Source organism: Megascapheus bottae, chromosome 5, assembly GCF_031878675.1.
Source record: "Megascapheus bottae isolate mThoBot1 chromosome 5, mThoBot2.hap1, whole genome shotgun sequence".
NCBI classification, from domain to species: Eukaryota; Metazoa; Chordata; class Mammalia; order Rodentia; family Geomyidae; genus Megascapheus; species Megascapheus bottae.
The window spans coordinates 17,491,470-17,563,558 of NC_143513.1; the positions used below are offsets into that span (position 1 = coordinate 17,491,470).

Consider the following 72,089-nt stretch of genomic DNA (forward strand, 5'->3'; position numbering starts at 1 on the left):
TTTGAGCTGAAGAACTTGGGGACAGTGCCCGGGGCCCAGAGTTCAAGCCCCATGACCCACAAAAAATGAGAATAAATCAATAACAGAATGTTTAGACACAGTTTAAAATTCCCCTGGACTTGTTTTATGATCATAAGATAACTTTGTGTATATTAATATTTAAATCATTGTTCCATCTTTTCAGCTTTTAAAAAAACTCTTCTTAAAATCCCCAACCACAATCTACAAACATGATGAGGTATAACCTAGAATTATTTATCTAATCTTACTACACTAATTAGATAACACATCTTTTTTGTCTTCTCACAGTTTGCAGTATGGAAAAACCCACTTATTAATTCCTACTATCCTTTCCTGAAATCCTCTGTTTGCTGATGTGCTAATAAGACTCCAAGAATGTCCAAAAGAAAGCAAAATCATCATTTAAATGAACTAATTAGATCTTTTTCTTTCCTTCCTTCTACATTTATTTTCAATTAAAATAAATTCTGTCCCTGAATAACTCCTTGGTGAGGCTGTGGTGGTTTTTTTCTTCCCCAATCATCAAATATAAATATTGAAAGCCTTAGGATTGTTCTAAAACTCTCCAATTCAAGTTATCTTTGCTAGCATACCAATTGCCCCGGGGTGGGTGTATTAAAAGCTTTAAAAAAGATTCTGCTTTTACTTTTTTAGCCAAATGGATATGTTTTATTCAGGATCCCCAAACAAAATCCTTATTCAGCTCACTCACATTGTCTTTGAGGATGTGTCATTCCTTCCTAAATCTTTGTGGTTTTTATGGCCTTGGTGTGGCCTCTTTCCTGTCCACTCTGACCTCATCATTCCTTGTACTCCTTCCCCCAATCTGATCCCTGCCTGGAAAGCTGAACCACATCTAGCATTGTTTCTTGTATCAGGGCAAAATGTGGTCTTTTTTCATGCTCATTGTTTCTTCACCTGGGAAAACTTACCATATACCCACATACACACTCAAAGGATGGATCTTCTATCTCTGCATCTCTGAGCATCACAGTGATCTCTCCATCACAGTTATTCTAGATGTCATTTTTATGCTTAATGGTTTATGGTGTGTGTCTCTAACACTGGGGGATCATGATTCCCCACACTCCCATTTTATAACTTCAAACACCTATGCACGTGCACAGGATTAAATGCATAAGCATTGCCAGGCTTCAACGGATTGGACATATGGGAAAGCACAGAACATCTCTGTGAATTCTGCCAGGTATCAGCATTTATACTAAGTAACCATCTTCTTATATTAGCTTTGATTCCGATAAGCTTTGTAAAACACACACACACACACACACACACTATGTGTTTTTTATGGGAGAATGTACAAAAATACTTGATATTTGTGGCAGAAAAACTGTTATATTCAACAATGATAAATCAGGTGTTGGGGATGCTTGTTGTTTTAATAACCCTTGCTATTAAAAAAAACATTCCTGGGAGTCAAAAACTACTTTGCATTTGGATCCTGCAGGTGAAGTCCAAGTTAGGCATGACTGGATAGCTCACAAGATGCTGAAGGAAGTAGATGAGAGCGCTAAGCCCATGTGTGCAGACAACAAAGTTTTGATAAGTCATGTTTACCTTGAGGCAATCTTTCCAGACCTGCTAAAAGAGAGGAACAAGCTTCATTTGAAATGGAATGACTATAATTCCTCTGAAAGTTTCAGTGTTATTTCTTATTTATTATTCTTTTTGCTATCCAGCTACATGGTATGAATTTTGCAAATGTTTTATTTTCTATTAGCCTTGGATGTCTTCTTCAGTCCTTCACTTCTCCACATAAAGAATGTGAGTGATTTTGACCAGCAACACCAAGCAGCCAAAGAAACCATGTCCAGAAAGCTTGCAAAACTGTCATGGGTTCTTCCTCTTTTCTAGTGTGCAGGTCCTTCTGTTAACTCTTAGTTCACATACATCTGTGAGATATTCTCCTAGTAGTAATATGTTTTGACTAAAGAAAATTGAAAGGAACTTTAGAAGAGGCTAGTCTTTGCTTTCTCAGCAATGAACCAGCTAATGTTTGCCTTTGAATCATGCACCAAGGAGGTATTTGTTTATAAAATCCAGCTTTGGATACCATGCAAGGTTGTGCTTTCATCATATAAAAATAATAGATTTTTTCAAACATAAAGTAAATAAGTATGATAAATTTTTAAAGAGTTATATCTTTTAAACATATATACTTATAACATTTGTCCCTCACTATGCCATTCTCGCTGCCTCTGTAAACATGGTGCTCATTGCTGTACTTCGTCAGAAGCAGAGAATGCAGTTACCCTCAAAACCTCTAAGGAATTCACTAATATTAAAGTTCCAGTTAGGTCTCTCCATTGTTTGGTCACAGGGTTTTTCATTCTGTCTAAAGCTGATTGAAGATCTTGCAACACATCTCGGTAGCTGTTTCCATAGTGCGAACTCCAATTATACAGAAAATCATAAGCAGGTTTCCACATCATCTAAAAAGAAGACAGATTAGGCTGGATGAGTGTGCAGGTAGTGCAGGTAGAACACACACACACACACACACATACACACACACACAGAACGAACATCTATGTTTCAAAAAAAAATACTGACAGCTCTTAAGACCAAAAAACACGTGGAATACCATTCTATATGGGCTTATTTGAGACACATTTTAATAAGCATCATTACTTTGCTATAGTCCTATTTGTATAAGATGAGAGATAATTTAAAATAATAACTATACATACAATCTTTATAGTTCTTAACCTATTGCTCATTGCTTCCATGTGAATATAAAATTACTTAATCTTTTGATAATAACGAATGTTGTTCCTATAAACTTTTCACTGTCTGAAAGACACTTAACTTTACAGTAATAACTTCTAGCTGGATGTGGTGGCACAGGCTGGTAATTCCAACTGCAAGGGAATCATAGGTAGGGCAATGGAAGTCAGAGGCTTCCACAGGTGAAACTCAGAACCCTACATAAAGAAACTCACTGAGAATTACTAAACAATGGGGGGAGGAAATGAGAGCGAAAGAGTAGGGGAAGGGGTTGGCCAGACTGACATAAATAGATAGATAGGTAGATAGATAGATAGATAGATAGATAGATACATGCATGCATACATATATACATACATACATGCATGCATGCATACATGCATACATAGACACACACACACACATGAAATGCCACTGTAGAACTCTATTGTACAATTAATAGATTCAATAATGACAGGAAAGTGAACCAGGCTGTGTTGGTGGGTGCCATTACTAGCAGTAGGGAGAGAGCTAACGGAGTGGATGAAGAAGGTACAAAGCAAGTACTTTATATCATGTATGAAAAGAGAACTGTGAAACCTGTCAAAATTATTTTTAAATGGATAGGTGAGGGGAAGAGATGGGAAGGGTGGCTTGATTGACATACACTGTAGGCAACTATAAATGTCACAATGAAACCTCCTTGTTCAATAAATGTACACCAATAAAATTTTAAAAAAAAGGAAACCCTATCAGAAAAATAACAAAAGAAAAAAGGGGTAGGGGCTTAACTCATGTGGTAGAATACTGACCTAACAAACACAAGGCCCTGGCTCTACCTCAGTATTACATTAAAAAAGCAGCAGTTCTCATTGTCACACATGTCTATTCATGTGTTGTGTGGCACTGCATATCATAACAAGGAGTTCTAAAACTTATTTTTTTTTAGCTACATGTCATGTTAGTCGAGCAAGTCTATAAACAAAACAAACAGAGCTTGATGATACATCAGAATACAAACAAAAATATAGTTCCTTCATTCTAACATGGCTTTAATGCTCTAATTTGTTTGGTCAGGAAAATGAATTGTTATGAGCAAAAGGAAGATCCATATTCAGTAGTTTGCCACTTAGCTCTTCCTTCACACCCACCCATACCAGTGACATCACCGTTTCCATAGAAATAAATGTACGTCAAAGGAGAATTTCACATGCAAGCACGTATGTAATGGTAACCAAGGCAACCATGCTCAGGGAGAAGGGCGACAAAAGCAGGCCAAATAAGACAAGTGAATGAACACACACACACACACACACACACAGATTTAAATCATCTTTCCTAGAAAAACAACGAAATGAGCATGCACTTGTAATTGGAATATTTGAAACAAATTTTATTACTACTTATTAGAAACTAATTCAGTTATTTTGTCATCTACAAAATGGAGGAGCACAGACCCTGAGTTTAATATTATGCAGAACTGATCTCTTCCATTAACAGTAATATCACGTGAAGTGAGGCCTTGAGTTAGAATTTGCTTTTTTTTCCCCTCTAATATCACTGCCTATTTAACCATTAAAGAGAGAAAAATTAAAGACTCAACTAAGCAAGAGGGTTTTTTTTTATTATACTTTGATTCAATCCATGTAAAAGGTTCACAGAGAAATTATCTGAATTGGTATTTCTGGGAAGGCAAGAATATCCCTACTCTCAATTCTGACAAGCTTAGTTCTGCAAAGTACAGACCTAAAAGGCAATTATCAAAATTATGTAATGTTATGGTAGATACTACAGCAACAGAAATCATCTCAGTAGTTTGTATCTGAGCTTTACCCTCCAAGCCCTATTTATAGAGAATTATATCCTCTGCTCCTGAGACATGTGGCAAGTGTGTGTTCCCACATATCCTTATAGATTCATATTGAAAGCAAACTTCCCAAAGCATAGATTGGCACTAGTAATTCAGAAATGGAAAGTAGAGACATTTATTAGAAGCTTTTTTGCTAGACTCAATCTTGGCTCTCATTGCCTAGATGAGATACAAAGCACTAAATGAACAAATGCATTTGTAGTAGGCTGTTACTGGCTGTTAAAAGCACTCGGATTTATGTTCTATACTGTATTCACTAAACAGTCTTAGATGCTCAACCAACTGGTACACTATTTCTTTTTAACTTTCTCATACACTATTTTTAATAAGAAAATAGTGTCTTCTAAGACTGCTCTAAATCTCTTTGTGATCAAATCTGATAAGAAACTTGACATGTATTCGGCAATACTAATGATAAACAAGAACTGACAGGATTTCAATAACGAGATAATGGCATCATAGATTAGCATAAAATATATCTGAAAACAGTTATCTTTTAAGAATTTGAAATGGGTAATGTGAAGGCATTCAGCTATTATACTCAAAAGTAGTCAAAATGGTCTCATTAACTTTCCTTAGTACAAACTCTGAGTCATAGATCCTGTCACTGATCTGTGGATTACTATCTATAGAAGAACCCTGAGTCACACTGAAAATGAAATAAATACAAGTGATACATAACTAGAGACTATAGACTTGGGAAAGATACAGGGATACATCTATTCAGGAACAGCATTAGAGTGCCCACAACCCCCTCATGTTTGCCATTTACTGACTATGTAACAGTGAAGCTAGTGCTTCTAATACATAGATATTTGGATTTAGTGTGCTGAGTCTTGTTTCCTAAGGAAGACACTTGAATGTGTAAGGAGTCACCTGTAATAATCAGACATGAAAGGAAGGATGTTTTCCTGAAGTCATTTCATTTCCCCAAAAGTCTAAATCACAACCCACACAGAAGTGAGTACAATAGTTTTCACTAAAATCATGGCATATTTGGAATGTTTTTTCTTGTTCATCTTGCATCAAACTATACTTACCAATTACTTGTATAAAATTTGATCTCCTGGGGCCAGCAGTTTGGCCTAGTGATAGAGTGCTTGCTTAGCATGCACGAAGAACCAGGTTTGATTCCTCAGTACCACATACATAGAAAAGCTGGAAGTGCTGTGGTTAAAGTGTCAGAGCACTAGCCTTGAGGAAAAAGTCCAAGGACACTAATCAGGCACTGAGTTTAAGCCCTAGGACTGGCAAAAAAAAATGATCTCCTGTTACATAAACTTATCTATGGCTCTCCAGTGATAATTACTATTAAAGAGGAAATCAAGTAAATCTGATCAAAATACATCATATTCCTTAACTATTTTTTTTATTAAATAAAGGTGTACTTATTGCATACCACTACTAGAAATTTTGTTATATTAGGGAATAAAATTAAGACTCTTGCTCTGTGTGTGTGTGTGTGTGTGTGTGTGTGTGTGTGTGTGTGTGTGTGTGTGGTGTGTGTATACAGGAGTTTGAACTTGGGTTGAGCTTGGGAGCCTGAACAATTGCTTGGCTTTTTTTTCCCCCCTTCATGCTCAACAGTGATGTGATACAAATTTGAGGCATACCTTACTTCTAAAGTTTTGCTGGTTAATTGGAGATAAGCATCTCAAGAACATTTCTCCCCTGCTGATTTTGGACTACCATCCTCAAATCTCAGCCTCCTTAACAGCTAGAATTACAGTCATCAGCCACCAGCACTATTTTTTTCCTTTTAATAACTTATAGCCTAGAAAGAAAATATTTACATAAATATTGGCACAGTGTGTGAGGAGAAAGGATTTGATAATTAACAACAGATTAAAAAAGAATGCCAAAATTACTATCTTGGTTTAAATAGTGTGAGGAGAAAATGACCTTTCCATTGACCAAGAGCCACAATACTGTAATGTAAAGAACATGGGATTTGGTGATATATTCTTATGTTCACATCCAGGTTCCATTATCTATTGGATAGGTCATATTAAAAAACTGTGTTAACTGAGCTTTGAATTTTTTATAAATTCAAGATATGGATAATATTTCCTAAGTCATAAGTAAGTCTCATACAATGTTTAATATGTAGTTTTCATGTCATATTTTTAAAAAATATTTGGAGGGGGGCAGGAGTGGGGGAGGGAAATGGAGACCAAGACACGAGAAAGGGTATCAATGTATATGAAGTAATGCACCTTCTATCTGGCGAATGTAATGTAACCCTTCTATTAATTACAATGAAAATATAAAAACATTTTTATCAAAGCTTAAAAAATATTTAGAGGAAAGTTAGTATTTTAGAGGGACAAGAGAGCTACTACTGAGTTTGGAGCTCACTTAGTTTAACTCTAGTGAGTAGAGTTATAACTAGAGAAAAAATGGGGCTTATCTAATGTAACTTCAATGAAGAGATGACCTTCAGAGAGTCAAAAGTCCAGTTACAGTAATGGAGAAAACTGTATGAGTTAAAGAAACTGAAAAGGAAAAGAATAAAGAGATGAAAATATACAACTAAATCTGGAATTATTGGATACAGTAAGATACGAAAGCATTGAAAGAATGTAAAAAAGTTAGTCAGTGATAGAAAATAGAAGAAATACCAGAGACTCATAGCTTCTCCAGAGGACATCAGTGACTTGCTCAAGCTGGTTCCAGAGCCCTGCATAGCTGGTGGTATTCAGTGACGTATTAGACTCTAAAAACCATCGAGGATTAGAGTATGTGTACCATGAAAGTCAACAAGTGCTACAAATTAGGGGTTTTCCAGTGTTGGACACATAACCACCATGCTGCACACAAAGGACCCCCCTCAATCTACAACTCATGATATCTGGGAGTCTAGTTTGCAGGCTGTTGGTAACTTCAGAGAAGGCAGTCTGGAAATTCTAATAAATGGTTGACTACAGGCATGAAGAAGTGCCACTGAAATGAGAACCCCAGAACACCTGAGTCACAAGGAATCTGAGTGTTTATAGAAAAAGAGAGTGAATTAGAAGAATAGGCAGTGGAAAACAAAGGTGTTTTTTAAAAGAAAAAATGTGTAAAATTAATATTCTACAATGGAGAAGTAGTTTATGTTTGTAAATCCTAACCTTGACACATAAAAGTTTAGTATTGTTGAAGCAGTAAATCTAAAGCCTCCAAGAAGAAAAAGTTACTTTCCTTTAGACAAGTATCTAAACAGAGGGCAAGTATGGAGAGAAATTGGGAAGGAGCAAGGAATAACATAATTCAGTACATATGTACTAGATACAATAATAAAAATACTCAGTTTCAGAAACTGGTTTTCCCTTAATAAGCAAATATCACCCAGGTTAAGCAACATAGAACATTTTCTATGTTCAGATTTGTCTTAACAAAGCTTAATGAAAGTGGAGCTTTCATCAACATAATGAACAAACCAACAGTGATTTTTTTTGTCTTTAATTGAATATATATGGATATATATATATGATATATAGAACCAAGTCTTCAAATACCTACAGTTCTACTTCTTCAGCATTTCCTATTTTAATTTATTCTTGGTTTTCTTATGAAAATAAATATATGCTATCAAAGGCAAAAGTACAAGAGGTAAGCTGTGTATATTTATTTACAGTGAAATTGTGTACAGAAAAAATATGACCAGTAATATGATCATATGGTCAATATGCGATTTATTTTGTAATAAATTTCAGGGAATATAATCATTTCTGGAAAGGTTTAAACAGATGAAATAAGTAGAATAATTATCTTTCTGGATGGATTTATGTATGTATCATCTTACAAAGGCTGGAATCATATTGCAGTCTACCAGAATCTCTTTGAAGTTTATATTATCTTCTTTTCTATTTGGTGCTTTAAAAATAGTTTTTACACCCTTATCTAATGTTATGATTAAGGTAAGTTGTGAGCTTAGGCTTTAGCAAATCAAAAGGAAAGCATGGCCTTCAAGAATTTGTGCTGGCATGCAGAAAACTAAAGTTGGATCCTTCTTTGTCACCCTGTACTAGAATTAACTCCAAATGGATCAAAGACCTGGAGGTAAAAGCCAACACTCTGAAAACGTTACAAGAAGGAATAGGAGATACACTAGGCCTCCTTGGCACAGGTCGAAACTTTCTTAATAAGGACCAAGAATCACAACGAATCAGAGAAAGGCTGGATAAGTGGGACTGCATTAAACTGTAGAGCTTCCGTATGGCAAAGGACATTGCTAGTAAAGTAATTAGGAAGCCTACAGAGTGGGAGAAGATCTTCACCAACCAAACAACGGACAAAGGCCTCATATCTAAAATATATCAACAGCTCAAAAAATTGAATCACTTCAAAACTAATCTCCAAAGTAACACCCATCCCATTAAAAGATGAGCCAAAGACTTAAACAGAGTCTTCTCTGAAGAAGAAACAAAAATGGCCTATAGACACATGAAGAAATGCTCAACATCTCTGGTCATAAAAGAAATGCAAATCAAAACAACTCTAAGATTCCACCTCACTCCAGTTAGAATGGCCAGGATCAAGAAAATTAATAACAACAGATGCTGGAGGGGATGTGGCCAGGAGGGATCACTACTACACTGTTGGTGGGAGTGCAAACTCATTCAACCTCTATGGAAAGCAGTATGGCAGTTCCTCAAAAGACTAAACATAGAGCTCCCCTATGACCCAGCAATTCCACTGCTTGGCATTTACCCAATCATCCAGAAACAAAGACATACTAAATCCACCAGCACAACAATGTTCATTCCAGCACTAATTACCCTAGCAAAGATATGGAACCAACCTAGATGTCCCTCAGTTGATGAGTGGATCAACAATGTGGTATTTGTACACAATGGAATTCTATGCTGCTGTCAGAAAGAATGACATCGCCCCATGTGTTAGGAAATGGAAAGACTTAGAAAAGATCATATTAAGTGAAGTATACCAGACTCAAAGGAACTTAGGCTCAATGGTTTCCCTCACTTGTCATAATCAGTAGAAACTTTGGGCTCTCCTAGCAGAGATTTGCAATAGAACAAAACCTTGATACAAAAGGCCATATAGTAGGACGCTGAATGAAAGGATCTCTAGGATATAGAAACATAAGCCATATAATGAATGATTGTTGTCGTTAAGGTACTATGTTATCTCTCATCTCTTTTGCTGTCCCTTGGTTATCTCATATTGTTACAGTACTTCACTCTGTTATCTGATATATCGGATAAATGTGTATTCGGTTATTTGAAATTGGATACGGAAGGGGGGAAAACAAGATGGGTATTGGGGGTGGGGAGGAGGGAAATGGGGACCAAGACTTGGAAAGGGTATCAATGTATGTGAATTAATATACCTTCTATCTGGCAAATATCATGTAACCCTTCTATTAATTACAATAAAAAATATATGAAAAAAAAGAATTTGTGCTGGATTTTTCTAATCACACAATACTTCTCTCAACCTTCTCATTTCTATCACAAATAATTGTTATATAGACTGCCTATCTTTTTATTTGTTCTGCTACATTTTTTCTTATTTACCTTATTGTTTTCTGTGTTTACCTGTTGAATAGAAAGCAGAGGCTGAGTCTCAGAGTTTCTTGCCCCAACTGGCTTCGAACCATGATCCTCAGATTTTAGTTTCTTGAATAGGATTACAGGTATGAGCCACCAGTGCCAGCTTAAAGCTTGTTTAATGTTGCCCCTTCTACCCTTTGCCCCTTCTACCCTTCTTTCCTGCTCCTTATTTTAAACTCTTAAGGGGCTTCAATGTGTTTGAAATTTAAGGCAGACCATTTTTGTATAAAATTATTGAATATCTGATGTCAGAAAAATAATAAATTCTTGGCTCCCCCGCAAAAAAAACCACAGGATGAATTTCTCATCTATGTGTTTTACATTGTGCTCTTTTGATCTCAAATGTTATCATTTTCCTAAGTCTTAGTATTTTGTGGGGGACAAATACATCTCTCATTTGTTTTTTCTTCTTAGCATTAGAGGAGAAAGTAAATAATAGAGAAGCAATTTAAAAAATAGTATATAGGTTGCTAAAGAGAAATGAAATAGTAGTAGTTTTAGAAAGATAAACTTTTCTAAATTTAGAGTGCTTACTCCTGGAAGGCAATACGTCTCATTAGATGATGTAGTACATGGTAATCCACAACATAAGGAAAAGCAATTCACCTTCCAGCAGAGCATTTCAGGTCTCTTTTTTCACTTTTAAAACAGGAATAGCATAAAGAATGTAATTGATTTTAACTACCTCCACATAATTATATTTGCCACATCTGAGAATTAATAATATACCTGCTTTTCTTATAAAATTACTAGGAGCAGTGTTTCATTTTAAATACCATTTACTGAAGAAGTATTAGGATTTTTGCCTACTTAATGACTAAGTTCATCATTTACAGACCCTGATAGGGCTTAACTTCTCATGTCATTAATAAGTCCAAGAAGGGCAACTAACACATCAAAGGTACCTATTTTCTCAGAAAGGAGATAGTGCTTGGTTAAAACTTGATGTAGGTGGGACCTGGAAAGTGGCCCTGTGGTAGAGTGTTTGCTATCATGCAGAAAAGCTTGAGTTCGATTCCTTGGCACCACATACACAGAAATAGCCAGAAGCGGTTGCTCAACTGACAGAGCACTAACCTTGAAAAAGCCCAAGGACTGTTCAAGCCCCAAGATTGACAAATAAATAAATAAATAAATAAATAAATAAATAAATAAATAAATAAAATGTAAGAAAGTTACTTAAACCACAATAAGGCAAGTCCAATTATTTTCTGGATTATCTGCTCAAATATAGATAACATTGTTTTCACAAACAGACATGTTAAATTCAAACCCTTGTACAACTACTTAAAAAAATTTTTTTAAAAATGTTCAGCCAGGTGTGGTGGCTCATGCCTATAAATCCTAGCTACTCAGGGGGCTGAGATCTGAGGATAACGGTTCAAAACCAGGCAAGGCCTTAAAGTCCGTGAGACTCTTATCTCCAATTAACCATTAGAAAATGGGAAGTGGCACTGTGGCTCTAGGGGTAGGGGAGTAGCCTTGAGCTGAAGAGCTCAGGGACAGCACCCAGGCCCAGAGCCCAAGCCCAATGACCCACCAAAGAAAAGAAAAGAAAAAAAAAAATAGTCCACCATTCAGGGAGACTAGCCAGCTCCTAGCTAGGAGAACTCAGGACCCCTTACCTTCATGAACTATTTATTAGTAGAGAAATTTGATTGTCAAAAAGTTGGAGAAACTGAGTTTCTAGAATCGAATTTCTCTAGGTGAACATTAAATGAAGTTAGTAGAAATACAGTGGGAAGAGCTTTAGAGGGTGTAAAAGCTCACATTTAGGTTTGAATTGAGCTCTAGGATATGCAGTTGGCTATAGAATTATTTTTTGGTTTAGATTTTTCCCCTTCTGTCAAAAAGGTAAAAAAGTGTCTTCAATGCCATAAAAACATTCAGCATATAAAGGAACAGAAAATACCCAACATACATTAGGTACTCAAATGAATTCGATGTTTTTGTAAAAAATCCATAGTCAAATATCCAGGGAAAAAACCCAGATTGCCTAAGTAGTAAGCTGAGTACCATTTCACAAAAAGTTTGCCACAAATTTCTTTTGCTACCAAGTGATTTTTAAAATTAGCATGAGCTACTTGTATGACAGTATTTCATTTTGACCTGTCTATATATACATGTGAGGCATCTTGATAAAACTCATTGTCGTGTATCACTTAGCCTCATTCCCTTCCCTTTTGCCAGACCAATCTCAAGTAATAGGTCTGATATGGGCCTTATACTTCACTAGATTTTGGTTATCTAAAATTTTTAGTACATAACTAGACATATGTTACAGAGTCAAATCAAGGGTAATAGAAATATAATGTGTTTACTCCACAAATTTAAATATTATGTCTTTTATTTCTTTCTCCCATTTCTTGAAAAAAAGGAAGCAGAAAATGAGGTGGAGTCCAATGGGTTGAGGTACTTTAAAGAAGAAAGTTGACCTTTAGTGTCCTTAATAGATACAAGTACTACAAGACAGAATGAGCCAAAGCAATGAGAGAGTTGCAGAGAAATCCTTGTCATAAATGGTAATGATCCTTAAAAGGCTAAGTAAAGATCACCCATTTCAGGACTATAAGTATTTTAGCCCTGAAATCTCCATCATTTCCCCATGAAAACTCTGTCTAAAAAAAGTGGGCTTTTTAAAGAATAATATTTTGTTTACTATTCTAAGACTATTTTGTTTTTTCCTGTATTTTTAAATTATGTATCTAAATTATCTTCAGAAAATCTCAGATGACTATACACGAACTAGTTTAGTAAAATCCTTGCAATAGTTACATCTTTGCATCTCACAAACATGCTGTTTCCAAAAGAAATACGGTGGAAATTATATTTGCTTATAATCACATTGTAAATTTATACCTTTATATAGGAATGATAACAGTAGACAACTTGGGTAGGATTTCTTAAAATTTAATTTGGAGAGATGGTTAATTTAACATTCTCGAAAATCTCCATGGAAAAGCTCTTCACTTTAGAAAAGAACATGAAATGATAAAACGTCTCCAAGAAAAAAAATGGAAAGGATATACTCTCAATATTCCCTGTCATTTAGTCAGCTTGAGGCTTGAAGCTATCCAGGGCAAAGCTAGCAGCAATATAACATGGCTTGTAAAAGGACAATGATGCTTGTAAAAGCATCAAATGAATGGTGTAGAACTCCAAACCCAAGCTTTTCCCCGTGTAGACTTAACACATCACATGACTTTCTAGCTCTATACAATAAGGCAAGTCAACAAATCACATCTTCTATCATATTTGGGTCTCTTCGGCAAGTTTTTGTTGAAAGACTGCTGTTTACAAGCAAAGTCATATTTGTACTATCAAAGGGAATGTGCCCGTTACAGACAAGTACCAGATCACTATCTGTTAGAGTACAAGCAGAATGAAGAGAAGAAAGAAGAGAAGAAATCAAAGTTTAAAAAGAGAGAAAGCTTCACTATAGGCCTCAACACACATACAGAAACATTTTAGAAAATTTGTATGCCCTGAGAGAGAGGAAGCAAAAGCAGCAGAAGCACATTGAACTGGGGTCTCTTTTACTGACTTAATGCCAGCTCCCTCCCTCTGCACTTCTGCTTGCGGTTCCAATGGTGTATTTCGAAATCAACTACGTAGTTTGTAAATTGATCATATTTTAAACATCCTTCCAAAGAGAAAACAATTTTACAACTATATAATTTTAGGAGTATGTGAATTAGCATAGATTATCCTTTAGATTAAGTAGCCCAATAGGTATATATTTTCATTGGTTATGTGGAAGGGCTTTAGAATAATACACCATAAATTTTTCTAAATATTTAATAAAGTGGACCAGAGTAATGAATGATAGTATTAATCAAAACAAATCAAATTGTAGTACCATAAAAAAAATCCAGGGGATTTCCTTTATGTTTCTGAGTAGTTCTCAGCCTCCAGCAAAGACTTAGTCATTTATTATTTGGGCTGTGTAAAAGTAAATAACGGAAAAGTAGGCTTTTGTTGGTTTCCATCAAGATTGGGGGAAGATAAACTACAACCACAATTAGAGAGATTCCAGATGATTAAGAAGGCTGCTAGAACAGCTCACCCTCTGAAAGTTATCAAGGAAGTCTTTAAACATCAGAACTTCCCACGAAAACAATAAGCTTTCAATTAGACAGTTTTTTAATCGGTTAGCTGAAATTTCTAACTCAGAACAGCACTTTCTACTTAATATGGTCTCATCTCCTTTCTCAGGGTCTGTTACAGCTAACACTTCTGTCCACTTTGTACACTGTGTTTAGAGCTCTTACATGGTCGTTCACTTACAGATTGCAATGCCCTTCAAAGATTATAGAGATTGCAGTATTCTATGAGAGGAATAGAGGCTCAGTCTCCAGCTGCCCTTGGCTTAAAGAGTCCTGGTTTAAGCAGGTCTTGCTGGAAGCCCACGTTTCCAGCCAGATGGCCTGCCTGCTGATACTTCCTGCAGCTGCTGGGTTTCAGTTGACTTGGTTTGATGCTTCACTTCTCCTTGAAAGGCTCCTTTGTCCTGGTTACCCAACTGGAATAGTTACTTCAGAGGAAGAAAATTCTCAAAAAAAAAAAACAAAAAACCAAAAACCACAAAACAAAAACAAAATACTAGCATCTATCCTATGCCTCAAAAGGATGTCAAGAACATAGTTTTTATTTTTAACCATGTCATTGTCAAGTAAGTGACAATACTGTCTGTAATGTAAACATCATGAAAATGATTCCATTTAAAAGATACAGAGCCTTTTATTGAACATTTTTAGGTTTTATAGAGTTGATGGAATAATTTTAATTTGTATTAACCATCTATATTATTTTATTTGTATTTGATTGGATAAAAATTCTCTCCTAGTGCTATACTTTATACTATATGTGTATTTTATATTGTGTATATTTTCTCTCTCTCTATACACACACACACACACACATACATATATATATATATATGTAAGTGATTGTTAGAATACTGAAACAATACTTGTATGGTAGATATTTACATTGTAATTCTATATAGGATATCAATTGTACTTACTGTATGAAAAATTGTAGGAAAGATAATGAACTCTCAGGCATCTGTCTCCAGTATCAGTGGCTTTATATCTGCCTCATTTTTGTGTGTCTCATCTATCACAGATGATTAACTGAAGTGTGTAATTTCAAATTATTGTATCTTCCTCCCTTGTCTTAACTTTATTCAAAGGCTTCCTTTTAAAATTAACTTTCAGATGATTTAAGTTCTTAATGTCCCATCTTCTTTTTTTTTTAAAAAAAACCTGATTTTATTATCTTTAATAGTTGTACAAAGAAGTTGATATTCAATAAAGCAGTTTACGAATACAAATCTTGATCACTGTGACCCCTTTCTACATTCTTACCCATTCCTCCTAACCCACCTCTTCTCTATTTTTTTCTTAATTTTTCAGATATAATTCAAATTTCTGACTATATTCTCTTCACCTCTTTATTTGTCTTGCCCTGACTTCTTATTGATCATTTTGATCAACTAACCTGATAGAAAGCTCTGTTAATATGAAACCCAACAGGAGAAATGTCAGTGTATTCTAATGGCCTGCCATGCCTTTTAGAGTGTGCATATTATTATGATGATGATGATGATGATTATTTCAGGTAGTTTTGATGGGTTTAAAAGGGTAAGTCACTTCAGGTAGTAAGTAGATGCTTGTAGACACTGTACAAGTAATTCGTAAATGTGGTTCAGGCTTGAATACATTTCTTTGTTTTGCCTGCAAGTCTTCACCACTGAAATAGACATGACACAGATCTTACCTCTACAGACACATCTCCAGTTCTGCCATGATGGGGGATTTCATATGCCTCAATTTGTTGTTTGGTGAGTCGTACAACCTTTTCAGCAAATTCTCTCCAACCTTTCCCAAGTTTGACAGCTGAAGTCAGAATAACAGCCTCCTGGATTAGATGTGCCACTAAAGCTTGGCAATCCATCTTTAGCAGACCCTAAGATGGCAATTACACATCACAATGAAAAGCAAGTCATTTTGACTTTTTGTTAAGTATCCCAGAATTTTTTCTCCACCGTGTAATCGGGTTTTCACTAACTCAAAATTTTGGCTCAATTTTAGGCAAATTTAACAAGCCAAGGATGGTAGACATAACTAAACCAGACATAGGGAAGATTTAGGACAAACTCAATTGTTAATTATGGGATCTTAGGTTAAACCACTCAACTACTATGTGTCTTGATATCTTCCACTGTAAGGAGAAAGGTAAAATGTATACTTCCAAAAACATTGCAGCAGTTGATAATCCATCAGTTTAGTGATAATTGTTTTTGCCAGTCCTGGAGCTTGAACTCAGGGCCTGGGCACCATCCTTGAGCTTTCTCAAGGCTTGCACTCTACCACTTGAACCACCACAGCACCTCTTCCGATCTACTCTGTGTATGTAAAGGAGGAATCAAACCCAGAGCTTCATGAATGCTAGCCAAGCACTCTAACACTAGGCCAGAATCCTGGCCCTAATAGTAATTATTTATGCACAAAAAGTAACTCCTTTCCTTACTAGAAGACTGACATGTGTGTGTGTGTGTGTGCGCGTGCGCGCACGCGTGCACGCGTGTGTTTGTGTGTGTGATGAATGAGAACACTAGTAAAGGGGTACATTATTCTAAGTTTCCTAAAATGTGACTTAAAATTTCCTAGAATCATGTATATTGAATAAAAATATGACACACCTTCAAATTGAACAAAATTACTGATGTTTATAAATTTTTTAAAAACTACCTATCTTCCTTACCACTAATGTAGCTGTTTTAAATATACACAGGATTTTAAAATATAAACTATCTTTTGCAATGCAAAATAGAAAGCAATCAGAGTCTTTCTTCCTTTTTTTCTGCCTCGGGACTTTGTTACTCACTGTGCACGGTCAAATAACTCTAGCAGTTTCTGTTTTGTCTTTAGTACATTTCAGATGTAATAGTATCTGTCTGTACATCTCTGTTCAAATTAGCAAGTAAATCTGATAATGGCACTTAAAGAGTTCTAGCTACCAATATGAAACAATAAGAAAAAACAAGTAACTGAGAAAGACAACTATTGAAGTCCTTAGATTATTTATTGACTATGAGATAATAAAGTTAGAAAAATTATTCATGGTTTTTATATGGCACCTATATGATTCCCACACTCATATTGTGGAGTTATGTCCCCAGTGAGAAGCAGAACTTGTCAAGCAAGCCCTGAAGGTGACTCATAGCACTATTGGGTGGCTTTACCACCGTGTAGTTGTTTCTTCTTTAAGGTATCAAAATCAGTACTTGGAGTCATAAAACCCAAGTTTAAAATCCATATCCCCAGGGGCCGGGAGTTTGGCCTAGTGGTAGACTGCTTGCCTAGCATGCATGAAAAGCCGGGTTCAATTCCTTGGTACCACATACATAGAAAAAAGCTGGAAGTGGTGCTGAGGCTCAAGTGGTAGAGCTCTAGCCTTGAGAAAGTCCAAGGACAGTGCTCAGGCCCTGAGCTCAAGCCCAGGACTGGCAAAAAGAAAATCCATATCCCCAAAATATAGGACTTTATATGGATAATTCAATATTTCTAGTTAATTTTTAACATTATGTTAATACCACTCTTCTAATTCTGCAAAATAAAATGAAGTTTTGATCAGAAATCTGAAGGCTTTACAGAGTATCAAAATGTATACTTTAGGAAAATGAAGTTTCAAGAGACAACTCTGTATCCCTCGCTCAATCGTCTTTCTATCAACTCTCCCATATGGAAGTCCTACAGCTCCACTTAGGAAGAGTGTTAGTTTGGGGCACCCATTGAGACCTGACCTCCATCAGTATTGTCTAATTAGCTACTCAAGACAAAAAGCAGAAATATGATCAGGCTCAAGCTTTTAGATCATTAGGACAAGATGGTTCCATTCACCAAGAGAACAAAATAATACAGTTCTAGTATCAATGTTTATGGATGCATGCTGAAAATGAGTTGTGTAAACTAATGAACTACTACAAAACGAATGTCCAGCTTGTGTAAAATATAGTACCTTTTAGCATTCGGTAGCCACAAGATCAGATTATGTGAAAAAATAGCACACCAAACATAAGGATATTGGGCTTTTAAAGTTTAAATCCCTAGTGAAACAAAAGCCATATAATGAATGATTGTTGTCCTTAATGTACTATGTTGTCTCTCATCTCCTTTGCTGTCCCTTGTTATCTCATATTGGTATAGTATCTCACTTTGTTATCTGATATATTGAATTTATTTGTATTTGGATATTTGAAATTTGATAGGGAAGGGGGGAAAACCAAGACGGGTGGGGGGTGTGGGGGGGGAGGGAAACGGGTACCAAGACATGTGAAAGGGTATCAATGTATGTGAATTAACGCACCTTCTATCTGGCAAATATCATGTAACCCTTTTACTAATTACAATAAAAAAGAAAAAAAAAAAGAAAAGAAATCCCAAAGACAGTGCCCAAGTCCGAGTTCAAGCTCCAGGACTGTAAAAAACCCCGACAAAGCAAATAAACAAAAATATGTTTTAGATGTCAAAAAAATAAATAAAGTTTAAATCCCTGTGGTATCATTGTGAATTATAATATCCATTGAAAGAGAGGTAATTATTTTATATGTTTATATGTTTTTTTCCAGCTTTTTTCTATGTATGTGCCACCGAGGAATCGAACCCAGGTCTTTGTGCATGCTAGGCAAGCACTCTACCACTGGACCAAACTCTCGACCCCTATATGTTTAAAAATCTTTAATATGTAAATTGCTGTTAATGTCACAGATTAAGTTTCTTCTCCCATTTTCTTTCTATTTGCACCTGACTAAAACTTTCCTATTTTATATCATCTTGTCCTCCCACAGGACACAGTTTTTCACAGTTATAACACTACCATATGTGTAAAAGTTTTTATTCAACATATATATACAAACATATACCTACAACTTCATTTCAAGAAAGTATAATAGCAGAAAATATTATTATTTAAACATTAACATTCTAATGACCATTAATATATGGTAATGATATTTTAATAATAAAATGGATTTCTACTTCTATAAAGACAAAATAGTTCTTTATAATTTTTGATTATGCGATCCTCAGGGGTGAATTCTCTGCTGAAAAATGCTGACCCTGAGTTTCTTATTAAAACATTAGGATTAAGAAGAGAATTAGTAATATCATAGCCTACATTGTAATACATTGTCTATTACATACAGAAGAATATTAAATTCCAAGTAATGCATAGTGATTTGCTAGAAAAAGACAAAATTAAGTAAAATGTGGAACTTCAATAATGGCAGGGGTACTTTTAAGTTTGTTCTTATTTAATTATATGGCAGTTCTCTCATGTTTTAAGAGCTATCTAAACATTTGAAAAAGGAAGAGAAAATGTTTCTTAAGTTTTAAGCCCCGAACAAATAGAATCTTTAATCTTAGCCTCTTTAAAAATAATCCTTGATGGAAACAATCCAGATGCCCTACTGCAGATGAATGGATACAGAAAATGTGGTATATATACACAATGGAATTCTAAATAGCCAACAGACAAAATAAAATAATGGCATTTGCAGGGAAGTGGATGAATCTAGAGCGAATCATGTTGAGTGAGACAAGTCAATACCTAAGGAACAAAAGGTGTATGGTATCTTTAATATGTGGCTATTAAATCCAAAGAGTACAAGAACGAGGACTCAATATCTACATACCCAATGCTATGGACATGGTAATGGAAATATAAACATAACTATATAGACATAAAAACCTATGACTCTATAGACAATGTTTTATTTCACAAATTAATATGTTTCTATAACATACAAACCCTTAGCCTAATTTTGATTAAGTTCTAAATACTAAGTCCCAGTGATTGTAAATAGAGATTCCCTTCTTGAACACTTGTTTGTTAAACTTGTCATTTAAAATATGGTGTAAAAATCCACGTTAATAAATTCTTTAATAAAAAAATAATAATCCTTGAGGGCCTCTTTTCTGAGGAAATAAAAATTGAAAATCAAATCCGAGTGTCCAATTGTATAGTATTGTGGGAAAACTTCTATATTCACTGTAAAATGTCTTAAATTTCTTTGAAACTTCAACTTTTTTATTTGCTTATTTGAAATAAGGAAGGGAAGGGGGAAACAAGATGATTGGAAGGCGTGGAAGTGGGACAAAAACATGAGAAGGGGTATCAATGTGTGAGAAGTAATGCACCTGCTTCCTGATGAATTTAACTGTAACCCCTCTATACATTATCTCTACAGTAAAATACAATATTTTCCTTTCTTTTCTCATGTATTTGGTCATAAATATTTTAAAGCTAATAATGTTTCTCGTGGCAAGTCCAGGGTCATTGCTCAGGTGGCAGAACATTTGCCTAGGAAACACACATCTCAGGGTTCAGTCCCTTGTACTGCAAGGAAGAAGAAGAAGAACATTACAATAATGTGGTTTATCGTAAGTAAATGATAATATTGAATACTCACCACAGTAAGTTCATAAAGAAACTTCCTCGTATTTCTACTTTCATGACAATCTTCCTTTAACTTTTTTACAACAAAAGCAACCTTTTCTGATTCTTTATCTGTTTGTATTCCATCAAAGTCTTGCAGAGCCAAATGTGAGTAACCCAGCATCTCAGCTAAAATTTTCCAATCATAAACCTTTTCTGACACCAATGTCAATACAACTGAGTATATATAAGTCAATTTTTTAAAGGGCAGGACAATCTGTTCAAGAAGGTTCTTTGTTGTAAATGAAGTATCAGACATAGCCATTACTTGCTCTTTTAAGATTATCTTGATATTTTTGCAGTGCACTAGGCCAACCTTACCTCTGAGGACACCCACATACCACTCTTTCACTTTGGCCTGCCCAATGGCTTTTACCTTCCCTTCTCCCAGGAGAGCTATTGTGTCTCCTTTGAAATATTCAAGCAAATATTCGATTTTGCTTTGTCTCAGTACTGTCTTCAGGGTTACACCATAGTTGGTAAAGTTCACGTTTTTATTCTGGAATACGGGGTATTTCACAAACACTGCTGGTGGCAAAAGAGCAGACTTGGCTTCTTTATCTTTCTGCAAATTATTTGGTAGATTTGAGAGCCTTTTCAGAGTTGGTGCTGGGTCAGGTGAAGTGATAAAGAAGTGTGTAACTGGTCTGCCATTGGGAGAGGACACCTGAACCCGGAAGACGAACAAGTGCATCTCTTTGTGATCAACTAAAGAAAATAAAACTTGTCGGTGAATTATGTCTCCTGCTTCCAGCTGCTTTTGTTTAACTTCTTTCTTTTCTCCTTCGACCTTTACTTCAAAGTCGGGATCGCATGAGACAATAGAAATGCTTAGATCCTGGGGTTTGTCGAGTAAAAATGAATGCTTTCCCCAGAGCTGAAACACCACTGGAGATGTATTTTTTCCACCTTTGTTGATATCAGAGACTGTAAGCTTGCATGGCATGTAACTATGGCCACAAACGGTGAAAACAGTGGTGAAACTGGGGTGGATGTATTTGGGTCCATAAATCCCAATCGAGGTGGTTTTGTGGATATAATTCCAAATAGTTGTGGCTGGTGGTCGAATGGCTTTAGCTTGAGCAGCAATCACTATATACATCGCCTCACTCAAGTCAGTGAACTTGACCTGGATAGTGTCTTTATAGACATAGCAGTTGTTTAACACTTTGAAAGGGCCTTCTTTATGCCGACTGTGTAAACACACTATTTCTGTCATGACTTGGCTGAAAGGATCCTCTCTCACTTCAGCGCCAATTTTCATCTCCAGTAGAATAGCTTCCATTGTATTAAGATTGCTTAGCATGACTTCCAACAGAGGACTGATAGTGCATGACAGATGATGGTTAAGTATTTGTGGGGGATCCAGAAAAGCTCTTAGAGAGACCTCCTGGAATTCTCCCACAGCCACGTGGCCTTGGGGCACGTGCACAGTGATGTCTGATTCAGGTAACTGTACTGAGCCTCCTAGGTGGTTCAGCTTACAAACTCTGATGGTCTCTGCCACTTGTGTCTGGGCCCAGCCAGGACTCTGGTGAATTGCATTTAGATCCAGACAGGAGCGGGCCAGCTGGCGCTGACTTAACCAAGCCATTCTATAAGCCTCTCGATCATTCCGAAGCCATTCTAAGTCCTGAACTAGGATCTGGTCGGAGTGGTGCGCACAGTGATGAGTAGGTGCCGTGTCCTCTAAAATATCCAGAAGTTCCGAGACACTTTTTGATCTTCCCGACGAAGGCTGCCGTAGCAACTGGTGCACGTCCAGTTCATCCCCAGAAGAATCGAAAGAATTTCCAGTTTCTATTTCTCTTAAAAACAGAAAGGGGTCTTCCTTCAAAATGGAAACGGTATTTCTCTTTTGAGTATTTCTTATCTGAGTTATGTCATCCAGAAAGGGGTTAGAAGCAGACAGTTCGTTGTTCCAGAATGGATTGATAGCTTTGGAGGGATCAAGACCGTGAGGAGTAGAAGCAGCTGGCCAATTGGGAAGCTGAGGTGGTGGGGAGGCGTGGCGTTCTTGTGATGAAAACAGAATCAAAAGTGAACAGAAAGGGGACACTCAGAGACATAACCAAGATCAATGCTTCCTTAGCTTAGAAATCCAACCCTGTCTTCTTATTCCACTTTTTAATCTCCAGCCTATTGTCTAATATGAAATTATAAATAGATCTAATTCGACAATAATGAGGAAAAGTAAATTTGGACATTTATTTTAGTCATTATAATATATCGCAACATATGAATATATGCAAGTATATAGTCATATATAAGCAATATATTGCAATACGAACAAGTTTTTAACACACTGCCTTAGACATGTATCTTTGCATTGGGTCATGTTTCGTTTTTTTTTCAGAAAAGCAAACGTTGAAACAAACTGATTCAATTGTTCTGAAATTTCTAAACACAAACTAGTTGTTGCTATTATATCTAGAATATCAATTTAATGATTTTCTTTTCAGATAGTATTCAACATTAAAGACCAATATCAAATACATCTACAAAATATTTAGAAAATCAATTGCTTAATTTAATGGCCATTATTAATGTTTTACTTTCTGGTAACTTTGCATTATTAATTTGTAATACAATCTTACTGTGATTAAAGTGTTGTACATGGGGGATGCCATTTCATAAGTCAGGTAATGAGTACATTTCTTTTTTGGATACTGCCATTTTTCCTTTCACTTTCCCCCAGTTTGTTCCTCCCATTCCTGTCCGTAAATTGCATAGCTCATTTTCCACATAGTATATATTGAGCAGTATATATCCAGTCACCTTTCCTCCCTCCTTTCTGTGATCCCCTTCCCCCATCTTAAACAAAAACCCCAAAGCAAAAACAAAAATCACTGCCACCAACAACAACATTAACAACAACAGCAGCAGCAGCAGCAGCAGCAAGAAACGTATTTCCATTTCCTAGAATTCCTTTGGCCTAGTAGTAGAGTGCTTGTCTAGCATATATGAAGACCCAGGTTCGATTCCTCCGTACCACATACATAGAAAAAGCTGGAAGTGGTGTTATGGCTCAAGTGGTAGAACACTAGCCTTGAGAAAAATCCAAGGTCAATGTTCACCCCCTGAGTTCAGGCCCCAGGACTGGCAAAAAAAAAAAAAAAGTTCATAGAAATTATGCCTTTGGGTTTCTCACCTAAAAAATATCCTCCTTTAGGGCCCGGGAGTTTGGCCTAGTGGTAGAGTGCTTGCCTAGCATGCACAAAGACCTGGGTTCGATTCCTCGGTACCGCATACATAGCAAAAAGCTGGAAGTGGTGCTGTGGCTCAAGTGGTAGAGCCCTAGCCTTGAGAAAATACAGGGACAGTGCTCAGGCCCTGAGCCCAAGCCCAGGACTGGCAAAAAAAAAAGTCCTCCTTTAGTCTGTTTGTGTGTGAATACCTAGACACCCGAATAAGTTATCATGCCCAGTTATACACTAGATCTAGCTTCCATGTTTGAAAGAAAACATGCATTTTTTGTCTCTCTGAACTTGGTTTACCTCATTTAGCATGATTTGTGCATTGATAAAATTTTAGCTGTATCATTATACATAGTATATTTATAGTATATATGTCTATATTTATAGTATATATAATATATATGAATGAAGATATAGCTAAATACTATATACCTATACATATATAGATAGTATTTAGTTATATCTTTATAGTAGCTGTTCAAAGGGTGATACTATTTAATAACATTGAAGTGTGTGTGTGTGTGTGTGTGTAAAAGAACATTGATAAAACAGACCACCATTGGATTAATTCTTGCAGGAATTCACTGAGCCTTTTATGACATTGTATTGATTGACCTAACATGGTCTTATCACAAGCAATGGAAGCAGGTTATTAGTGAGCATTTAAGAACTTAGTAACAGATTAAAGCATTTACATTTCCAATGTAAGAATTCCTCTCTACTTTATAATATTGAAGCCATTTTTCTGTGTTGAGAATGATTCATACTTGGCCATTTCACATAAAAGTAACACTAATGACTGTGGGGACTTGGTGAGACTCTGATGATTTAGAGAAAATAAAAGCAAGAATGAGCAACTAAATTATCAGAGGTTCTGCAGGGAAAAAAATGTATTCAAGAGCATGGTCACACTGCTTTATTTGATATGCTATAGAAGTTTTACTTGATTTAATGGAGTTCTAAGTGTTGCACATTAAAAATCGGAAGATGTATTTAAATAATATAGGTAGAATTTTTCTCATTTACTCTTCTGTATGGTTTCTCTCTTACCAGCTTGTTTTTCTCTGAGGATCAGTGCAATAGTCTTCTGTTCCATGAAAAACAATTAGATCATTCAACTGCCAGAGATCTCTTTTACCCTCAAATTCATTAGATTTAAAGCATAGTTCAACTTTGTCAGTACAATGGTTTGAACTACAGGTCTTCCACTTGCTAGGCAGAAGCTCTCCTCATTGAGTGATGCCACCAACCTCTTTTGTTTTCAGTTATTGGGTCTTATATTTATGCCACAGTCTATTAATCTTTCTCATATGCCTGGAAAGACAGGCACATACCAATTTGATTTTATTTGTTAAGGCTTGGGCTGGCCTAAACATAAGATTTCCCTGGTATCCATGTGTGTGTCATAAGTTTGCTTGTTAATGAATCTTTGCTTCTTCACGGTATTTACTATATTCTGATAATGTGGATTTTTGTACATATTTTCCACAACTCTGAATTCTATGATACATATTTCTATGATGATGTTGGGATTTTGTAATTTTTAAGGCTCCTATATATTTTTCGATGTTAGAACGATGTTACAATAGTTATTTTATTGTACCTGTAATATTGCAAGTTCTTGAGAGTTTTGGGGCTTCCATGTCAACCAAATTTCCTTCAGATCGGCTTTGTGCAATTCCTACTGACCAAAAGTGATTTCTTTCATTGATTAACATTTTTCCACCTACAAAGCAAATGAAGAAATATTTTTTATAAACACACATATACAAGTTGGAAGATGAAACAAATATGAATCAACCATATATATTTAAATTAAAAACTGCAGGTAAAACACTCTGCATATCTCTCTTCTGGTGAAGGAAAATGTGGACTAGAAATCACTGAATATATATTAGCATTATAAAGTAAAAATATTCTCAGATTCCAGATTCACACCAACAAATTGAAAAGCATTACTGCTCCTGTAAAAATAATTCATGAAAATCACAAGGACAAGAGAATAATAAGTTGAAGCCTCAGTAAATAGAAGGCAGTCTCTGATGATTCAATGAGTAAATATCACAGATCTACCTTCTAAAAAGACAAGGCATATACATAAGCTCAATCCCTCATTTCTCTTTTTCTTTTTTTCCTTTTTCTTTCTTTTTCTTTTCTTTTTTTCTTTCCTTTTTTTTTTTTGCCAGTCCTGAGGCCTGAACACATGGCCTGAGAACTGTCTCTAAGCTTTTTTTTGCTCAAGGTTAGCACCCTACCACTTGAGCCACAGTGCCACTTCATCCTTTTTTTTGTTTATGTGGTACTGAGGAATTGAACCCAGTGCATCATGCATGCTAGGTAAGCACTCTACCACTAAGCTACATTCCCAGCCCCTCAAACCATTAAAATTTTTAACTGAGAAAGGTGTATGTGCGTGTGTGTGCATGTGTGTGTGTGTGTGTGTGTTTAGCAAAATATATCATTTAGAAGGCATTGCAGGTTTTTATTTCTAGTGCATGTGCATAATAAAAATATATCAAATATTCCTCAAAATAATAACGTTAGGAAAATTCCTGAAAAAAATAGTTTAAACAGATTTTAAAAAAAGGGGGGGTGAGGAAGTGGCAGTGTAGCTCAAGAGTCAGGGTGACAGCTTTGAGCTGATGAGTTCAGGGACAATGCCCAGGCCCAGAATTCAAGTCCCAAGACTGAGAAAGCAAGCAAGCAAGCAAGCAAGAAAGAGGAAAGAAAGAAAGAAAGAAAGAAAGAAAGAAAGAAAGAAAGAAAGAAAGAAAGAAAGAAAGAAAGAGAAAGAAAGAGGTGAGCACAAATGATCTTCACTATTAAAATATCCTGTGTCATTAGTGAATTAAGCCAATTAAGCATTTAACACAGGGAAGTCATGCATACTCCCAGTAGAAGTATTTTAGACACAACCAATTGGAAGTTTATCTGGTATCATCAGGAAAAGATGCCCACAACTAGTTCTCAGCAATTCTAACTCCAGTGTTTGTTCTAGAAAAACCTTACATAGGACTATGACAAGCGACATTCACATGAATGTTCATTATATTATATTAACTCCAAACTAGAATCCCACTATCCTCCACTGTACGATTGCATAAATATGTTGTGCCAATTTAAACAGAAAAACTAAGCAGTAGGGTGGGGTCCTGAGTTCAAGCCTTCTTGGAGAACCTGCACACATGAAAGCACAAACTCATGAAGCGTCTCCCACCCACAGACACAGTTACAATCCAGTGAACTAGAATTACAAGATAAACCCTCAACTCCATAAAAATCAGGATTGGTGCTTTAGGCAACTATGATCCTTCAGAATCATAGAATCTGAGCAGGGAAGTCACAAGTAGTCCTCAGAGTAGTTGTCTGTGGATTAACCCCTCTCTTCAGTCACCAGTGTAGGTCTCACTTGTAGCAGACTCATCTGTGTTTAATCAAATGTACCCTCGAGGCCACCTGATGTTTCTGATCCAGAAGAGGTTGGGTCTAATAATTTCTATTTTTAACCAAGTTCTAAATAATGCTGATGGCATGGTTCATGCTCTGGTGTGTATGTGTTGAGAAACACATTCTGAAATGCATTTCACTGGCTTATCCCAGTATCCCTCAACAAATCCCCCTCCAGTGTCACTAAACAAACAAACAAATACACACACACACACACACACACACACACACACACACACCTTTCTTAATCCTATATCCTACATCTGGACATTATTTTTCTAAGAACAAAGAAGAAGTGGTATAGGGAGAAAAGTTCTTGGGTGTCAGGACAGAAGGACAAGGATGCTGACCTATAGAGGGCAGTGTGTGTTCATATGGTGGCAGAGAACACTGACCTTTGATCACTTTCCTAGATGTTTCTTCCAATTGTATTCAATAACAATTGCTGCCTCAAATAGGACTTTATTTTGCCAGTTGTGGGGCTTGAACTCAGGGCCTGAGTACTGTCCTTGAACTTTCTTCAAGGCTAGAGCTCTACACTTGAGCCATGGCACCACTTCCAGTTGTTGTTGTTGTTGTTGTTTTCTATGTATGTGGTGCTGAGGAATCGAGCCCTGGTCTTCATGCATGCTAGGCAAGCACTCTAACACTAGGTCAAACTCCCGGCACCTCAAATAGGACTTAAAAAAAAATACTTTGCCCATTGAAATACAAGTCAGTCTTTTTAGAATGAATAAATGGAAAGAAGATAGTTTACTATCCATTTAATTTGTGATGCAATCATTCCTGTGTGCCACCTACTTATTCTGATTATCAATAGTTCATTTATTTTCTTTATTTCAAAATGCAATGAAGGGCTGAGAGTTTGACCTAGCAGTAGAGTGCTTGCCTAGCATGCACAAAGACCCAGGTTCAATTCCTTCATACCATATACATAGAAAAAAGACAGAAATGGTGCTGAGGCTCAAGTGGTAGAGCTTTAGCCTTGAGAAAGTTCAAGGACAGTGCTCAGGCCCTGAGCTCAAGCCCAGGACTGACAAAAAAAAGTAATGAATTCAGTTTAATACTTCATTTATTTTACTGTCTAACTTGATCTTAAGCAATTGGGGATTTTACCAAATACACAATTTACCAAGCTTCCCAAAATATTTTTCTTTTTTTTTTCAAATAATGGAAAAAGTGTGGTGTTGGGAAAATGTGATCAGATAAACAATAGCTTAACACTTATTCCTTACCCAGGTGCCAGTGTATCAGGCTTGTAATCCTTGCTACTCAGAAGGCTAAAGTCATGGTTGGAGCCAGCCCCAGGCCCGGACACCTTATCTCTAGAAAACCACACGAAGCCAGAAATGGAAGTATGGCTCAAGTGGGAGGAGGTTACACTGAGGATAAAAGCTCAGGGAGAGAGAAAGGCCCTGAGTCCAAGCTCTAGGTCTAGTGCTCACGCAAGAAAGCATGTGAGTACACACACACACACACACACACACACACACACACACACACACACACACTCCTGGTATTAAGAATGGAACTTGTCATCTTGCCCAGACTTTGCAAATAAAACTGTTTGAGCAAATATGAACACCTATCTAATAAGGGAATCATAATCAGTAATGCCATTTAACTAGGATAATACTGTATGTTACTATGGTAACTACAGGCTTATTGCTTATTACAGCCAAGGAGACTTCCTGTCTTGTAAGTGTCTCTGCTTGATAGCACATACCCTAACCTCAGTTATTAAATAGTATGAGAGATTCTTTTCTCTGATTGTTCAGACCATAGGTTTCAATAACCTAACAGGCTAAAGGGACAAATTTTGGCTGTCACTTTTCCCTGAGAAACATGGCTTCAGATGACTCTGTGGAAGGCAACAGGAAGCCTAGTGCTTTGGGAAGTATTAGTAATGCATAGTAGTTTTCTATGATGCCTCTAAAACTGGTAACTCAAGACATTTCATCAATATATCATCCTCTTAATATCACCATGTCGAAATGTTTATCACTTGGTTATAGTTCATTACCCTTCCATCCTTGGCAGAGTTAAAGTTCAGGAAAATTATGTTTCTGAAACATCATTTTAGTCAGGAGAACAGATCACGAACAAAGAAATCCTAGGCCATAATTTGAGCTCTGCCTAGTTTAGTGACATAGCCAAGGAAGATCTCCAGACACATTCATCTGAAAGGAAAAGGTTAAAGAACCCTGAACATATATAAAAAGTGTTTTGTTTAAAAAAATAAACAAACCAGGTTTAGGAAAAGAACAACAATAAAAAAGATCTGCAGAATCACTAATCCAAAGGAAAAGGATAAAGGATTCTGAATATGTTTTTTTTAATTAAGAATCTGAGGCTTAGGGAAAATGAAAAACAATAAAATACCATGATCACAGAAAGTATTGACCTTTGAGAGCTTGCTCTACTCTTGGAATCAAGCATGAATATTCTCATTATCTTGGAACCTTCTAAACCTAAGAGTAGAGATACTAAGCAGCAGAGCTAATGCTTAAATTTAGGGATACTAGACCCTAGAACACACAATTACATGCTGTACTATGCCTAATTATAATCAGACATGTTCTTCCAAAGAAACTAAAATGTGAAACCATGTCCCAGCATATTGCTGGAGAACTGCTGCAATTCTGATCCCAGAATTGGGACTCAGGCAACTTCATCACGGACATGTGACCCACACAAGTAGCCCAGGACCTCACTCTCTGGAAGTTATGGAAGTGATCTACTAAGTAAGGGGTCTGAATTCATTAATTATTGTCACTGAGATAACATGTCTGATAAAAACAACTTAAGGGAGAAATGAGTAATTTTTTTTCTCAGAGTTTCATAGATTTCAGTCAATGGATTCCTTTCTTTCAGGTTTTTGTACATACAGAAATATCATAGAATAAGGTCATAATGGAAGCCAGGAAACAGACACTTAGAAGAAGGATTCAAGACAATCCTTCAGTGACCTACCTACCACCTCCAGCTACATCCTACCCACTTTCTAACTGGGCATTTGCCCTTGAACTAATCAGAAGATTAATCCACTGGTGAAGTTAGAACATCACAATCCCATTACCAATCAAAAATCCCATCTCCTGACAATGAAGTCTTTAACACATAAGCCTTTTGAGAAACACTTGATATTCAAACCACCCAGGGCCCAATATTTTCATTTCTGCCAGCCTGGTTTAAAGTGTGAGAACCTTTATCCTTCAGACCCAGAGAAATGGCTAGAGTTATAAGAACCCTTAACAAAGGAGAAAAATCCGTAATTGGGGTAAGGAACATTTTATTGAGGACAAAAACTGTAGAGAAGTAAATTGAATTGCCTGAGATTCAAACTCATCATGGACAGGTTTAGGAATCCCAACTCTCATTGCTTTACTCTAAACTTCATAAGAAAGAGGAAGGGTATGAAAAGAGCTCTACCTAACGCCATGAACACCACAAAAATCTAAAATGAGATTCTCTTCAATTATATAATGGAAAAAGCAATAGCAATACAGAGTTTTAAATTCAAAGCAAAAATGATAAAAAGAAAAAAAAAGGTTTAACCTAGCATTCAGCGAGAGTCAACTACAGAGAGATCCAGCTCTATCCTCCCTTGCCATTACAGCTCCCACCCCACAAGTGTTCTTTGAATACGACGTGTGACTAATGCAGGGAGAATTATGTCTACTGCCAAGGCAGTTCTGCTTGTTTTCATTTTACCTCGTACTTATAGAACTTGCCTTTCCCTCACTAAGCAGAGCCAGAGCCATATAGAATCACTTGATAAAAACAGAATGTGGGGAGTTTAGATAAGTGATAGAGCACCTACCTACCAGGAACAAGGAACTAGATATGACCCATAACACCAGCACCACACACACACACACACCCTACCCTCAGACCACCACCACTGCTGCCACCACCATAATCAATAGCATTATAATATAAAACCGCTTTTGAAAGTTTAAAGAATATTCCATGAAGATAGTATTTATTGATAAGAGCCCATTCATTGTAAACCATCAATCTTTTAATATCAGGTACATAACTATCAATAGATAGTTATTTCCTTTTGGTGTGCTCATTTGACACATGAACTACATGAACTGTCACACACCACACCCTTCCATGGTTTAGAATTTGAGGTTATTTTACAAAAAGTCAAATAACATGAGCTTAAACAAGCAAGTGTATGCTATTATTCAGTAAGAAGTTCAAAAACAAGTGGATAAATTAGAGATGACATTTACAGGAAGTTGGTGGGGAGATCAAAACAAAAATAATTTCACAAACATTAGGCTGCAAGTTCCAGTATACTCACTATCAACGAACCACAAATGCCTAAAAATAACTAACACTCAGGAAAACAAGCTCCTCTGTGACCATGTGTTACACATAAATCACTTAGCAGAAGCAAAGTAGTACCAGGAATTCCTGTCTAAGTCTTACGACATGTTCCACATAGTAAATTCCTTTTGAGGAACTCTCTTGATGTGGGTGGCTGTCATCTCACACAAAGGCAGTTCTGTCAAATCAGATTGGAGCTTTAGGTCCAGGCAAACAGCTGTCTGCCCTACTAACTATATAAATCCTATCTATGAACATATTTTAGGTAAGTCCCCAAAGGAGGAGCAAGACCACCTGTTCCTGTAAAACCTCCAAGCTGTACTGACCTAAAGTATTCTGAAACCCTCTTGAAGACCCACACAATCACCTAAGTAACAAATGGAAGTCAGGCTCTCTTGTGCAATCAAAAACCAGGAGTGAAAAGGCCTGAGCAGAGACTATTTGACCTTTGTGTGTTGTGTTGTGATATTATAGACTTTGAGCAAGACTTTCAGTAACTTGGTGAAGGAAAGCACATTCATGTATTTGCCATCACATTTCCACTGTCTTCCATGAAATAGTTCCAGGGATGAGTCTGTCAGTAATCATTGCCCCTAGCAAAATGATTACCCTTGATATATCATCAGTAAAACAAAAAACCCACTCTTGTAAATGGAATGAGTATAACTGTGACATGAATTTTCAGAAAGGACTGTGGCTGAATAATTTTTAACTGTTTTTTTTACCTGCATCCTTCTATGAAAGAGAAGTTTTCTCCATTCATTTTTGCATTTTCTTTTCTTTCCTTGCCTTCCTTCTTCCTTCCTTTTCTCCTCCTCCTCCTCTCCATCCTCTACCTCTTCTTCTTCCTTTTCCTCCCTATCCTCCTCCTTTTCCACTTCCTCCTCCTTCTTTTCTTCCTTTTCAGCCTCTTCCTCTTCCTTTCCTGCAAGCTGAACTTGCAGGGCCTTCAGTTTCCAAGAAACTGAGCTGAAATCTGTTCTTGAGTTCCTTGACTCATGAATTCTCAATGGTTGTCCTCAAATGACCTACAATCTCTCTCTTTTGTATTTTTTCTTTATACAAACACATTTGGATTAAGAACAAAGACTTTGGATTTATATTTCTCTTATTTCTGACCTTTCAGTATAAACTATGGAAAGTTAGTAAATATTTTGGGGACTGTTTTGTATTTGTAAAATGTGAGATGGTGTCATTACTCATACATATATAGTAATCCCACAGTCCTCATCAAGCTGCAGTAAGGATCAAAGGAAATACTATATAAAAAAGATCATATGAGATAATTCTCCCTCTCTTCCTCTTTTCTTTCCTTGTGGATTATTCCAAGGCAAAATTTAGAAATGGCTTCAACTGCCAGTGCTGGTGGCTCGTGACTGTAATCCTAGCTATGGAGGAGGTTGATATCTGATGCTTGCCATCGGAAGCTAGCCCTCTCACAAAGTCTGTGAGACTCTTATCTCCAATTAACCTCCAGAAAACTGGAAGTGGTACCGTGTTCAAGTAGTAACATATTAGCCTCAAAGCTGAAGAGCTCAGGGACGGGGCCCAGGCCCAGAGTTCAAGCCCCACAACTAATAATAATAATAATAATAATAATAATAATAATAATAATGAGGAGGAGGAGGAGGAGGAGGAGAAGAAGAAGAAGAAGAAGAAGAAGAAGAAGAAGAAGAAGAAGAAGAAGAAGAAGAAGAAGAAGAAGAAGAGCGAGACTCAACCTACTCTGATCTAGCTCTTCTTGCTCAGATAACCTGAGCCCAAGAATCATTCACTCATTCCCCAGAGTAAAAACAACGGCCAACTAGCTGTGTCTTTTGGATCACAACAACCTTTTCTTCACCCTCACAAACAACTTTATCATCCATCTGCAACTCCTGCTCAAAAGATCCCTGCACTGGGCCAGGAGTTTGGCCAAGTGGTAGAGTGCTTGCCTAGCATGCAGTAAAACCTGGGTTTGATTCCTCGGTACCACATATATAGAAAAGCCAGAACTGGTGCTGTGGCTCAAATGGTAGAGCACTAACCTTGAGGAAAGCCCAAGGACAGTGCTCAGACCCTGAGTTCAGTCCCCAGGACTGGCAAAAAAAAAAAAAAAAAAAAAAAAAAAAAAGATCCCTGCACTAAGGACAATGGAGACACTGGAAGGTTGGCAAAAGTATCTCATCTTCAGAGTAAAACAGGTGAATTTTCGAAACAACAATTAAAAATGAATTCACTATTTTAATTCACTAATCATTGTTCCAGTCAGTAAAGAGAAGATAAACTACATCAATACATTCTTACAATAAGCATATGAATTATAAACCGAGAGCTTTTTTTATTAAAGATTAGATACTGCGAGCCTCCAATGGCTAGCAAGAACTGCATAAAATAATCTCTCTCTACGTTATCATTTTTACCACAGCTGTACCACTGTTCTAGTGGTATTAAGATAGAAAGATGAGATGCTCTTGGAAAAGGCACTTAAAGAATATTGAAAAGAGGGGCTAAAGGGTAGTGCAGCTCAGTAGTAGATTTCTTGTCTAGCTATGCAAGGTCCTAAGTATGATCCCCAATACCACAAATAAAAAGCAAAGGAATCTTGGGGAAAAAAGAGGAAACAGGATAAACACTAAGAAAGTGCAATCCTTATTTTAGTTGTTTAATCATCTGGAAGTCATTCTTCATCTCTTTGAAGATAACTTAAAGATTCCTGTATTTTCTAATTAGATTTTAGCAGATTATTTTTTGTCAGTCATGGAACTCTGAGCCTGGACGTTGTCTCTGAGCTCTTCAGCTCAAGGCTACCTCCCTACTCCTTGTACCACAGCCCCACTTCCAGTTTTCTAGTGGTTAATTGGAGATAAGAGTTTCATGAAGCCTGGGATGGCTTTGAACCGAGATCCTCAGATGTCAGCCCCTTGAGTAGCTAGGATTAAAGGTGTGAGCCACTGTGCCCGACTTCAGCAAAAATTTTGTGTAAAAATTTAATAACTCATTGCTCACACTTGTTCCACTGTTATCAAATAGAATTACTCCAAAGTCCCAATATTTTTTACTCAGATAACATTCTGGGTAAATTCAGTATTAAACTTTCTATGCATATATGTATGCATATTAGGATGACTTCTTTTACTGTTTAAATTAATAATAAGTAAATTAGTAAATTCAGGATATTTTGCTCTACTTTTGGTTCTAAACAGTAAATTAAAAGATAATCCCAAAACAGAATTAGAATTGTCTATCTCTGCCTTTTTTTTTAATTTCATAAGATCAGCTTAAAAATCAAAAGCCATAATCAGTAGAAACCTTGGTCTCTCCTAGCAGAGATTTACAGTAGAACAAAACCTAGATACATAAGGCCATATAGGATGACACTAAATGAAATGACCTCCAGGATATAGAAACAAAAGCCATTTAATGAATGATTGTTGTCCTTAATGTACTATGTTATCTCTCATCTCTTTTGCTGTCCCTTGGTTACCTCATATTGTTACAGCATTTTACCTTGTTATCTGATACAGTATATATATGCTTATTTGGTTATTTGAAATAGGATAGGGAAGGGGGGGAACAAAATAGGGGGTTGGGTGGGGAGAGGGAAATGGGGACCAAGACATGCGAAAGAGTATCAATGTTTGTGAAGTAATGCACCTTATATCTGGTGAATATATTAATTACAATAAAAAATATGAAAAAAATCAAACGCCATCTCTTCACAGCCCAAAGTGACTGAGCACATTCTCAAGAAAGCACATATTATATACACCTCCCCTACACTGAGAGCTGGTGCCACGCTCAAGGGCAAGCTTGCTTTACTCTCTACAGAGACCCTGCTGCTCGGCAGAGCTGGTGGGCTCCTTGTAGGCACCTGAAGAACTGGAGCAGGAGATTTGTGCTTACAGCACCACCTGGTGCCAGGTCGGGGACTTCCTGGATTGCCCTTCAGAGAACAGGTCTTAGTCTTGATGTCTTCCCCCAACCAGTTCAATACAAAACATTAGTTCTCAGTGTTCCTTAGCATCCAAATCAACACTGGTACTTGTAAAAAACAATGCTGATGCTCAGAAAGCATCCCAGGAATCTCACGTAGGGTCAGGTATCATTGTCACTGTTCTTATAGAAGTCTCCCAGGAGATCACACACACACACACACACACACACACACACACACACACACACACACACACATACACAGAGATAGGAGCCACTCGATCAAAATAAGATGAAAATAATGTGTATGCTTCATTTCGTTATGTTTTACATAAGTATATTCCACACATACTAGGATATATGGCAGCTTAAGATACACATCTTCACAAAGCAGTTCCTCCACTGGAATAAGACACTGATCGAACATTGTGCAAAATGTAGGATTTCTGTATGAACAGGAAAGGGCAAAGACCACCTTCTCTGTTGCAAACCCTTTAAAGGTAATGGCTAATGATCACATGGTCTTATGAAGGCAAGTTCTGCTCTCAGTCTTAGAGTCAAAGACTCCACCTCAGTCCCATTGGTTGTGGTTCCTGTTGCTTTGTCGTTTTGTTTTTTTTTTTTTTTTTTTTTTACAATTGTAAGCTGTGATAGATACACTTCTTCACATTAAGGCAATTTAAAGTCGGTGTTCTGCTGATGGATAAAGCAAAGTGTTTTCTTATGATTGTGGAGGAATTTCCTAGCTCATCATAAAATTGCATTAGGGATACAGTCTGAGTTCAGCAACTCTTTTTAAAACAATATATGTTTGTCTAGCATTATTCACTTCAAACAGCCTTCACAAAGGTAAAGCATTGACAGATAATTTAATCCTAGCGCTGGCCACATACTATCTTGACCCAGCCATTCAGTAATTGCTAAAAAAAAATAGTATATTGATTCTAAGTATGCTGCTACTAACATACTTTAGAACTGACAAGGAAGGTTGAGATTGATGGCGTTGGGAATTACAGGGAAACTAGCTCTGAAACTGAGGCTGAGGGAATAATCATTTCTTGCCTTTGAATATACAAACTCTGACATATTGTGATTTTTTAATTAGCTTAGATGTATGGTTTAAAAGAAATAGATAAATGGACAAATGGTCCACGGACAAATGAAGGGTACAGCATTAGCATTAAGGTTTGATTTCCTGAAGAGCAGGTGTTACCATTTTTTTTAGATTTCAATGTATCATAACTCATACAAAAATTCTGCATGATATCAGTAGAATTACTGAACGGCAATAAACACAAGGCATATTTACCTAAAGGTAAAAGACAATGAGAAAAGATTCAATAGTAAGCAAGATGGCAGGCCATCCATAATAATCATGCAGAGAAGACATCCTCTATCAGTCTCTGGTAGAGCTCAATGTATTACAGAGAAGGAATGTGAGAAGATCATGTGAGCAGTTTGCAGTTTGAAAAAATGAAGCTAGCTACTGGAATTCACATTGTGAGAGAGAAATTTTAGAATTGTTAAATAAACATCATATTACCAATAAAACCAAAGTTACAGTGGATAATGCAGAAAATTGCTGAGAATATGTTATGTACAAAAGACTATGTAAAATATACAGTATGATGCCTTTTGTTATGCAAGCACATGCAAACTGCAGAAGTTTTAGTAGAGAAAATCACAAGGATAAAATTAAATTCTCATGCTCCCTCAATTTTTGTGTGTCATGTGATTTTATTCTAATCCATTCATATAAAATATTAACATGATAATGTACTATGTTGTCTCTCATCTCCTTTGCTGTCCCTTGGTTATCTCATATTGGTATAGTATCTCACTTTGTTATCTGATATATTGAATTTATTTGTATTTGGATATTTGAAATTTGATAGGGAAGGGGGGAAAACCAAGACGGGTGGGGGGTGTGGGGGGGGAGGGAAACGGGTACCAAGACATGTGAAAGGGTATCAATGTATGTGAATTAATGCACCTTCTATCTGGCAAATATCATGTAACCCTTTTACTAATTACAATAAAAAAACAAAAAAACAAACAAAAAAAATATTAACATGAGAAGGAATATATATAGTAAAAGAAGTGCTTACTGTGTATATACACCTGGATAGTAATCAATGTCCATATTATTTGTATGAATACTCATGCATTCGTAGTCATTCAATGCTCATCATTTTGTGGATCAAGAATAATCTATTGGGGCCGGGAGTTTTGCCTAGTGGTTAAAGTGTTTGCCTAGCATGCATGAAGACCCGGGTTCGATTCCTCGGTACCACATATAGAAAAAAGCCGGAAGTGGTGCTGAGGCTCAAGTGGTAGAGCTCTAGCCTTGAGAAAGTCCAAGGACAGTGCTCAGGCCCTGAGCTCAAGCCCAGGACTGGCAAAAAAAAAAGAATAATCTATTACATTTCGGGAATGGTAATATATTTGTTATTTTATAGTTTTGCAAAGTTACTGCAACTTTCTCTTAATAAAGCTAAAACAATCTACTACTAAAGACATCAACACTTTATGTATTAATTGTTAAATATCACCATCATCTTCCATTATCTTCTCAGTTCTTTTATGTCATGATACTTCATATATTATAAATTCTAGTTTTTTTACTTGGCCTTCTCTTTGTTTACATGGTTAGAAAGGCCTTACTTTGACTGAGATGAAATCAGATTATGCAATTATAAGTTCATATAAATATCTAGTTCTTTTCTTTTACCCAATAAGGGAGCTTGAACTCAGGACTTCACACTCTCACTGGGCTTATTTTATTTATTTTTTACTCATAGCTGGCACTTTACTACTTGAGAGTTACCTCCATTTCCAGCATTTTGCTTATTTGGAGGTGCAAGTCTCTCAGATCTGGTTCCAAACCATTATTCTCAGATCTCACACTCCTATGTAGCTACAGTTATAGGTGTGAGCCATCATTACTAAGCAAAATGTCTAGTTATTTATGTCTTTAACTTTTCTGTTAGGAACTCTAATCAGCAAGATTTTAACTGTGATATATGATATGGATATGAGAATATTTACCTTCTACATTACTTATGCATTACTTTAACTATTACTAAAAATAAATCCATCAGGGTACTAGTGACTCAAACCTATATCCCCACTGCTCAGGAGGCTGAGATCTGAGGATCAAAGCTTGAAGCCATCCAGGGCAGGAAAGTCTATAAGACAATTATCTTCAAACCCCAAATGGTAGAAATGGAGCTGTGGCTCAAGTGATATAGCACTAGCCTTGAGCAAAAAAATAAGCCTAGATACAGTTCTTAGGCCTTGAGTTCAAGCCCAAAACCAGTATAAAGAATAAATAAATAAATCTACTATCTCTTATAACATATAATAAATTTATGTAAATATATGGATATGTACGTAATCAACTTTTGTCCTTCTGTTCTCTCAGTGGAGGTCAGTTTTCACATATGTCTAGCAATGACAGAGTTTCAAGAATTTTGAACATGTAATATGACATAAAAGGATATTCTATTCTATTTTTTAACATATGTACATTTAACGTATAAACCAATACATTTTAAATGTGTTATTCAATGTTTTAAAATAAATTAATGTATACAAATATGCTTTTATAACAACGGGTATACATATATATGCATATAATAGATTTTGTTAATAGCTCTGGCGCTAGTAAACACATTTTAAACGTGTCATTCAATGTTTTAAAATAAATTAGTGTAGGGGCCAGGAGTTGACCTAGTGGTAGAGTGTTTGCCTAGCATGCACGAAGACCCAGGTTCAATTCCTCCATACCATATACATAGAAAAAAGCCAGAAGTGCTGCTCAGGTTCAAGTAGTAGAGCTCTAGCCTTGAGAAAGTCCAAGGACAGTGTTCAGGCCTGAGCTCAAGCCTAGGACTGGCAAAATTAATTAATTAATTAATTAATTAATGTATACACATATGCTTTTATAACAATGTGTATACATATATATGCAAACAATAGATTTTGTTAATAGCTCTGGCATTAATAAACACTTGAGAAATACTTTAGATAACCTAGAAGTTTCTTATCAGATAGTGTCACTGTCTTTAGTATTGAATTGATACCTCTCCTTCTTGTCCATTTTTTGGGATGAAGAAATAGCATTTTAATATGATTCTTGGCCCCAATGAGAAAACCTAATGCTAATAAGTTTGCTGATGGTAAAGATGAAGCCTTCTTAAATGAATAGTTTTAGAACCTTTTGGAAAATAGCAAAGATTTAGCTGGAATTTTGATAAGAATCTTTCCTTTGCAAGCCACAAAGAAAGGATAACACTGAAAGTCAAAGGTCATTGTTGGAATAAGAATCTACAGCTAATCCTCAAGTATTTACCCTAACTCTGGGCCTCTATGCTGTGTTTCCTGTCTGACAGAGTAGTAATAAAATCAAATACAATACTAAATTTGATGATGCTTTGTAATGCTGTCAATTGTTAGGTTATTGTTTTCTTGAATCATATTTTTCCATTTCTAAATATATGGCAAGCATTATCTATTACAATTTATATATATAATTTCCTTTCATTTCCCAATGTATGTGTATATCTGAATGTTATGTAAGTTAAATATAAGCAATTTCTGTTGCTTACACTTCAATAGAGCTGGAGAAAAAACCATTAAATTAAAGAAGAAAAGCTGGGCTAGGTGGCTGGTACCTGTAATCTTGATTAAGATCAGGCAATTGATGGTATCTGAGGATGACCATTCAAAGGTAGCCTTGGCAGGAAAGTCCATAAGACTCTTAGCTAAAAAAACAAACCAACAACAACAACAACAAAAACATCAAGAAGCTGGAAATGGAGTTGTTGCTAAAGTGGTAGAGTATTAGCCTTGAGCAAAAAGAAGTGCAGGGACAGTAGTACCCAAGCCCCATGCCCAGTATGAAAAAACAAAAAAGGCTGAGTAGTTCACCCATGAGATAAATGAAAGCCATATTAGAATATCCTTAACCTCAAAGGTTAAGCTTATCCATTTTGCTTTTTAAACAAATAACAACAACAACAATACCCTTACCAAGGCCATGCTTGCCAAAGGGCCTAGCAGTCACATTGCTAGGCATTTATCCCAGATAAGCAAAGATTTTTGTTTGTACAAAAAAGAGAAAAAAAACTTTACAAAAATGTTTATAATGGTAAGATTTTTTAAAATATCCCCATATGTAAACAACTCAAAAGCTCTCCAATGCGTAAATTTCTGTATCCCTGTATAAAGAATGGTATGTCCAAACCATCCTGGAGCATTACTCAGCATTTAAAAGGAACACACTTAAGGTACACACAACAGTGTAGCTTTTAGCTCAGGAATTATGGTATATAGACTATGCCAGTTACATAATGTCACAAACAATCTGCTTTCTTTTGCATAATATAGTCTAGGTGGAAAAACTATGGAAATGGAGAGCAGATTCATTGATAGCAAAGGAAAAGGGGCAAGGGAAAGAGTGGATGTAAGTGGAAAGAGAAAGGCTACAGGGTCCGTAGTTTTGAATTTCTTGTGGCCCTTGTCTGTAAGTGGCAAGGAAGCAGGTATTTCTTTCTTAAAACTACATAAACCTAATGAACTGAACTGTGGGAGGAGAATTTAGCCGAACTGACTCTTCGACTTTGGCCTTAGGATACCTTTAAAAGAAAACCAATCTTCATTGTGCCAGACTTCCTGCAAAATAGTGAATGAATATTACTTTCTTTCTTCCTAACAAGACTGTAAAAAAAATAGTATTGGTATTTCAGAAATTAAATCTGCACTACCAAGAAATGGTTATTTACACAAGCCCTGCAACTTGCTATTATGAGAAATGAGAAATAAGCAATTTAAATTCTATCAATATCTCAGCCACTTATCCACCGTAAGATTACAGAAGATCATATTTCCAAATTTATTTTTCAAAACTACATTTTCTGTTCTTTGAACAAGATCTGAAGTAAGTATTCCAATTAGCTCAACTAAGGTGATACAAACGGAAAGAAATGGCATATAATCATGAAAGAGCTCCCAAACTGTGGTGGCACTTACAGTGTCCACATAAGAAGCAGAAATATTTCTTTAAGCACATTTTATCTATTAAGAAAACTGAAATACAGGTGGCCTGCTTTATTGTAAATGGGAGAAAATGAACAAAATGAAGTAACATCACTTGAACACATTTAAAGTACCCCCAAACAAAACTAAGTAACAGAAAATAAAGAGAAGAAAAACGAGAAGTTTAGAAAGAAGAAAAAGATTGTCTATCTTTAATCATTTTGTGCATGGGAGAAATTGCTCAGCATAGAATTTTCCACTTAGCCCTTCTCGGTCTTTTGGCTAAGATCAAGTGTAGAATTTTCCACTTGTGGTATTATGTTGGTGCTCAAATAAATGAGTTCGTGGGATATTTTGTATTTCAATTCTTCAGATTAGGAATGACCAACCTCTACTGTTTGATACATTTGTAAATCTATATAACTCTATCAAATAAAACCAGAAATTATGCTTAAAACAAAAGATTGCCTAATGTAGGTCATTCTTTTATTAAAAATATAATTAACAATATCTGTTTCCTGAAATCCTATGTGTTAGAGAAATTTTTGTATACTTTGTAACTGCCACCTCTGATTCTCAAAGCAATGGTACAGGTTATGATGATTTTATTATCAACATTTTGTTGTTGCAGAAACCATATTACAGGGACATTACTTAATTTACCCAACATTATACTTCTAAGAAAGCAAAGAATAGAAACAACAGCTCCATAATTTAGCTCCTGAGTTCAGGCTCTCTACCACGGAGAGTCACATGTTGAGAACATGCAGCTCTTTGAGTAGCTCTTCCTGAGGGATGACTGTGAAATCACCACCAACCAACCAGAGCCTCTGTGAAATCTGTATTTAGCCCTAAATTGTGTTTCCTCGCTTCAGAAGTGGTTTGTTTTCATATTTCCCTGTATGGCCTTCCCATGATCCCTTACATCTTAAAAACTTGTTAACTGGAATGTGCTCTGGGTTTTCCCACATAAGTCAGATGAGTATTCATCACCTCATATTCATCACAGGATACTCTAAAAGATTCTGGGTACTTTTAACACAGAATGGGTCCCCAAATTGAAAATGTTAACTAATTAGTTAACATAATTCAAGTAAATTATTTATATCATCAACAAAACATGAGGCTTGATGAATATATAGTTGTGATATACAGGGAACACTATTAAAAACATCAGTCGGGAGTTTGGCCTAGTGGTAGAGTGCTTGCCCAGTATACACAAAGACCTGGATTCAATTCCTTAGCACCACATACATAGAAAAAAGTCAAAAGTGGTGCTGAGGTTCAAGTGGTAGGGCTTTAGCCTTGAGAAAGTCCAAGGGCAATGCGCAGGCCCTGAGCTCAAGCCCAGGACTGGCAAAACAAACAAACAAACAAACAACAACAAAAAAAAACATGGCATCATCTGGGCACCAGTGGCTCACACCTGTAATCCTAGCTACTCAGAAGGCTGCCCAGGCACAAAAAGTCCGTGAGAAGCTCATCTCCAGTTACCTGCCAGAAAACTGGAAGTGGTGCTGAGACTCAAGTGGTAGAGAGGTATCCTTAAGCTGAAGATCTCAGGGACAACAGCCCAGGCCCAGAGTTTAAGCTTCACAACCAACCAAAAAACATGCTATCAAATTGAGAAACATATAAAAGAATGAAATAAATAAGCACCAAACATACTGAAAGGGAACATTAGTCTTCTCTACATAAATCCACTCAGAGTATTACTAAAATATGGGGAAAGTTTGAGAGAATCCAAGTATCAAAACCAAAAATGTCAAGGGATTAGTTTGAGGAACTTGGATTAATGTGTTAAAGAAAAAGTAAAAAATAATCTTATACAGATTCCTTCTGGGGGAAAAATAGTATACAGAAGCCAAGTACTGGTGGCTCACTTGTGGAATCCTAGCTACTTGGGAAACAAATCTAAAAACTGTGATTTGAAGCCAGTCTGGGCAGGATTGTCTGTGAGACACTTATCTCCAATTTATCACCAGAAAGCTAGAATGAGGGTGTGGCTCAAATGCTAACGTACATTGCTTTTGCATTGCCTAAGCTTGTCTTATCTGATTGCTCTGAGACAACTGAAGTGCCCACTGAAGTCATATCCACATATACATTCTCAAAAAAGTAGGTGGGTCCTCAAGAGCCAGGGAAATTACATTAGCATAAAACCCCCAATTAACACTGATTTGAATATTATTTGGAAGAAAGAACTGAAGATCTTCACTGAAAGTAAGGAGAACAATAACAAATTCTTACCTAAGTTATCTGAACACTCATTCATTTAGTTATAAGTGAATTTCTAGACTTCTTGAAGTCATTATAACCTACTTAAACTCATTTTCTGAATGTTTGAATACCTATTCTGTATGTGTGTGTGTCCATGCGTGTGCATGCACACGCATGCACGCACACACATGCGTGTTGGTCCAGAATCTAGAACTCAGGGCCTTGGTGCTGTCCTTGTTTCTTTTTCTTTTTTTTTTTTTTTGGCTCAAGGCTAGTACACAATTCCTTGAGCCACAGTACTACTTGTCCACTTTGGAGATAAGAATCTCATGGACTGTCTTGTCCTGGATGGCTTTGAACAATGGACCTCAGATCCCAGCCTCCTAAGGAGCTGGGATTTTAAGCTCAGCCACACTTGCCTAGAGTACGCATGCTGTCTCTGTCTCTGTCTCTGTCTCTGTCTCTCTCTCTCTCTCTCTCTCTCATATATATATATAATGACCTTGTGTTTTGGTTTGAGGACTTAACATGTAAATCCATAGTGATAGACATATTCCCAAGACATCTGCTGCACAAAATGCGATTTGGAATTAACAAGAAAAAATGAACAATACTCCCAAGAGTGTTATATTCATTGCTAGTAGAATGAAATTGGTATTATGTGTACAGAGCCTATGAATAAGGGAAATGTTTAAAAACATAGAAAATAATGCAACAATATATACTAAATGGCACATACACTTGGTTAACTTTCTGTTACCAGCTACACCAATCTGAGTATGCTTCCTTGATGGACTTTTTCTCCTATGTGAGAAAAAAAAGGTGTCTGGAAGAAGCTTAACACCTATCATATCAATCAGAGTCTAGGAAGGAAAACACAAACCACAGAAGCTATTTCAAGCAAAGGGGATTAGTAGAAATTCTGTTGAGAAGATTGAAAAAAGTGAAATGCAGCATGTGAATGAATCCAGGCATCAATATTCCAAGCTATGATTCCCAGAGCCAGGGAAACAAAAGAAAAGGAGGAAGTAGGGAGAAGGCTGGATTCCACTTGCTAATTCTACTTCTGGGTTGGCTCAAAGCTCCTGAAAACACCCAAGATCCCCTCTGTTGGTACTGACAGCTTGGGTGAGATATTTCAAGCCAGTCTGGAAACACAGCTGTCCTTGTGCATGTGTTGCTGGGACTAAAGAGGAATAGGTGCTACCATAGAAGCCATGTTCACAGGTGTTGTGGTAGACAAAGAGGGCTACAGGACACGGTCTAGGATAGAGGGGTTGACATCAGTCATGGGACCAAGCAAGAGCTCTCAGCTACAGGCACTGGAGCTGCCAAAGGGAAACAGGTCCATGCTACTTTAGGAGACCTGGAAGCTGGAAACAGTGAGTCATTTTGTCTTTTCTTTGTTTCTAGGTCTCCTTCCAGGACTTATCACAGAAAAGTATAACTGAAATCCTGACAGTAATAAAAACTCAGAATAGTGATATGTCAGCTATCAGAAATCTGCAGCACATATTAAAGAAATGGACCCTAGAACAAACAGACATTCCTCATCTTCTGAGCCATTTTTTATATCAGACATTTGACATATCTATTATTTGTCTATTATTTGACATGTCTTGGAATTGTAATGAAAACTTGCTATCTTTTTCATTCTCTTATTAAAGCAACTAAATAATGCGTAAGTCAACACAAATATAAGGTGAAGATACAACAATTTAAAATATAATAACAGGGCCAGGAGTTTGGCCTAGTGGTAGAGTGCTTGCCTAGCACGCACGAAGACCCGGGTTCGATTCCTTGGTACCACATACATAGAGAAAAAGCCAGAAGTGGTGCTGAGGCTCAAGTGGTAGAGCTCTAACCTTGAGAAAGTCCAAGGACAGTGCTTAGGCCCTGAGCTCAAGCCCAGGACTGGCAAAAAAAAATAAATAAAATAAAATATAATAAACTAATGACTTTGTTTAAACCTAATATGAAATAAATTGTCTTTATTTCATGAAGGGCTTACTTAATAGATTTATGCAAGTTATAAAACAATTTTACGCATTTATAAATGTGTATAATTTCAATGTTCCTAAAACCACAATAATATTCTGCTTTAATCTTTATCATTCTGTTCAAATTCTAGTGTATGCTGCTATTGACTTGATAATTTATGTAAGAAATAAACTTTCATGTAAAAACTATTCACATGTGATAGGTACTGATGGCTGTATTTTATTATTATCAGGGAGATTTCACTAACATTTCAACTGGCCCTACTGACTACAGGAATTCAGGAGGGAGCTGGGTTCACTCCTGTAATCTTCGCTATTCCAGAGGCTGTGATTTAAGGGTTTGCAGTTCAAAGCCGCCCTGGCAGAAAGGCTGTGAGATTCTTACCTCCAATAAACTACCAAAAAAATCCAGGAGTAAAATTGTGGATCAAGTAGTAGAGTGCCATCCTTGAGCATAAAAGCTTGGGAACAATGGCCAGGCCCTTAGTTTAAGCCCCAGAACTGGTACACACACACACACACACACACACACACACACACACACACACACACACACACACACACACACACACACACACACACACACACACACACACACACACAAGATTAGTTTACAAAGCAACATTCAGAAATTGCCAGATCATAAAGAATCTTCTAGCTTCTGCCTAATGTTTCTTGGAAAACTTGCTCTCTTTACAGTGAGCTGTAAAATAAGAAGTCTGACTGTCCAGAGGCCAGGACACTGGACCTTCTTCGGATAGATACTCTTGTAAGTGGTTGAAATTAGAAGAGTCCAATTTCTACTCTCCCCTCTAGATTGTCAGGTATGAATGTGAAGCATCCACACTAGTCCACCTGAAAACAGGGAACCATAGTCTGTATTTCAGACACGAGGTCCAACTAGTTAAGCCTCATCTAAATCCCTGAAGCACTGAATTGTAAAATATAATAAAGCTTATGGATTTTTAGTGGTAAATTTTGGGGTAAGTTTGCTTCCTATTGAGCAATGAAGAGGAGAACAAGCTATTCTAATAATAAAAAAATATTTACTGGATGAATGTATGCATGTATGTGTGACTGTTAATGTATAACCAGATTATGCTGGCTGAATTAAGGGAAGTGGTTAAATCCCATGGCCTAGATTGGAGGACATATCATTGAAGGGTTCTTGATTCTTATTGATGAAGCTGAGAGTTACTAGGGCACTGAGGGAACCTGTTCAACAGTGTGCTCCTCATAGAAATAAAGTTTAGTGCTTCTCTTTGTGAAGAATCTCTTCCAGGACAGAGCTTCCCTAGCAGCTTATGTTTATGAGACTATATTCTTTTTCCCAAGGAGTCTAGTTCACCAAGTTTGGGGTCCACCACACACAAATCAGCCTGTAAAGGATTTATATTAATAATCATCAGACTCTTTAGGACATTTGAAGTACTCAGAATTTCTCCAAGGAGACAGTTCAAAAGGAAAGTGGACTATGTTTCTGAAACCCTTTGTCAGTATACTTCATCTAATTGGTAAATAAACTGAAAGTGACCCATAAAATAGATAAAGACTTAGATAAATTATAAGTTATCAACTTTACTAGGAAACAATGTGATCTGTTTAAAGGGAGTTACAAAATCTCTAACAACATAAAAACTGTAAAGTAATTCAGAGAGTTCATCGGGAAAGTTTATGATTACAAATATATAAATGTACATATGACAAGAAATTTGGAGGAGGTAAAGGAAATGTGGAGAGGTAAAAATATTTATGTGAAAGTGATGGTCTTACTCATTTTTTCAATTTTTATTTCCCTTCTCATTTCCATCCTATTATAGCCAACAACATGTGACATCTACTCCCCCCAAAACTAGCTTTGGAGGTTTCCTAAGGCCTGCTCTATGTGAGCTGAAGTCGAAGGAAGGGAATACTGTGATGTCCCGGCTAGAGAAAGCAGACCTGGCTGTGGGGAGCCACTTCTCACTTCTCAATGTGTAATGTGGAAAATAAAATGTCATTAGGAAAGTAAACTCAGACTCTTGGGGAAGTTTGGCATTTTTTCTATTCCCTTTTTTTTGTCTTACAAGCAAAGCTGTTAGTAGTCAAACAACCAGAGCTAATCTCTCCATTCCTGTTACCCAGCATCTTCAAATAAAGAGGACTGGGCGTGCACATTGCACACCCACACACGCACCAGCAAGCAGTCATGCCTAAAGAAGCTTTCTGTTTTAATAATAATTTCTTTGGAATAATGTGGAGCAGTAGAACTGAAAAGTCTAGAGCTGATGCCTTTGTCTAGCTTGTAGCCATGTATTTTTGTGACTGGCATAACCTCTGCTTCCTGAATGCCTTCATGTCACCTCATAAAATGAGGGGTCCTTCCTCAGGTGACCACTCTCCTCCTATCGTGTTCACAAATTAAATGGGGTCCACTTGAAAAACAATAAATATAGTTATGCAAAGTAAGGCTCATCTGTAACCCTAGGATACTTGAGGCAGGAGAACCACAAGTCTGAGGCCAGCCTGGCTACACAGTGAGATTTTGATCCCAAATAAATATATAAATAAACAAATAAATAAATGCATAGGATGTGTAGATTCACACTGTTCTGAGTAGTTTTTACCTTATCTGTCTTTATATGTCAACTTCAGGTCATGGAGTCATAGAAAGTAATTTTGATTTTAGTAGTACCGAGGATGGAATTCGAGGGTTGACACTTGCTGGGCAGATGCATTGCCAACTGAACTGTGTCAGAAACCAAGTCTGGGCCAGGTATTATGGATACAGAATTTTGCTTTTTGCCCTAGCAGGCCTATACTGTGATTCTCCTATTTACACTTTGTCTCATATCTGATGACAGGTGTGACTCACCCCACATGGCTTTCGTCTGTTGAGAAGTAGTCTCACAAACTTCTTGCTCAAGCTTCAGCTTTACATCTCCCAATCTAGTAAGTATATTAGTATGGATATGTGCAACCAGTCCCTGGCCAAGAAAAAAAATTATTTTATGTATTTATTTTTTGTGCTGATCTTGAGGCTTGAACTCAGGGCTTTGCACTCTCACCTAGTTTTGTTTTTGTTTTTGTTTTTTTTTCACTCGTGGCTCTTCCCTGTATAGCCTTTTGGTGGTCAAAGTCTCACTGACTTTTCTGTGTGCAGTGGCTTTGAACTTGATCCTTGGACCTCAGCCTCAGGAGCAGCAAGGATTACAGGGGTGAGCCATCAGCCTCCAACAGAAAACAGTAGGTCACATAGCAGAAATAAACTGTAGATGACAGAAATGTATTGACTGTAACACATGGCTCAGTGGTCTATGAAGCCTGAAGACATAGCTTTTCTTTGCTTTCCTGAATACAGAAAAAAGGCAATAAAGTGAAGATTTCTCCCATGTTCTTTTTAGTTTTCTGGAGGGGAAAACTCAGAAAAGGCCCTTTTATCTGCTTCTGTGGCAGGTGTCTGAAGCCTTTGTTGAAAGAGGCCTTGTTTTTTTCACTGTACTTTAACAGCTCCTAACTGACTCACTAGTGCTGCTGGTCATCCAGTTTGATCTCTGGACCCATTTGGCCAAGATCCAGCAGGAAGCTATTAAGCAAAACCACGTAAGGAACTTTATAAATCTCATTTTTCTGTCTTTTACTCATTATGTGGTACGTCATTTTCCCTCATATAAGCTTTGCATAGTAAATGATTCTTAGAATTCAGAGATAAGAAACTTGTTTTACTCTAATCTTTGTGCTAGTCCTGGGACTCAAGCTCAGGAACTGTGTACTGTCCCTGAGTTGTTGTTTGTTTGTTTGTTTATTTGTTTTTTCTCTGAGCTAGCCCTCTGACACCACTTGGATGGAGCTGAACCTCTATTGAACTCACCACAAAGCTAATATCTCCTTATACCTGGAGCTTTCACTTGGTGTCTAGGGAAATTGGGCTGAGTTGGTGTCTGCATAAAGAAACTTTAATTAAGTTACTGCTCCAGCATGCTTTGTTATTCTTATTGTTATTATTACTTGTTATTACAGATTTCCAGTTATACTGAAGATGTATGATTGTTATTTGATACATTAAGTCAAATTAAGGAAAAGTAGTATATTCATGTAAAAGAATTTATGCAGTATATATGTGTGCACTATATGCATAATACATTACCATTAATTGTCACAGAAATACCTATACTCAAGAATGAAAAGAGAGCTCCCCTATGACCCAGCAATTCCACTACTTGGCATTTACCCAATCATCCAGAAACAAGGACATACTAAATCCACCAGCACAACAATGTTCATTGCAGCACTATTTACCATAGCAAAGATATGGAACCAACCTAGATGTCCCTCAGTTGATGAGTGGATCAACAAGTTGTGGTATTTGTACACAATGGAATTCTATGCTGCTGTCAGAAAGAATGACATCGCCCCATTTGTTAGGAAATGGAAAGACTTAGAAAAAATCATATTAAGTGAAGTAAGCCAGACAAGATGTGGTATTTGTACACAATGGAATTCTATGCTGCTGTCAGAAAAAAGGACATCGACCCATTTGTTTGGAAATGGAAAGACTTTGAAAAATCACATTAAGTGAAGTAAGCCAGACTCAAAGGAACTTAGGCTCAATGGTTTCCCTCATTTGTCATAATCAGTAGAAACCTTGGGCTCTACTAGCAGAGATCTGCAATAGAGCAAAACCTTGATACATAAGGCCATATAGTATGAAGCTAATTGAAAGGACCTCCAGGATATTGAAACAAAAGCCATATAACGAATGATTGTTGTCCTTAATGTACTATGTTGTCGCTCAGCTCCTTTGCTGTCCCTTGGTTATCTCATATTGTTACAGTATCTCACTTTGTTACCTGATATATCTGTATATATTTGTATTTGGTTATTTGAATTGGATAGGGAAGGGGGGAAAACAAGATGAGGGGTGGAGGTGGGGGGGAGGGAAATGGGGACCAAGACATGTGAAAGGGTATCAATGTATGGGAATTAATGCACCATCTATCTGGCAAATATCATGTAACCCTTCTATTAATTACAATAAAAAATATATGAAAAAAAGAATGAAAAGAATTTACTAAGCCAGACTCAAAAGAACATAGACTCAATGGTTTCCCTCATTTGTCATAATTAGTATAAACCTTGGACTCTCCTATCAGAGGTTTACAATAGGGTAAAACCTAGATACACAAGGCCATATAGAATGAGGCTAAATGAAAGGACAACCAGGATATGGAAACAAGATCCATATAATATGTGATCATTGTTCTTAATGAACTATGTTATTTCTCATCTCTTTTGTTGTCCGTTGGTTATCTCATACTGCTACAGTATCTTACTTTGTTATCTGGTATATTGTATATATGTTTATTTGAAATAGCATATGGAAGAGAGGAAAACAAGATGCAGGGAGGGGGAGAGGAAAATGGGGACAAAAATATGAGAAGGGTTATCAATGTTTGTGAAGAAATGCACCTTCTATCTGGCGACTATAATATAACCCTTCTATTAATTGCAATAAAAAAGAACTTACTAAAAATGTAATTGAATGCTTGTAAACACATCTATCATGCAGAGAGAAGCGGTTTCTTCAAGTGAAATAATGTTCAAGAGGTAAAGAAACAGCTGAAAAAAATAAATAAAAGCAAAGTCCCTTTGGAAAAGTATGAGGAAGGCAAACCTACTGCCTCTACCACTTGACTGGAATGGGAGCTCTCTATCACTCTGCAGAACAACTTCCAATGGCACATACTCCATTCCTGCCTTCCCTTTTTCTGTATAAATAATAACTAACAACACAGTCATGTTCTGATCTATGAACATCTATTAGTGACCAAGTTACCACCAGAACTGTTTCCTCTTTATTTTTGTCAAAATAAAGATTCTTTCCAATGATACCTTGAATTGAGGCTCGAGTCTTTGAAAAGGCTAAGCTATTGGACATTGTACAAAATGGTGAGACAAAGGACAAAGGGTGAATGAATGTAACAGCAATACCCACAAGACTCTATGCTAGAAATGAACTTTACAACTTGGCAGAGGGTGGGGAGGGTGAGGGGAGAGGAGTCAGCTGGTAAATTTAACAACTCTGACACAACCCTTACAATAAAATAAGATAAAATTTAATAAAAATATTTTAAAAGATTAAAGAGGATCTAAGGGCTGGGAGTTTGGCCTAGTGGTAGAGTGCTTGCTAGCATGCATGAAGAACCGGGTTCAATTCCTCGGTACCCCACATATATAGGAAATAGCTGGAAGTGGTGCTGAGGTTCAAGTGGTAGAGCTCTAGCCTTGAGAAAGTCCAAGGACAGTGCTCAGGCCCTGAGTTCAAGCCCAGGACTGGCAAAAAAAAAAAAAAGATTAAAGCGGATCTATTAAAGAGTCCAGCACCATTTCTTTCCTCTTCTAGACCTCTGTGCTCCAAAGCATTGTACTCCTTTCAGGACTCGTTTCAATTAATTGAACCTTGTATATGCCCTAGCAATCCATGATAGATCTATATTTCTTTATTTACTGAATACGGAATCACACAGAGATTTTTTTTGTCATGTTAAATCACCAAAGCCAGGATGATGATATCTTAGATTCTTAATGACAGCATGTTTCTCTTCTTTGGCCATTTTTTATGTTGGTCTAACTTCAAGTTTTCATATCGTGTATATAAAGTTCTCTAAAAGTTGAGATTGTCCTTGTGTGCTGGCTTTCAATAAGCTGGTACTGAAATTACTTGGGACCATGGTTTATTTTATAAATACTTCTAGTCTAAAACTTTGAAATAGGTATTTGCATGATTTACCACAACAGCAGACTAGTTTTGTACCTATGCTGTTTGTTTTCACTCATTTCTTAAAAATCAGTATTTATTTTATCCTACACAAAATTTGTTTTTTTGCTGAGCGACACTATCTCATGCCTGTAATCCTTGCTACTCACAAGGCTGAGATCTAAGGATAACAGTTTGAAATTAGCAAAGGTAGAAAAGTCTATGAGACTTTAACTAGCAAAAAGCCAAAGTGGACCTCTGGCACAAGGCAGAACAGCAGCCATGCGCAAAAATCCAAGCATGAGTTTGAGGCCCTGAGTTCAGGCCACAGGACTAACACAAAAATAAAGAAGAGAAAACTAACTTGGCTATTTTGCTACAGATGTTTATATTTGTCATTTCACTGTAAATAATGTTCAAAAGCATAGGGAATAAATGTCCTCTCACCACTCAGCCCTTACCCAGCAATCATATATATGGGCATACACCCATCCCTGACAAATTCAAGTGAAAAACGACAGGACAAGAGGGCCTGAGGTTAGTAAAACATCTTAAGGAGGCCACAGCCTCTAGAGGTTTCTGAGGGACATCTGATATCTGAGGTAAGAAAGGAGAGTGGTAGGAGGAAAAGTAAAACATTGCCTAAAAGATAGTGATCAAAGCAATTTCCACCAGGGCTGGAAAAACCTGGCACTAATTAAACAAGTGCTTGAGTAAAGTCCCAGGGGCTTTCTGAAGCAGAATTGAGCATCAGCTCCAAGGAAGCATGGGAGAGCTCAGAAGGAGAAAGAGGCCAGGATATTGTGCTGGTTCAGGATGTAAACAATAAAGACAGGAGCAGTGCCAAGGGAAGTTTTAATGGCAATAGTTCTCCCAGTAGTTGCTGGGATAAAAGGGGCCAGTTGGCTCCTGTAAACACATTTCAGGCTTATCTAGACAACTAAATGTTTTGTTCAGGCTCCACCCTATGGTCATTCAGTTGTGTCTCAATAAGCTTCTGAAATCTGCCTCTGGTTTTAAGACCTGACGCTGGATTTCTCCCTCTCTAGACAACAGATCTTTGGCATTATCTTCAGCCTATCTAGATAAGGCCTGAGGATACAAGACTCAGTGAGGTCTTGTAATTCATTCATCAAATCATATACATATTACCCAGTTGTTTCAATCAAAATAATATGTTTCATGCACTCAAAACAGATGATATAGAACAAATCCAGTTAGAGACAAAATAGAACTATTATTATAGTAATTGGAACAGGCAAAACACTGAAAAGCGAATGAAAAATGAGAATTCTACTTGGCATGCTTAATGAATTCTTGTTTTTATTTTTTTGTTTGGTTATCTTATTTATGTTTATTTTTATTGTAATTAATAGAGGGGTTACAGTTATATTCACCAGATAGAAGGAACATTACTTCACACACATTGTTACCCCTTCTCATGTTTTTGTCCCCATTTCCCTCCCCCCCACCTCCTTCCCTCATCTTGTTTCCCCCTTCCCTTTCCTATTTCAAATAAACAAATAAACATATATACAATATACCAGATAACAAGGTAAGATACTGTAACAATATGAGATAACCAAGGGACAACAAAAAGATGAGAAATAACATAGTTCATTAAGAACAACATTTACTCATTAAATAGCTCTTGTTTCCATATCCTAGAGGTCCTTTTTTGTTTGATTTTTCATGATTCTTTTTTTTTAAGTAGTTGTACAAAGGGGTTCCAATTCCACAAGTCAGATTATACTTAGCAATTTTTTTGATCAGTCCTGGGGCTTGAGCTCAGGACCTGAGCACTATCCTCGAGCTTTCTCAAAGCTAGTGCTCTCCTACTTGAGCCACAGAACCACATCCAGCTTTTTGTGTGTATGTGGTATCAAGAAATCGAAACCAGGGCTTTGTGCATGCTGGGCAAACACTCTACCAATAGGCCATGCTCTTGGTCCTATACTTAGCAAATTCTTTAGTCACAAAAAAAAATATGGAACTGGATACTGATGTCTTACAGCCATAATCCTATCTGAGTATGGTGGTTCAAAGCCAGCCCAGTCAGGAAAACCTGTGATGCTCTTGTCTCCAATTAGACACCAAAACTACAGAAGTGGAACTATGGCTCATGTAATAGAATACCATGCTTGAGTGAAGGGAAAAATCCTAAGGGACAGTGCCTAGGTTCTGAGTTCTAGTCCCAGCACCCATAGAAAAAAGAAAAAAAATACATGGAGGGGGATTAAAACCTTTTGGATAAATTAATAAATACTATAAAGTACTTGTTCAAATGCAAAATTATCTAGAAATACTGGATCTTCTGTGAGTGTGCCTAATCTGATGGCACTGCCCAGGAAGGATGCTAATAATAGTGGTTTGAATTTATGGAGGGCCTGTCATTTTAAAACACTTGTGCTTCTGAATGCCAGTTATTCGCTCCACTTACAGATAAGAAATTGAGACATATAATCATTATGAGGCTTTTACAAGGCTTAGGCAAGAAAGAAAAATAATAATTAGTTACTGAAAACATAGTCCCCAGATAAAAGTGTTGGCAAGAGTTGAGCTTCTCTGAACCAGTCACAAAGAAAATATTCAGTGGCCACCCGAGCCAGAGTTATCTGAAAAGGAAGGGATGTTGGTGTGTGTGTGTGTGTGTGTGTGTGTGTGTGTGTGTGTGTGTGTGTGTGTGGTGGGTTGGGGGATGGGGAGCGGTCATGTGGCAGCAGCTCAACCTAGGAGGTGCCACTGAAGGGTTTCTGGCCTTGTTCAATAGAAGCAGGTGCTTAGTCATTCTGTTGGTCTGAAATCAACCTTAGGCCAATCAGAACATTCTTACCTTTATCTCATTCTTCAACCACATCAGCAGGGCCATTCTAAAATCATCAGGAAGCAATCACTTCAGGGCCATGTTCCAAGACAAAGCCTCAAATAACAGGATAAATAAGGTTACTCAAATGAAGCAGAAAACATGCAGAGACATTAGTCCACTTATTAACATGAGGTTTAAACCAAGGCAGAAAAATTCACAGGGGTAAAGAAAAGGGGATGTAATATTATCCAAAAATAACTGTACAGTCAGGTATCTATGACTCATGCTTGTAAGCTTAGGAGACTCAGATCATGATTAAAAGTCAGCCCAAGCAGAAAATCTATGAGACTCGATTTTCAATTAATCAGCAAAATGCCAGAAGGTTGGCTCACAATTCCGTCTTTGAGCAAGAAAGCTAAGCTGGGTTTTGAGGCACTGAGTTCAAGTACTGGTATTGATACAACATTGTAAAACTTACTTTCAATCTCTACATTTTTTTTGTTGTTGTTGTTTTTAAAAGGCAAGGCTAGCTGGACACTGATGGCTCATGACTCTAATCCTATCCACTCAGAAGGCTGAGATCTGAGGATTGTGGTTCAAAGCCAGCCAGGCAGAAGGTCCATGCGACTCTTATCTCTAATTAACCACCAGAAAAACAGAAATGGTACTGTGGCTCAAGTGGTAGAGTAATAGCCTTGAACTGAAGAGTTCAGGGATGGTACTCAGGCCCAGAGTTCAAGCCCCACAACTAACAACAACAAAAAAAAAGAAAGAAAGAAAGAAAAAGAAAAAAGCAAACCTAAGTATTTATGAAATATGTTTAAAAAGTAAGTCATCTATAACATAAGCCAAGAGTTGCACACAGTCTTATAAAGAATAAAAGATCAAGAGAGTCAACCTGTATGATTATTTAAAAGAAAATAGAGAATAAGGGGGAAAATGTGATTACCGTATAGACCTATATTATATTTATCTAAACAGTTAAAAGAAATTGACACATATAAAAACATATCTCATTAGCAAATTGCTAAATTAAACTTCAAGATGAATTTAACAAAAATCATAAATACTGAAGAAAATGTATCCCAGGAAATGAGAGGTTACTGAGAGACTGTTGGTGTTAGCCCTCTCAACCCACTTACTGTTCACCATGACAAATCCTGGAGAAAGGAAATTGTCAAATTGTAATGGGCAAGAGTGCATAGGTTAATCATTGGGAATTTCTAGTTTAGGAAATAGCCAGACTCAACCCAAGACTTGAGAAATCAAGTGATGCAATTATAGGAGAGAGGAACTGAAGCAATAGACACCACCACCAGTACCTAATTTCCTTTCTGCCAGTCATGCATTGTTAGACTCCTAAACACTCCTTGCAGCCTAGAAACCTGAGTATTACCCAATAGTGGAAGTCTGTAAAGACCAGGCACTACTTTCATGTCTGTCCTCTGTTTCTAGGCTGGGCGTTATGAGCATCAAGTGCCATTTTCTAGCCAGTTTCAATTCGGATGTGTTGAGCAGACAGTCCAAAACTTTGAGTATATTTAACACTATTCTACATGGAAAAATAGAGTCAACCTCTGCCTACCCAGGTAGCTGCTCACACACCCACACAGACTTTATTTTTTTAATTGTGTGTTGTTCTTAATGTACTATGTTATTTCTCTTCTCTTTAGTTGCCCTTTGGTTAATTTCATATTGTTACTGAATCTGACTTTGTTACCTGGTATATTGTACATACGTTTATTTTATTATTTGAAATAGGAAAGGGAAGGGGGGAAAACAAGATGATTGGGAGCGGGTGGAGGAAGGGAAATGGGGATGAAAACATGAGAAGATATCAATGTGTGAGAAGTAATGCACCTATTATCTGGGGAATGTAACTGTAACCCCTCTATACATTACAATAAAAAAAGAAAGCGTAATCCCAACCAGGTAGTAATTTTGCCTTCTTTCTGACTTGGACTCTCCAGATAATTCAAACTCTTACAATATTTTCCTATGATTTGTGGTATTTTAAGCATTAATATGTTATTTAAAATTTTAACTATTACCATGTAGGCTAAATAATTCTTCAAATACTAACACCTTTTCAATTTGAAGAAATGAAGAAATAAAATACAAAAAAGTATTCAAAGTTTTGCAAGAGAGCAAAATGTTGCTTAAAATTATTCTTTGAACCTTCATTAAAAATGTTAAAGTGTGCTCAATGGTTTCCCTCATTCGTCATAATCAGTAGAAACCTTGGGCTCTACTAGCAGAGATTTGTAATAGAGCAAAATTTTGATACATAAGGACATATAATGTGAAGCTAATTGAAAGGACCTCCAGGATAGTGAAACAAAAGCCATATAATGAATGATTGTTGTCCTTAATGTACTATGTTGTCTCTCATCTCCTTTGCTGTCCCTTGGTTATCTCATATTGGTATAGTATCTCACTTTGTTATCTGATATACTGAATTTATTTGTATTTGGATATTTGAAATTTGATAGGGAAGGGGGGAAAACCAAGACGGGTGGGGGGTGTGGGGGGGGAGGGAAACGGGTACCAAGACATGTGAAAGGGTATCAATGTATGTGAATTAATGCACCTTCTATCTGGCAAATATCATGTAACCCTTTTACTAATTACAATACAAAAATTAGAAAAAAAAGAAGGATGTACAATAAAATGTCTATGAGCAAACAAAAAAAATGTTAAAGTGTTAAAGTCAAGTACCCATAAAAATGAAGTGTTAACCTGACAAATATAATTATAACCCCTCTGTATGTTATCCTAACAACAAAATACATTTTAAAAATTTGTGAAGATGATTATTATTTGATAGGATAAATTGCCCCCCTCCTTCTTTCCTTTCTCCCTCTCTCCCTCCTTCCTTCCTTCCTCCTTTCCTCCTCTCTCTCCCTTCCTCCCTCTCTCCCTCCCTTCCTTCCCTCTCAACCTTCCTTCCTTCCTTCCTTCCTTCCTTCCTTCCTTCCTTCCTTCCTTCCTTCCTTCCTTCCTTCCTTCCTTCCTTCCTTCCTTCCTGGGATTGAATCTAGAGCCTCATACACACAAAGCAAGCTCACTACCAATGAACCATGTCCCTGGCACATGTAGATGGGTTTCCATTGTTATATTTCTTTCTTTTAAAACAAGTCTAATAAGGAGATATGGTAGTCTATCATCTGAGCTGCTGAATACAACATAATAAAACCGTGAGGAGCACTAATTAGACACCGAGGAAGAATGTCACTCCTTGCTGTTGTAATCAAAGAGAAGAATGCAAGAAGCCACCAGAACCATAAGAGGCAGGACAGGCCTTTCAACCTACTGACCCTGTTACCATAGTGTTCATAAAATAAGTTCTGGAGGCAGAGTCACCTATGCTTAAATACCAGCTTCCTGGGGAATTTAAAGGTGACAAAATGTATTTATGAAAGTGGCTGTGGCTCATTTAGGAAATTTCAAGTCGATCCGTAGGGCTGAAGGAATGGGGAGGGTTGAGGTGGAGGACCCTGGAGTATGGAGGGGGAGTAGTGGCTGGGTCTGGGTTCCTGACATAGTGAGAAGACAAACTGAAGAATGTGAATTCCAGCCTAAAAAGATTCAGAACAGTTGAAATTAAGAGAAGGGTATGGCCCATTTGTGACTTACCTTTCCTGAAAGGAGTATGGAAAATGTATAACACAGGTAAAAACCAGGAGAAGTAGAAGGAGTTAGAACTAGGAACATGGCAGTAAGAATGTTTGCTCAAGGAGCTTTTATTCCTCCCCTTGAAATTTTGTACTGGAGACCATCTGATATACCATTTCTGAGCTTCTGCCTCCTAAGAAGCAAAGTGTAAAAATGAAACTTCTTCACCTGGGCAGCAGTAGGCCCATTATGAAGGAAAGAACATGAAATTCCTATCTCACTGTTAATTCATTGATTTCCATTGGAATCCTAAATTGCCTTTACCCAATGAAACATTATTCTCTTGTGTGAAGATGCTCAATGTGGGGCTTGCATTCAATTCCTGGGCAATGTCCCTTAGCTTTCTTTTTTTGTGCAAAAATGGCACTCTACTACTTGCACCACAGCTCTACTTCCACTTCTGGCTTTTTTTTCCTAGAAAGATATAGATTAACATAACAGAGATTAACAAGGGCTCTTGCTTAAGAATACGTGTTTCTGTTTGAAGGCAAAGATAGGAATGTAACTATCTTAAATATAATTGATGAGATAAAATACAATTGTTTTTTTGGCCATTCCTGGGGCTTGAACTCAGGGCCTGGGCACTTTCCTTAGGCTTTCTCAAGGCTAGCACTCTACCACCTGAGCCACAGCACCACTTTCAGCTTTTTCTGTATATATGATATTGAGGAATTGAGCCCAGGGCTTTGTGCATGCTAGGGCAAGCACTCCACCAGTAGGCCAGGCTTCCATCCCCTAGAATTGATTTCACTATTTTAAAACAATATTCACTGCAGAGAGTTTATTTTTCCCCAGTAGCACTCAAAAATTACCTAGTTGATCTGCTTATTTTTAGATTTTAGATTTATTTCCTGCAAGTTTCCAAATGGTTTCTCTCAGTATACTCATTTTTCCTCAGCAAGGCTAACCTTCCCCACATAGTATATGCCCAGCATCTTCAGAAAGGGGTTTCAGCATGGGTTTTTTTCCCACCTTATCTCTTCCATCATCTGGTTTCTGGCTGTTGATATATTGATGGCTCCAAAGTTTGGAGACAAAGAAGGAGGAGAAAAAAAAATGTTCTACTTGAATGATTAAAAGCTGACTTTGACTCTTCTTTCTTGAGTTTTCTAACATTTAATGTTGTTGTTGTTGTTAGTGGTGGTGGTGGTGGTGGTGTGTGTGTGTGTGCGCACGCGCACAAGTGTGCAGGCCCGTCTGTCTGTCTGTCTGTCTGTCTGTCACATTGAGAGTTCCTCAGAAGATTTTCACTGTACTGCCTATAAAGTAAGTGGTGCACCCAATTCTTAAGTCACCTATGTAAGCCTCCCTAAGCTCAATTTTGCAAGCAAGGAAAAACTCCAGGTTTTTCTGGAATAGGCACCGCAGCCACTTTCTCTGGGCTTCACATGCAGAGCAACACTCATCTCTATCCTTCAGGATTGAAATGACTTTCCAAAATATCTTATTCATGAAAGCCTCTGTATTCATTTCCTCCTTTTTTTAGCCAGATGCCTCTTTCATCTATCTAAAATTAGTTGTCTGATCTCTTAGCTAACATTTTAAATTCCATATTCTGATCACTATAGTTCTGAATTAAGGAGGTCAGGTCTAGAGGGAGCCATATTGACCACATGGTGGATGGTAGGGTCTGGTATCTTGTCTTCAAGGAATGGGGGGAAATGAAGTCCCACCTCCAGATGATAGGTGTGCCTAAATCCCTGGAGACAGGAGTGAGTACTTGGCCTATTAGTTAATGAGCCTGTCAGTCCAGGGCTGGACCTGGGAATTTCCTGTGACCCTGACCCCTGACCTGACTCTCTTTAGATGCAGACCAGCCCAGGCACCCTTACTCCATACCACATGTCTCCATGTTCATCCTTAGTCCTGTCTCCCACCTGTTCTCCAGTCACCATAGCTCTCAATTGGAGCTAAATTGGGTGGTTGGTATTGTTCTGTTCTTTCTTTCCTCTCTGGCCTATTTCCTAATTGTGATAAGCATATTCACTGGCTGTTTGTCTTTGAGACAGGAGTCCACATGCAGTCGAGACTAAAGATTCCAAGATTTGACCCCTCAAAATGTGGCTTCTCTGTTTTCCCACCTTACAATTGTTCTGCTAATCCTCATTAAATATAGAAAAAAATCACATTAAAAATTACATAAACATCATGGTAAAGAAAAGTAGCACTTTCATAAACAATAGAGTTCAATCGCCAAAATATATTTAGAAACTAGACACAATTCCATTTGCATGGGGGTAGGGAGGTTTGGATCCACACTGTGACTTGAACTCATCTTAGTTGGCCTTTATCCTAAAGGCTGTGCTTTACCAGTTTCGGTAGTTAAGTGGAGATGAGTCTCTCAAATTTGTCTGCCCAGACTGGCTTCAAACTGTGATCCTCAGAGCTCTGCTACCTAAGTGGCTAGGATTACAGGCTGAACCAGCTCCATTTTCATTTCCTGTTTTGTTTTTGGTTTTGATTGTGGGTCTTGAATTCAGGGTCTGAGTGCTGTCTCTGATCTCTTTTGTTCAAGACTAGCACTCTACCACTTTGAGCAAAACTCCACTTCTGCTGTTTGGAGTGGTTAAGAGGAAATAATAGTCTCAGGAGTACTTTTCTCCCAGGCTGACTTCAAACTGCAATCCTCAGATCTCAAACTCCTGAGTAGCTAAGATTACAGGCATACTTTTAAAAATTATTGTAATAAAGGTAATGTACATATATCAGGTAAACAATACATTTCTTTATGGACAATCTCATCCCTTCCCATGTTCTTTCCTAGTTTTTCCTCCGGTTCCCACCCACAAGTTATATGGTTAATTTTCAACATAGTATCTGGTAATTACTGTTCCTACATTTGATAACCCTTTACCCCTCCATTTCTATGTCCATTTGCATTTTGAGACAAGAGATACATATATCTATATACTTTTATACTACCTAGATTTTTGTGTGCAATAATTAGGGCTAAAGTTGAGACTCCGGGGTAAAAGCCTTGCCTAACACACAATCCTGTTTCCCTTGTCTTCCCATCTGAAAGAACAAGATACCACCCCTCTACTCAACTAGGTGGGTGATTTGAAAAGTGAAAGGTCACCCACAATCAATTTTACTCTTTCTGACCCTTGATCATTATCCTGAACCCACTAACTTCTATAGTATTAGTATTGTTAAAGTTTTCTGCTACATTACATTTACATATAATGATGTAAAAATGTGCAATATATAGTTAAATAAGTTAAAAAGATCATATGACATATTTGGAAAAGTATATATTTGATTTTTTTCTTTTATATATATATATGTATATATATATATATTTTTTTTTTTAACTCAGGGCCTAGGTGATGTACCTGATCTTTTTTGCCCAAGACTAGAGCTCTATCATTGGAGCCACAGCTCCTCTTCTGGAATTCTGGTTCCTTTTTAGAGATAAGAGTCTCACAGACTTTCCTACCGAGGCTGGCTTTGAAACACAATTTCAGTTAGCCTCCTGAGTAACTATAATTACAGCCATGATCTGCTGGTGCTTAGTAAAAGACTTTGCTCGTTAAGTGTGACATGACTGCAAACAAAAAGTATGCATATGACTATGCACTATAGTCATAAAAATAACCTACCAGAATATATACACAAAACTTATATACTTTTCAAAAATATAGTAGTGGCTCTTAAATTTTCTATAGTAAATATGCAACCACTTTTGAAGTGAGCGACAAAAGGTAAAACGTATTATTTCATAAAAGTATAACTACTTCAAGTGGTATCTTCTATTCCCAGAAATCATCATTCACACCTCTTCCTTAGGTTGTCGATTGTATTATAAATTTTATATATGTATTTATCACTTTACTTCTTGTATCTGCAGTCCTAAGCAAACTGCAAGTATAATAAATATTTACTGAATAAATAAATGAATGGTGCCATTCATCTCACAATGACTACACCAATCCCACACTGCTAAAAGAACAAAGAAGGTAGCTCCTGAACTAAGACCTGAAAATCTTTCCCAACATTAAGCCATCTATCTGTTCAAGACTTTTCTTTGTATTTTTGCTCATATTTTGTCAAATATCATTACTCTAAGAAAACCCATCTATGTGAAACAATTATGTCTTTCTTTCCCATTAATATATTCCAAAGTAGCCTAATTCTTTGAGAGTAGATGCTCAAAAAATTATTTGTTGAATTGACTGGATAAATTAGCTTTATAAATTATATATTTGCACTTTTCACTTCTCCATTTATTCTGAAAGCTACTCCATTCAATTTTTTCCAGTCCTGGGCCTTGAACTCAGGAGCTGAGCACTGTCCTTGGGCTTTCTTCAGGCTAGAACCCTACCACTTGAACCACAGCACCACTTCCAGCTTTTTCTAGTATGTGGTACTGAGGAATTGAACTCCGTCTTTGTGATGCTAGGCAAGAACCACAAGGCCAAACTCCCAGCTCTCCATTCAACTATTGCCTTGTTAAACTCATTAAACAGTAAACTTTTGTTTATCTGTAAGTCATCTGTTTTTATGCAAAATTAAATTCTCTTCAGCATGAAGATATCACTCATTTCTCTGTTCATTATTTAAATATGCTTTTTGATGTTATTTAACTTGTAACTATGTTTAATAATCCACTAAAATGTAAGACATAAAATTCTGTGATATCTTTCTTCTTAGTTTCTTCCCATTTATTGTTTCTGTGTGTCATAGTAACTAGAAGAGACTCCCTAGGTACAAAACTATAGTCACTACTTACCATTGACACAATTTGTCTGAATCAGTTTCTGGATCAATCACAGAGGTGAAAGATTCTTATTTGCTCCTTGAAATTAAGGCAATACATTTAAACTATTTAGAGCAATTTAGATTCACTATGAGCACTCCATTATCAATATTAAAATCATTACTGTCATTTATATAATAACTACTGAAGTAAGTGTTGGTTAAAATGGAATCAACAATCAATAATCAGCATCATTGGCTAAGAGAGAGAAAAAAAATAATTCAAAATTTCTCTTTATTTTAAAGATTAGAATGTTCCTCACTTAGCTGAGTCTCCCAAATATCCTAACTTGCTGAATATCAGTTACATCTGGAAAGATATTTTATTAGAATATTTGAGTTCAAGAAGTATGTTGATAATTGGCAGAAACAGGAAATCTCACCTTGGCTGGATACATGGTAGTATAAATATTCTGGAAAGCAATCTCTCAATATGTCATAAATTTGAAAATAAACTGCCTACGGCTCAGCATATCCATTTCCAGAAATATACTCTGGAGTAATTCTTATATTTGTACACAGAGAATACAATCACACATTAATAGTGTTATTAACCATAGCAAAAATACCACATAGCCATGAAATTTAATATGTTGCTCCATAAAAATCAACATGAGTTGATCTCAGAAGTATAATGTGAACAGGAGAGAGCAAGGGACTGATAGGTAGCCTGTATTTTATTGTACACAGAAAAAAAATTCAGCATTCAAATCAATGTTATATACTACTTATGCTTGCATTCATATATAGTAGAAGGTTAAAATATTTTAAAATCAAAAGATATTCTCCATTAATATAATCACACAGGACAGTAGTAATTTCCAATGTTAAAAACAAAAAGGGTGAATTGACATAATTCATGCTGCATTTCTTAATTTGAGACCTAAATACACAAATCTTTGTGGTATCTACCCCTATTTTTAAAATATTTTAGTTGTAAAAAGGGGTTTCAATTCAGCATATCAATTTACGGGTACAATGAATCTTGATCTCTCAATATCTACTCTTCATTGAGTATATCAGAGCAATGTCCACATTAATTTTTTTCCCTAGTAGAAGTAGGAAATACTTTTCTATTATTCCTGGAAGTTGGAACCGGGTGCCTGCTCTGGCTAGAGATGAAGGTGATTTTGTTTATACAAAAATTTCCTGGTAAAGAAGCCTCTTTTCGCTTGGGAAGGAAGTAGTCATGGTTAATAACAGAAAACACTCAGAACATTAGAAAGAAAAATCCGTATGTCTTTACTTTGTCTTCCCATCTGCAGGACACAGAAGATTCTCTTTTTCTTTTTCTTTACTCCTCTAGAACTTGTACTAATGAAGGATAAAGATCAGAGCTAGGTTGCATTCTTCTGAGAGGTAAAATGATGACATTCCAGTATTCCAGCCCCAGGCAATATACAAGACTTGAAGGTCCATTCTTTAGGCCAGTTTCAAGTGGCCTCGGCTGTAGAGCGCTTTTTAATTCCACAAGAACAACCTTTCTCTTTGACCTTAATGAGAGCCATTCTTTCAGCTACTAAGCTTAAAAATCCAGAAAATTTTGGCTGTCATTGTCACTATTTTTATTTAATGTTCTTTAGTAAATGACTCCATGCTTCTCTCCTTTTTCAATAGCACATCTCATTTATGCAGACTCAAATTACCAAAAGCAGTTTCCAAAGCATTCTTTCTGCACTCACAGTCTTTATTTCTGTATGCTGTTCCTTGGATGCATTGACTAGAGCATGCTAAGCTCTCAGTACATCATTCCTTAAGTCAGGTCACTTGAGGCTCTGCTATTGAAGCCCAAACCACTTACAGCTCCCACAGCTAACCTTATTCTAGCACTTCCATCAAAATCCTCTGGAATTGCTGGGCACTAGTGACTTAGCAAGTCATTTTTAACACACAAGAAGCTGAAATCTGTTGATCTCCATGCAAAGGCAGCTCAGCCAAACAAATGTGTGAGATTCTTAACTCCAATTTACCAGCCAAAGCCAGAAGTAGAGCTGTGGCTGAAGTGGTAGAGCATGAGCCTTGAGCATAAAAGCCAAGTGAAGAGTGTGAGACTTTGAGTTCAAGCCCTAGCAGAGCATGGAAGAGCAAAGAGGAGAGCAAAATCCCCTAGAATGATCCATAGAATGGTCTATGTCTCTCCTTTCCAGCTATACATAAAAACCGCCTATTCAGTATCACTTCCTAAATTTTCATGCTTGACAACTCTTCGTGCAACATATGCTATAGGACTGTAATCATAATTTCTCATAATCATTTACTATCTGAACTATTTTTTTCTTAATTTTTCTATACCTTTGCCTGTTAGCTCAGATAAATAACATAAAGGTTAGTTCTCTCATTGATATAAACGGAAAAAAAACCACAATATTTGTTGCAATCAACATGCAATACTTTGCAAAACCAGTTATTAAACAACTTTTCTCTTGCTAAAACCTGTTGTTTTAAAGGCATCTTAAACAAGTGTTTGATAAATTTTCAGCCACAACAACATAAAATTGATCCTTGAAGATTTGAATGTGTCTTTAAAAAAAAAACAGCAATTTTCTTGGTCTATCCTTTCAATGATGTTGATTCTTCAAGCCAGATGTTTCCTAAAATCATGACTACAAAATGCTAATACAAAATTTGGTAAACACTACTATACATGAAATATTCTCCTCAGTTTTCTTCCACCATTCTCGACTGTACATATTGTTCCAGACCTGGCTAAAAACCCAACATCCCACAACGTCTTTTGAAACTCAGTGTGCTATGACTGCCCAATCCTTGGCCACGTTTGGGGAAGTAACGCCCCTCTGTTTCAAAGTACTTCTACACAAGCTTTCAACCCTTTTTCTTTTGCTCTGCAGTGACTATAGGTCAAAGAAAAGATTTATGGTGGCTTCTTTGTAACTTCAGAATAGGTAGTCCAATATGGAGTAGGATTAACAAAGATGACTGGGTTAAAAAGCAAAAAAAAAAATTGTGGAATCATAGAGTATGACTTTGCCATAAAGACAAATTAAATTATGCTATTTTCAGGAAAATGGATGGAACTGGAAATTATCACATTGAACAAGATAAACCAAACTCAAAAAGTTGAATATCATATATCTGAGCTCATTTGGTTAGATGTGAATTGATGATAATGATGACTGATAGTGATTCCAGTAGGAATGGCAAAGGGTCATGGGTGTAAGAGGGGGAGGGTATCTGGAAAGAGGGGATGTTGAGGATTAAAGAGGCTCATAAATTGTTACAAATATATGCAACAATATATATCATGGTATATCACATATATATCTTACATTTATGATATAGACACACATATGTAATATAAAGCCCACAAACTGTTTGAACAAGCTGGAAAGAAGGATGGGAGATTTGAGAACATGGAAGAGAATACATTCAATGGGCACTGTGTATATGTATGGAAATGCCACCGTGAAATCCCTTTGTGTACAAATTTATACCAATGAAAAAAAAGTTCCAAAAGAAAGAAAGAAAGAAAGAAAGAAAGAAAGAAAGAAAGAAAGAAAAGAAGGAAAGAAAGAAAGAGAACAAATGAATGAACAACCTAGGTGGCTGATGAGTGATCAACTTGCTTCCTCTAACTATAAATGCACAGTTCCTGGAGAAGGTCTCCTGCTCAAGGTGTGTGTCTGAATCATACATCTACTCTCCATGCTAAGCCCAGAGGGAGGGCACTACAGAATTGCTGGCAATCCTTGTCAAACAAATGAGTGGCTGTTTTTCTGGAGAAACTGGACCATAAATGGCATTCAGTGACAGAAACACAGCCACTCTGGGATATGTGCAGTGCTTCCGAAACTCCCCCAACTTTGCTTTCACTCTGTTGCTGACTGGGACTTGCTGACCCAGCTGTAGAAAGGCTCACACTTCCATGGTATATCACCTACAAAACTATGCACACCTAACAAAAATACTCCTCCTCCTACCTTCAGTTATCACCAAAACCACAGGAAATATGATCTTCACAGCTGAGCCTATGTGAAGTCTTTCAAGAAAGGATTGTCTCAATGTTCAGAAATCACATATCTTCAGATTAAGATCAATATAATTTTCCAGTTGTTTATTATTACCTTTAAGTAGTTGCACAGGGTATTGCCATTTGACAAAGAAGTTTATAACTACAAGCAATCATTACCAATGTCACCCCTTTCTTCATTCTCTCCCATCCTTCCAAACTGTATCCCTTCCCTCAATTTCCTTAATTTTGTAGGGTGTGTTTTGAATTTTTGTGACAGCATTCTCCTCACTCCTTGTCATCCAAATTAATTATTTCTATATAACCTGGCCTGTAACTAACTCTGCCTTAAGTCTTCATTTCTTTTAGAATACTTAAAATATACTTATAAATTAATTACAGGGAGGTGAGCAAATTGGCATAAATAACACATTTGTTTTATTTTATGAATGAGTTGTAGCTTAAGCTTTCAATTAAAAGGTAACTACTGATTTATGACTTCATAATTTGTAGGTTTTGCATACTACATATGAAATCATATTAAATCACTATTGTGAGCTCAAGATAATCATCTAATTATGTTAAGGGGAGCATAGAAGAATTTACATAAAGGTTTGGACAACTTTAGGAAGGTGTGTAAATGCATCCCTTATATTTGGTGCTATTATTATATACAATTCAGACACTAACAGGTGACTCACACCTACAGTTGATTTAAATACACTGTGAATACAGATTGTAATGTTCTTAAGAAATTAGACAGGCACCAGCATTTTCATTTTATCCTCTTTGGTCTGTCTTTTTTATTGCATTTTTAAAATAGTATAATATTAGTACCTTAACCATTTGTAAGTATAAAGTCTAACGGTATTTAGTTCACTTACATTATTGTGCAATAAGATCTCCAGGAGATCTTCATCTTGCAAAACTAAAACCCTACATCCATGAAACAATTCTTACTTCCCCTTTTTCACAGACCGCGGCAACAACCATTCTCCTTTATGCTTCTGTAAAAAGTTGGCTAATCTTGATACTTCACGTAAGTGAGATCATACGATCTGTGTCTTTGATATATTGAGAAAGCTTGCTGGAAACTTTAGGTGATGCCAACTCACCCTCCATCAGTTATTGTCTAAGCATCTATTTATTGCAATGAACTCTGTTACTTTTAATTCAGTTAAACCAATGATATAAGTTATATCCTTTCACAGATGAGAAAAGTGAGGCCTTACAAGGTCAAACATCTTGTTACCAGTCCCAAATCTATCAAGCAGTGGACCCAATCCAACTGGATCTAATTTCAATGCTCAGAGTCTTCCCAGCTCCCTTTGGTGCCTTCTGAATAACTCCATAGTTTCAGAGCATTTCAGCCACCTACTTATCTCAAACAGGTCAGAGTGGATCTTTTCTTAGGTTTGACTTAGGTTTGTTGTATGTTTCCCTCCCTTTTAAAAAAAAAAAAAGTAAACTACCTCATTTGAAACCATATTTGAAGTTATTGTTCTAACTGGTGGCCCCAAAATCCCTAAAATATATCAGTACCTCCCATTTTCCAACAAAGGCTTAGGAAGAAGGAGTCAGTTCATTCAATTTTCCTGGCATTTCATACAACTTCTCAGTCCAATATCAGCAGTCCATAAATAATTGGATATTATTTAGAAAAAGCAACACTTACATCTGTGGAAGCTAGTCTCAGTTTCTTCGGCTCAGGCACATTGTTTTAAGTGAGTGAAAGTCAGTAACTGAACCCAGGCAGGCAAGGTCTCCAAAGGTGCCTGCCTCCTCCTCCTCCACAGGGAGCACGGAGAACACCTGTGTTCCTGCTTACACAGCCACCTGGGAGTGGAAGTTCTACCGGGGTGACACCAAAGCTACCCAACCAGAAATTCTGAAAGGCAGGAAAACTACAATACCCACAATCCAATCTCCTCACCCGAAACCAGGAGGACAGGGCAATAGCCAGTTTCACTCAGAGGAAAGGAAACAGTTGGGAAAGCAATAGGAGCAAACAGTACATCTAGTAGTAACAAGCAGTGTTTATGATCCTACTTCCATAAAAGGAAATTAATGTGATTTGTGCTCACCAAGCAGTAAGGGTGACTCCTTTGGTGTTGGCAAGACCTCCTGCATACAAAGTCTACAGCCTTGAACTTGCCCTGCCAGATTCTCTCTCCATGACTCACAGGTGGATTTGCCTTAGTACCTGAGTAAACACGTGAGTGTGGATAGTGTGCATAGCTGAGGTGAGGTCCTCTTTCATCAGCCCTGTGATTATCACTCAGAGATGCTGCAGATACAGTGGCAACCTCTTGACCCTTTGTGTTCCAGAACATTCTGGATTTTTTTTATAATGTACTTTGTAAAATATGAGCAAAAAGGCTGGGGATCTGGATGAAAGTTTAGAGGTTAAAGTGTTCTTGAAATGTCCTTCCCAACTTCCTTCCCATTACTAGAGTCTATATTTTCATTTTGCTACTGCAGCATTATTTTCAATTGCTCAGAATTCAAGAAAGAGGAAACACATGGAAATTTTAGTGAGATGAAACCCTCAGTAATTGTTTTCACTTTGCAGTCAGCAATAGAAAATGAAAACAATAAATAAAACTCAAACTCTGGATGTGTTTTCCTGATTTGTTTATGAACTGTATCTAAGTCTTTTCTTTTCCACTAAAAACAGCCCAGAAAATGAGAAGAGGCGTGTCTTGGCTTGGTCTGGGCTCAAATACATAATAACAAAGTGGATAGTCCAGTGGAGACCAAGTATTTTCTTGTTCCTTTCCTGCACTCTCTCTTCTTAGGCCTCTGCCTCCTGAATGCATGCAACCCAAGCCTCCTACTTCACCCAAACTTCCCCCAAAACTCTCCCTTGTATTACCCCTTCCATTATCCAAGCACAATCTCCTACCTCTGTTTTTCACTGATCACTCAGCTTTTACTAGAACTTAGTGTGTTCTTTTAAAACTCAGGCTCTTCATTTCCCCCAGCCTCACAATTTGTGCTCTCTGTTGTTTTCTTCTTCCTGAAATCCTCTTTGCTCATATTGAAAAATGCATGCTCTTCCATTCTTTCAAAGATGAGATAAAGATGCTCTTCAGGAAAAAGGCACATTGACTTCATCTGAATTAGTCCCTCCATCCCAGTAAATGTTACACTATGATCTCTAGTCCTCTCAGAAAACATACCCAAGTCTTGCAATGTACGTGAATTAATGTACCTTCTATCTGGCAAATATAATGTAACCCTTCTATTAATTACAATAAAAAATATATGAAAAAAAGAAGAAAACATACCCAAGCTCATTGCTTTGGGTGGGGATATGTGTGAACAAGTGGTCTTACCTTCCATTTGAAGGCAGAGCTCCCAGCCCACTGTCTCGGAAATGTATATATGGTAGGGATTTCTGAGCAGGAATCAATCCATAAAATAACTGCAGTGTTGATTTTTTTCCAGCTATGTGTGGGAAATAGGGATTGACCTCTGGGCCTGGGTGCTGGTACTCTATTATTTGAGCCACACCTCCACTTCTGGTTTCTTTGCTGGTTACTTGGATATACGCATTTATGGGATTCAGGATTTGTCTGCTCAGAATAACTTCCTAGTAGGATCCCCAGATCTCAGCTACTTGAGTAGCTAGGATTTCAGGTATGAGCCACCAGTTAGATTTTAATGCTTAACACAATTCCAGCCAGGTAACTCTCTAAATACCAAGAAGGAATGCTGATATAAAAATTCTGGTATGATTTTCATGGTGTGTGTGTGTGTGTGTGTGTGTGTGTGTGTGTGTGTGTGTGTGTGTTATGTTGGTTGCAGTGCTGGGGATTGAATTTAGGGTCATTCACATGCTAGACAATACCCTGATATTCAACTACAGTCTTAGCACTTGGGACAGTATTACCTTGTAGCCCTAGGCTGGCCTTGACTTCTCTTTCTTTTTTAATTTAATTTTATTGTTGGGGTGATGTACAGGTGGATTACAGTTACATTCATCAGCTAGTGGGTACATTGCTTCTTGAACATTGTTACCCCTTCCCATGTTTTTCTCCAACTTTCCCTCCCTCAACCCCTCCCACTCTTATTTTTTCCCTTACCTTCCCATTTTCAAATACACTAGTAAATGTGTATCTTCCTCCTGAGTGCTAGGACACAGGCAAGACTTTTTTTTTATTTGTAGAATGTTAAAAGCATTAAATAAACCAGTTAAACCCTGGATATGACCAGGAAGGCAGGCTGTTATGGATCAATACTAATTGGTCAACCAGCTCTACTTCAGGTTGTGCACTTGCTAGGCCTCTCTGGAGTTATCTCTTCC

The 72,089-nt window shown here is 36.9% G+C and overlaps 1 protein-coding gene across 1 annotated transcript; it reads right to left on the minus strand.

Annotated features, from left to right (window-relative positions):
* Nucleotides 1-2,209: 2,209 nt before the first annotated feature.
* Nucleotides 2,210-25,594, minus strand: Macc1 (MET transcriptional regulator MACC1). Its single transcript, XM_090332297.1, has 4 exons — nucleotides 25,480-25,594; nucleotides 20,654-22,695; nucleotides 15,958-16,146; nucleotides 2,210-2,474 (listed from the first exon to the last, which is right to left on the minus strand). Exons 1-4 carry the CDS (start codon nucleotides 25,592-25,594, stop codon nucleotides 2,256-2,258), a joined length of 2,565 nt encoding a protein of 854 aa, XP_090188423.1. The 3' UTR covers nucleotides 2,210-2,255.
* Nucleotides 25,595-72,089: the final 46,495 nt, after the last annotated feature.

Bases quoted from the DNA above. Each gene is read 5' to 3' on its own strand.
- Macc1 (XM_090332297.1), bottom strand. From the start codon at position 25,594: ATGTTAATCAATGAAAGAAATCACTTTTGGTCAGTAGGAATTGCACAA. The intron at 22,696-25,479 runs GTACAATAAAAT...TTTCATCACAAG, and splicing joins AAGAACTTGCAATATTACAG to AACGCCACGCCTCCCCACCA. The intron at 16,147-20,653 runs GTGAGTATTCAA...TTGCCATCTTAG, and splicing joins TTCTTTATGAACTTACTGTG to GGTCTGCTAAAGATGGATTG.